General features: G+C 30.8%; 5 protein-coding genes, 3 non-coding genes and 3 pseudogenes across 13 annotated transcripts; 6 read left to right on the top strand and 5 right to left on the bottom strand.

Moving 5' to 3' along the window:
• Positions 1-343: 343 nt before the first annotated feature.
• LOC149520333 (small nucleolar RNA snoR26) lies at positions 344-432 on the top strand. The gene has a single exon (XR_016326610.1). It is a non-coding gene; the product is annotated as a small nucleolar RNA snoR26 (small nucleolar RNA).
• A 39-nt stretch (positions 433-471) lies between these two features.
• LOC149520332 (small nucleolar RNA snoR27) lies at positions 472-570 on the top strand. The gene has a single exon (XR_016326602.1). It is a non-coding gene; the product is annotated as a small nucleolar RNA snoR27 (small nucleolar RNA).
• A 91-nt stretch (positions 571-661) lies between these two features.
• Positions 662-753, top strand: LOC149520331 (small nucleolar RNA snoR27). Its single transcript, XR_016326601.1, has one exon. It is a non-coding gene; the product is annotated as a small nucleolar RNA snoR27 (small nucleolar RNA).
• An 11024-nt stretch (positions 754-11777) lies between these two features.
• LOC111312002 (tubulin beta-2 chain-like) lies at positions 11778-14704 on the top strand (annotated as a pseudogene). Its single transcript, XR_016342820.1, has 3 exons — positions 11778-13161; positions 13236-13503; positions 13592-14704. The product of XR_016342820.1 is annotated as a tubulin beta-2 chain-like (transcript).
• Positions 14705-15315: 611 nt separating this feature from the next.
• LOC111312004 (flt3 receptor-interacting lectin-like) lies at positions 15316-16779 on the bottom strand. The gene has a single exon (XM_022911902.2). It carries the CDS (start codon positions 16571-16573, stop codon positions 15509-15511), a length of 1065 nt encoding a protein of 354 aa, XP_022767637.1. The 5' UTR covers positions 16574-16779; the 3' UTR covers positions 15316-15508.
• Positions 16780-19826: 3047 nt separating this feature from the next.
• Positions 19827-25667, bottom strand: LOC111312005 (uncharacterized). 3 transcript variants are annotated; one of them, XM_089762128.1, is made up of 5 exons: positions 25183-25667; positions 24569-24747; positions 23753-24107; positions 23442-23560; positions 19827-22965 (listed from the first exon to the last, which is right to left on the bottom strand). In XM_089762128.1, the coding sequence occupies exons 1-4, from the start codon at positions 25600-25602 to the stop codon at positions 23480-23482; spliced, it is 1035 nt and encodes a 344-aa protein (XP_089618254.1). In that variant the 5' UTR covers positions 25603-25667; the 3' UTR covers positions 19827-22965; positions 23442-23479. The 3 variants fall into 3 exon arrangements, with proteins under 3 accessions (XP_089618254.1, XP_022767639.2, XP_022767638.2); XM_022911904.2 differs by having other exon boundaries at positions 19827-20016; XM_022911903.2 differs by having other exon boundaries at positions 19827-20025; positions 25183-25666.
• Positions 25668-30090: 4423 nt separating this feature from the next.
• Positions 30091-33151, top strand: LOC111310648 (myosin-M heavy protein). Of its 2 annotated transcripts, none has more exons than XM_089762104.1 (7): positions 30091-30530; positions 30615-30876; positions 31360-31560; positions 31631-32315; positions 32419-32525; positions 32607-32666; positions 32753-33150. In XM_089762104.1, the coding sequence occupies exons 1-7, from the start codon at positions 30357-30359 to the stop codon at positions 32803-32805; spliced, it is 1542 nt and encodes a 513-aa protein (XP_089618230.1). In that variant the 5' UTR covers positions 30091-30356; the 3' UTR covers positions 32806-33150. The 2 variants fall into 2 exon arrangements, with proteins under 2 accessions (XP_089618230.1, XP_089618227.1); XM_089762101.1 differs by having other exon boundaries at positions 30263-30530; positions 32759-33151.
• Positions 33152-33199: 48 nt separating this feature from the next.
• LOC111310647 (fructose-1,6-bisphosphatase, chloroplastic-like) lies at positions 33200-34981 on the bottom strand (annotated as a pseudogene).
• A 16338-nt stretch (positions 34982-51319) lies between these two features.
• On the bottom strand, positions 51320-54858 carry LOC111311114 (fructose-1,6-bisphosphatase, chloroplastic-like; annotated as a pseudogene). Its single transcript, XR_016327255.1, has 4 exons — positions 54365-54858; positions 53700-53924; positions 53090-53596; positions 51320-52996 (listed from the first exon to the last, which is right to left on the bottom strand). The product of XR_016327255.1 is annotated as a fructose-1,6-bisphosphatase, chloroplastic-like (transcript).
• A 1735-nt stretch (positions 54859-56593) lies between these two features.
• On the top strand, positions 56594-58402 carry LOC111312000 (uncharacterized). The gene is made up of 3 exons (XM_022911900.2): positions 56594-56804; positions 56948-57274; positions 57986-58402. Exons 1-3 carry the CDS (start codon positions 56741-56743, stop codon positions 58141-58143), a joined length of 549 nt encoding a protein of 182 aa, XP_022767635.1. The 5' UTR covers positions 56594-56740; the 3' UTR covers positions 58144-58402.
• Positions 58403-59900: 1498 nt separating this feature from the next.
• LOC111311998 (laccase-7-like) lies at positions 59901-60762 on the bottom strand. Its single transcript, XM_089761390.1, has 2 exons — positions 60139-60762; positions 59901-60031 (listed from the first exon to the last, which is right to left on the bottom strand). Exons 1-2 carry the CDS (start codon positions 60647-60649, stop codon positions 59901-59903), a joined length of 642 nt encoding a protein of 213 aa, XP_089617516.1. The 5' UTR covers positions 60650-60762.
• Between the last annotated feature and the right edge of the window lie 11327 nt (positions 60763-72089).

Below are 72089 nucleotides of genomic sequence, written 5' to 3'. Positions count from 1 at the left end.
CATTTATTGCTCTTTTCTGAAAAAGGCTTGAGCCTTCAGCCAGTCCAGTCCGAAACTGAATGGCAAACGAATCCCTCTACTTATTTCTCGGCCAGATATGGGTTTACTTTCCAATAGGCCCATTAGGGTTTGTCTCTAATCACCCTATAAACGGCTGCCATTTTCGTTAAACACAGCCTCACCATAGGAGGGGGTGGTTGGGACTTAACCGGTGTTACAAGGTACCATGTCTTCTAAAGTAGAACTGGTCTTTTTAAGACAACAATCTGAGCTTCCATTTTCAAGTGATTGATTTTTTTTTTTTCTGTTTTTGATAGCTTTTTGTTTCCAATGTTAAAAAAAATGGGCATCAATGAGGAGATTTAATTTGTTATCCTTGCACTTTGATTGTCAGTGAAGAAACAAAGTGGGCATTTTCTCTCTGAGATGCTTCTTTCTACTCTTTTCTTCGCTTTTCTGTTTTTTTTTTTTTTTGGATCGAAGATGTTAATTTTATTCTGCGTTATCTATCTGATAGTACTTTCTTTGGAAGGAAAGGAGGATAACACTTTTAACAGACTGAGATCCAGTTAACTTTGATTTTTTTTTTGTTACATTAGTTGGTTAAAATTGAATCCCTTGAATTGTAAATCCATGTTTTAAGAGTTTGTGAGATGCTTGGATTGGATCCATGATGCTACGTTACAAACTGTGTTATCTATCTGAACTTCCTTTCGAAGGGATTGAAGATATTTTTCCATGCTGAGATCCAGTCATACTGTTATAATAACATGTTAACTGCCCCATCCTGTCTTCTCTAAGTTTTCAGTAGCCTTAGAAGATTAGGGTATATAGTTGACGGCTATGTTTCTTAATCCATTACAAGAGGTTTAACGTACCTAGTCTTAATGTACCTAGTCTTAATGGATGAATTAGGGTTTGGTTATCATATAAATTTTGCTTTTTTCCTATACAAATTCATCAATCCTAAATGGTAAATCATTCATAAATACGTTCTTTTGATCGAGCATATGGTTAAGGTTTCAGAATTGTAATTTAGGGGGACATATGATGGTCTACAAGACTACAACACATGGTTTACATTTGCATTTGATTAAGATGTCAGAAGCTATAAAAAAGCTTAAGTTAGCTGTTGTGATCTATGATAAGGAGAAAGTGGGAATAGGTTATTGATTGATTATTGGCTTAGGAACGTGATGGGGGTTGGAATTTGAAGAAATAAATTAAACTTCTTCCCTCGTCCATCAGAGTATATATTTCTCTTGCAGCTTGGAATGTGAATGGCAATTGCTTTACTATTATGTAATGTACATTAAATTAGATATTATCTGCACCTGAACAATATCCTTTTTAAATGGAATCTACCTTTTGCATTATTTATGCTATTGTTGGAGGATCAATTGAGCATTGCAGGTACGATCAATGAGGCTATGGAAGAATTGTACAACCGTGGTTTTGATCAAAGATTTAAGGAACCAAGAAGCCCTTTTTCTAAAGAATAGGATGAAGTTGTATTAGAAATCCCTTGTGTTGGCTAATGTTAGTTTCCATGTGCTTTTTGCACTTGCTACCATGTGAACTGATGCTTCTAATTCCAGAACATGGGATTTTAATCTGAATTTAACTTTTCTTCCACTTTTTAGTTTCTACTAACTAATAATTTATTAGTTGAAGGGCAGTGTTTATTTATTCCTTTCCATTGAAGATGCTTGTGGTTAGTACAGTAATGATCTCGTCAACAGTTATTAGCCAATCTCGTTTCGCCATTCATTCACTGGCAAAACCTGTGATGATGGAGTGTGAATTTCTTTTTGAGTTTTTATCTCCGACTAAGGATATTTGAAATCTTATTTCTCAAACTATAGTTCTTTTAAACTTTATTCTTAAAAACATATCATTTGTGACAAGTAAATTTTAAATAAGTATTTTATTTAAAAAAATTACACGTAAGAAAATACTTTCACCATTTCACATCATTGTTCCTTTCTCCAGCTCGGTTTTCTTCCCTGTAAGTATGTTCAGAGTTCTTTGAAAATTTATTTTTTTTGTAATCTTTTGCCCAAAAAAGACATTAGAAAAAAAAAATTGGATAGAAAACAATTAGTTAGGCCAACTGATTGGCCTTGGCTGCTATCTTTTGCAAATCCACCAAAGTTTCTAATATCACAAAAAATAACCAGACTTCCACTGGTGAACTTTTCTTTTCTTATTACTCTTTGTTCATTCGCCTCTCATCAAAATTTGCTCTTCAAATTTTATTAAATCAATGAGATCCCTTCCTCTCTTCCTCTGTCTTCAAATCTTCTTAAATTTAGATTTTGCTCTAATTTAGTATTTTATGATTTTTTCTCAGTAAAAGTAAATAATTCTAAAATTTTAAATATTTAAATGTTTTTAAAAAATTTTATTGGCAAAAGAAATTAGAGTTGGAAAAGAATCATAACTCTTGAGAAAAGATTGGAGGAGTTCATTCTTTTTAAATTGTGAATTTTTTCCTGACTTTTTTTTTTTTTTTGTTAGTATGAAACTTTGGCTTTAAACTTTAACCAAAAATATTTACATCAAGTTTAGAGACTTTTTATCAATGAATCCATTTGGATATTATTCTAAATTCACAAAGAATTTCACTTTTCAGCGACTGCAAACAAAAAATGATTGATAGGCAATGGCTTGAACTTAATCCTCCACTCGAGGCTCCACCCTCATTTCAATTTTTTTTTCTCTCTACCCTTTTCTTGTGCAGTTCTTTTGTTGCCCTTCATTTGATCTCTTAGCAAAAAAATAAGAAAGCGAAGTAATGTTCGAAAAATCAATGCCGACTATACCTTCTTCCATCTGGGTTTCGATGTCAAGCTGGTTTATTCCACTTGTTTTCTTTGTGTTCCTCGACCTTACAATTGGTACTGTTGATAATATTTCTGGGTCTCGTATTTGAAGGGAGCTGGTAAAAGATTAAAGCTGAAGTGATTTTAGGGTTGGCATCGGGTCGGGTTTGGGGTAGGTTTTGCTCGCCCCGAACCCGACCCAATTTAATATTTTATTAAATTCGAATTCGATTTTATTCGAAAATTTTTTTGATTTTTCATACCCGAACATGACCCGACCCCGATACCATGTATATCGTACCCGATCCGACCCGAAATTAATAAAATATTATTTTTTAAAATATAAAATATTATTTTTTAAATATAAATATTTAAAAATATCATTATATAAATATATATAATAAAAAATTAAATAATTAATTAAAAAATAATTTTTTATATAATATCGGGTCGGGTAGGGTCGGGTTTTAGGCAAACCCGAACCCGATCCAACCCTAAAACCCGAATTTAAAAAAAAAACTCGATCCCGTGGGGTCGAGTCGGGCCGAAACCCGTTGGAGACGGATTAGCTCGCCATCCCTAGGTGATTTGAACTTGAAGCCAGAAAACATGGTAAGTAGCGTTAGAGTTGATTTTTCGGAATGCATTTTGACGCTCGTGTCAATGAGGTATTTAGGATTTTAGGACAAAAAATAGTAACGATCAGATTGAAGTTGAGGTTAATTTGAATTTCACAATGAGACAAATTAATTCTTCTTTATTATTGGCAATTAGGAAAATTACAAATTGTTAGGAAACTACCAAGTGTCAAAAAGAGATTACTCAAATACATAAAAAAAAAAAGTACGATTTGTCAAATTTAGGGAAATTGTTTTGAGGAATGGTCCACTACCCGCCACGATGAGAACCACTGTAACTCATCACCTCGCCCGCGATGAGATATAATTGTCCCCTAACAAGGTAAGGGCTTGTCTCACCAAGAAAAAAAAGCCTGTCAGGCAAAAGCAATTGGCAAACGTCCAGTCCAAGAAATAATTTATATTATTTTAGGGGAAACAGAGGACTTGGCTAATAGCAAATTAAACTGCAAATCCCACTTGTGCAGTGTCATGGCCATTAATGTGGCACCTAAGACGCAGAAAATGAAAGACTAGAAGACTGGTAGGAGTAATTATCTAAAAAGGATGTAACTATTATGGTTGACAATGGTAATGATCCATAGTGGTTTCAACGACCATTGCTAATTACCATTTATACAAAAGGTAGAAAACTCTATATTGATGAAGAAGAGTGTAGTGATATTTGTATAAATCAGAAAACTCTATAAATTTGTATAAATCTAGGACAAATTCACCACAATCTTTTAATCCGAAAGATGAAGAAGGATTTAACCTTGATAACATACAAGAAGAATAAGTTATTCCAAGCAAAAATAAGTTTACAGTGTCTGTCGACAAGTCAAAACAGCTTGGTTTGGAGTTATAGATAGACAACAAACAGATAGCAATCAGCTATAGTTGACAATAGTAAAAAGATAAATAATCAGCTACTGTTACAGACAATTATCACCGTAGAAACCATAGTTAATTACTATTGAATCAGTTACTATATATTAAAATTTTGTCTATAAATAGGCACACTCTGAACTTGTTAAGGTGAAATCTTTTGGCAACTTCTCTTACTATATTTTTTTTCATCAATATAGAGTTTTTTACCTCTTTATCTTTTTCTTTTTTCCTGTTGTGTAAATGGTAACAGAGCTTGGTGTGTGCTAATATATAGTGTGCTTTTGTAAATTTTCATATATATATATATATATCAAAGAAATAATCTATCTTTGTAAGTCTTCTTCCTTATACTCTTATCTCTTTATTTCTATTTCGTGTTTTAAAGTTCATATTGCTTTGTTTCTTTGTTTATTTGCTGGTACTTGGGGCTTGGAGTTGCCTTTGTTAATTGGCATTTTGAAACTGTTTAAAGAAACTAGCACTGGTTTTAAGCACCTAAAATATGGAATAAAATGAAGAAGATAATTGTATCTATAAAGATAAAACTTATAATTATAGTTTGCATATAGATCCAACTTATGAATCTCATAATATTACTATAAGTAGAACTATAAATTGTTTTGTTGATCTTTCTTCTTCTTTCTTTAAAAAAACTTTTTGTAAAAATAAAAAATATTAAAGAAAAAATTGATAATATATCTATTAAAATAAAACAACAAAAATCAGAAAACATTGATTTTGGACCTTTATTTTATGGTAATATTATTTTAGCTTCTGATGATAAACCATCATCATCCTTTAAGTCCAACCAAGACATTATGGAATTTAAATCTTATAAATATCTTATTGAAAATTTTAAACTAAAAATGAATCAAACAACAGATTCTAAACAGAGGGTTGAATATCTTCAAGAAATTGAAAAACTTTATGAAACCCATAAAGATATTTTCAAAAAATATAATTATTACTACATGTTAAACTACGACACAATCAATGAAAGAAATGAAGATGAAGCAGTAGATGATAATTTTGATATTCTGGCAACCATCCCAGTTGTCAAGAATGAAGATACTTCTAAAGATGAAACCATATCTGAAAAAAAAAATTCATCATTTGCAAAAAACAGATCGAGGAAAAAGAAAAGTATGAGAAGTCTTTAACCCAGAGGCTAATGATTTGTTAAGATTTTTAGATTTTCAAGAAAACCCTGAATTATATCAACCAATTGAAACACATCCAGTTGATCCTTTTTACAAAATTAATTCTTCTAAAAAAAAAATTAAAAATACTATAAAAGTTGGCCAAACCAATCAAACTTCTTTTCAAAATAATATAGCCCTAATTATAGATTCTTTAAACAAAAGATCTATAGCTTCTGGAGGTACTTATCTTGATTTTTCTAAAGTCTTTATTTTAGATTATAGAAAAACCATAGATGAATAGGCACAATTAATGTCTATTGTTGTAACCCACTACAAAGATAATTGGAATAAAAAAAAGTTTTTGAATTATTTCTGTGGTACTTAGTAAGAAGATGCTCTCCAATTTCTCAAAAAAAAAAAATATTGATATGGAAAAAACCCAGAAAAGTACTCTTTTAGCTTTAGGAAATATTTAAGATCTTTTAAAAACACTTATCCAAATCCTAAAAAATGAATTATGTAATATTATGGAAGATCTAGATGCCAATAGTGAAGCTTAATATATTCTTGTCAAACTCAAACTCTATAACATCCTAAACCTGGATGCTTACTCCAAAAATTATATAAGTGAAAACCAAAAATTGAATGAAGAACATTCAAAATTTTGGTTAAATCAATTTTTTAACAAACTTCCCTTACCATGGGATGAATTATGTTTTCAAAATTATACAACTTATCTTGAACTATGTTTGAAAAAAATCAAATATAGCTAATCCTAGTATAGACTTATACGATACTTTAGGAAGTCGTATAAGATATGTTCAATCCCAAATTATTGAATATTGTCTTAAAAAATAGGCATAAAAACAAATCAAAAGTAAGCTTAGTCATAAACAATGTACTAAGATACTTGATAATGTGTTCAATTTTGGATGTAACAAAATATCTAAAAATAATCATCATGAATAGCGATTCAAAAAGAAAAAGGTATTTTTTGAAAAAATGGAAAAATCAAAAGGGCAAAATTCCTAAAAAAAGAAAATTTGTAGTTAGAAGAAAAACTTCTAAACCTAAAAAATGCAAATGTTTTATTTGTGATGAAAAAGGTCATCTAGCACCTAATTGTCCTAACAAGGGAAAAAGTGCTAAGAAAATTATCAAAACCCTTTTATCAAAAATATCTTTAAATTTGTTTTGCAAATGAATTATCATATGATGAAATCTTTTACAAAATATTTTTTGAAACCGATTCTGATAGTTCTAATAATGAAATAGATTATATTTTTATGAACGATATAGTATCTAACACAGATACACTATCAGAAAGTTTTGCTACTACTAATCAAATATCAGAATAACCAATGACTTCTTTAAAAAATGTTATGAGAAAAACTCATACCATTTCAGAAAAAACTTTGAAAAAATTACAGCTCATAAAAAAAAATGAAGTCTATGAAACTAATTTTTTCAAAACTTTTCAACCCTAGTATAAATGCCATATAAAAAAAAATGTGGTGATATTATAGCGAATAATTCTAACAAGGATCAATTGAAATCCCTTTATTTTCCAAACAAAAAATAGAATATTTTCTCAACAAATATCCTAAAATTAAATATACTAATATAAGCATAATTATGATTACTATTAAACATCTTTTTATTATTGGTAAGGATATACCCATTCTTGCAATTTTAATGGATAAACGATTTTCAAACCCAGTAAATACTGTAATTGGAGGAATCCAATCCAATTTAGCTACTAGAGTTGTTTTATTTAAAATAAAACCAAATTATTTTATTTCAGTCAAAGATCCATTAATAGAAAAATGTCTTTGTCTTAGAATCAAAACAAAATATTTTGACATTGATTTTCAAGCTTATGATCTTTTTATTAATTAGACTGCTATCTATAAATTTACAAATGTTTCTACTACATCTATTAAACAAATAGATTCTAAAATAATCAAAATGTTTGAACCACAAGCATTCGAATATGAAATAAAACCAAAATTAATCAATCTTAGTGATCTTTCTATCCTAACAAGATGGCTATTAGAAAACTCTTCTAAAGAAAAATTTGCAAATAGCTAAGTAAATTCTTTAGAATTTTTCTCTTCAGGAAAAAAACTTTTATTTCAAAACTTTTGAACAAATTCCTAATTCTAATCCAAAATTAGCTTTACCTTCATTTTCTAATCCAAAAGATGATGTTGAAAGTATTCATAGCAATCAATCCTTTACTACACCTTATAGAAATTCTTTTTCAGGATTTCAAAGTACAACCAGTACTCAATTACCAAATCAAATTCCTATATTTTTAGGAGATAACCAATCTCAACCCTCTTATTATCATATAGTAAATTTAGTTTTAAATTTAGCAACTTCTTCATTTAGAAAAACTAGAATTGAGGAAACTAAATCTTTTTTTATTATAAAACAATATAATCTATAAGAAATAGAATATATTAAATTTTCAAATAAATCTTCCCAAAGATTGTATACTTTTATTGAAGGAAATTTTCATTTTCAAGAATACAAACCGTATTCTTTACATATACTTTTAAATACTGGAGTAACAACATCTAGTTGTAGAAGTAATACTTTTCCATTAAACAAATGGGAACCTATGAAAACCCTTATTATAATCATAAGAATCGATGGAAAAGAAACCATCATAGGTTTTAAAGCAAAAAAAAATTTCCCTGTTTATTTTAATAATACTAAATTTATTATTTGAAAAATTATGTGTTTCTTAAATATGCATGGAGACATGCTTTTAAGAAATAATTTTCTTCATAATTATTTACCATTTTCTATCTGTACAGATATTATTTGGTTAACAATAAACAATCAGTCTATTAAATTCCTCTTTTAAAAGATCACAAATACATTTGTGATAAAAATTTTCAACCCAAAGCTACTTAAGTTGAAATTAAAATAATCAATGAAAAACATTAGTTATATTCTATTCTTCAAGAAAATTTTAGTGAAGAACTACTAAAACTATGGTCCAGAAGCCCTTGATTGTGTGATTTACAAATAGTAGATCCCACAAATATCATTAAGGTTAAACCAATGATCTACACTGAACAAGATGTAAATAAATTTTAAATACAAATTTTTGATCTATTATCTAAAGGCTTAATAGAACCAACTACTAGTCCTCATTCCAATCATGCATTCTTGGTTAGAAACCATGCAGAACAAAAACATGGAAAACCTCGAATGGTAATCAACTATAAGAGGTTAAATCAAAACCTTGTTTTTTATGGATATTTTATTCTGTGAAAAGATGTTTTAATCAATTTAGCCAATGCTAAATATTTTTCAAAATTTGACTGTAAATCAGGTTTTTGGCAAATCATGCTTTCTAAAGAGTAAAAACCATTGATTATTTTTAGTGTTCTTATAGGTTATTATCAATGGACTGTAATGCTTTTTGGATTATGTAATGCTTCTCAGATTTTTCAGAGGTGGATGGATAAAATATTTTTTTAACATAAACAATACTGTTTTGTTTACGTAGATAAAATCTTAGTATTTTTTGAAAATCTCAACAATCACAGAAGACATCCAAATCATATTTCACAAGAATTTATCCAACATGGTATTATACTTAATCCAAAAAAGGTTGAGTTAAAAAAAACATAAATCAAATTTTTAGGATTAAATCTCTTTAATAGTGGTCTAACACTTTAAGATCATATTATTGTTACAATAAAAAATTTTCCAAAACAACCAAAAAATAAAAAATATTTACAACAATTCCTTGGTCTACTTAACTATGATAGACAATTTTTCAAAAATCTCTCAAAAAAAATATTTACAAGAAAAACTTAAAAAAGATATTGAATTTTCTTGGTCTTCTACAGATTCAACTATTATTAAACAAATAAAATATGATCTCATTAATATTCCTAAAGTCTATCTAACTAAATAAGGTGATCTTTTAATTCTAGAAACAAATACCTCAGAAAAACACTGGGGATGTGCCCGGAAAGCCAAAAATCTTCATCAAAAGGATGAATTAATTTGTAGTTATAATTCTGGCAAATTCAAGCCAAATGAAATCAAATACATAAATCTTTTAAAAAAAGTTACTCGCCATAAAAAATGCAGTAACTAAATTCCATATTTTTCTACTCCTAAAAATTTTATCATCAAAATAGATAACCAATTTGTTAAAGATTCTCTTAAAAATAGAAAATTATCTGATAATCCCATAAGAATAAGATGTTGTAATTTCTTATGCCAATATAATTTTACTATTCAATTTATTAATGGTGATAAAAATTTTCTTGCAGACTATCTCAGTCACTCTAATGGATAAAGGTAAAAAACCTCTATAACAGCAGGAAAGATGAAAAACTATCCAAAAAAAAAAAAAAAGACTAAAAAGATCACTTTTTCTTCCTCCTCCATATTTCCATCATCTTTTCCAAATCCTAACCCAAGATTTACACCTTTTCTTTACCCTCTTTGTGGATATTTTCCACATTTTCTTCCTCAAAGACTTGTACATGTTTTCAAACTAAAAGCTTCTTTACAACCAATAATGCAAGCTTCTTCTCAATTTGCATATGATCCAAATCAATAGACACATGTCTCTTATTCTCAAATTCTAAAACAAACTGAGGAACTCAAGCAGAGTTTTGAAGTTAAAGATTTTTATAATCCTAGTCTTAACTTAGAGGCTAATGGATTACTTAATCATATTTGAAAATCCCGTCTCTTAGAAAACAAATCCACATTCAGAAAAAGGATAACCAAATTTGTTGAATTCCTAGTTAGCCAAACTAAAGAAAGACGACAATTTGATGAATTGGTTTTCAACAACCTCTGTTCCTCATATTTGCTAAAATAGCAAGATATTGAATTTTTTGCAATTGAAGAAAACCAATATTCTGTTCAAGAAACAAATAATTTCTTAGAACTTTATGATATTTCAATCATAAAAACTCTCCTCAGATAATAAAACTAAAAAGAGTTTTATTATTCGAAAAGGTTGCTATTCTACTACCAAAGGAAATATTTCAGCAAATCAACAAAAGTATTGTCTTGTAAACAAAAAAACTATTGCAAGAAAAATTTTCAGATTACTATTTTTCTCTCTATCTTGAAACTTCTGTTTTAGGAGAAAAACTTCCTAAAATAAAGTTTAAACTTGATCATGACACATTCGATGTAACAAGCATTGAAATGGGTTTTATTGGAGAAATAATTATCCAAAATTTTTCATTTCAACATATAACCAATTTTTCAGCCTTCATAAAATCTTAGTTTCATCGATACGTAAAAAACGATAGACTTTTCTTCTATATATATATATATATATATATTAAAATCTATGGTTTGATAAGATTTTTCATCAGAGAAAAATTCTATCAACCATATCAAATCTAAGAAGTTGAAAAACTTGTTTCTGGCCCTTCTACTGAACAACCAGCAGAAGCAATTAAAAGCCCTGACCACCTAAACCAAGCGATTCACAAGTATTCCAACTCTTCTCCATATTATTTCCAAACAGGAATTAATATGATGGAATACAAAAATATTCTCCAAAAAATAATCTATTATTCATTCCCCAAATATTTTCTTCAAACCGATGGTAAAAAAATTTGGGTGCGAAAAGTCTATTTTGAGATAAAACTTCAGACAGTTCCAATAGAACCAAAAGCAATTAATCTACTCGAAGGCTTTTTGAAATGAAAGATATTGATCATTCTCAGTATCTCCTATACCAATATCAAGAAGGGTGGCAAATGTGAAATAAATCCAGGATAAATTCATCACAATCTTTCAATCTGAAAGATGAAAAAGGATTTAACATGGATAACATACAAGAAGGATAAGCTATTCCAAGCTGGAATAAGCTCATAGTGTTTGCCGACAAGTCAAAACAGCTTAGTTCGGAGCCATAGACAGATAGTAGACAGATAGCAAACAGTTATAGTTGGCAATAGTAAAAAGATAAATAATCAGCTACTGTTACAAACAGCTACCACTATAAAGACCTTAGTTAGTTACTATTGAGTCAGTTACTGTTTATTAAAATTGTGTCTATAAATAGGCACACTCTGCACTTGTTAAGACGAAGTCTTCTGGCAGGTTCTCTTACTACACTATTCTTCATCAATATAGAGTTTTCTACCTTTTTATCTTTTTCTTTTATCATTTTGCATAAATGGTATCAGTATAAATCCAGAAGACTATATATTTGTATGTGTGTGTGTATATATATATATATATATATATTCGTATATATACAAAGGATCCTTGCGGATGCATAGTGGATATGATACAAGACCAAGCATTTAGGCAGATGGGATTCTCAAACAATAATCTAAAAGGCAAAAAATGGAAGACTGGAAGACTGATAGGAGCAATTATCAGACAAGGATATAACTATTGTGGTTGACAATGGTAATGATCAATAGTGGCCTCGACGACCATTGCTAATTACCAAGTACAAAGGATCCTTGTGGACAGCGGGAGCATAGTGGATCTGATACAAGACCAAGCATTCAGGCAGATGGGATTCTCAAACAATGATCTAAGGCCATCAAGCCCATTTTTGGTTTTGCTAACTAGCCCATTATCGTTAAATGATCATATTACCCTACCAGTCCTTATGGGAGATGGTGAGCTCACGCTCACAATGTTTGCCGATTTTTTGGTAGTGGACCAACCTTCAACGTATAATTTATTTTTGGCAGGTCACTAACGAAGAAAGCAAACATGGTTACTGCAGTATATGGTCTGAAAGTCCCCATGCCTACAGGAATGGGATTCATGAAGACTAATCAAGTCACAGCCCGCCAATGCCATTTGTTTAGCCTTCAATTAACATAAGAAGGGGACAAGACAGCAAATACACCACCCCCACCAATAGAAGAACCAGAAACACGGTCCAGCCCCCCACCCTGAGTACACCCAATCAAACCCACCAAACCCTCAGCATAGACAGGCAATACGTCCACGATGAATTCGGGGAATCCAAGGCTCGGCCTATCCAGCAAACAGTGCTAGTCCAGCTCTAACCCTAAAATCCAGAATTGGTTACCCAAACGGGTTCCTTGTTGGATCCTAAAACAAGAGGTATGTTACACAGGTTCTTGCAACGTAATCTAGATATGTTAGCTTGGTACGTTGCAAATATTGCAGGTATCGATGAATGTGTTATCGCTCATCATCCAAATGTAGACCCAGCTGCCAGCCTAGTGAAGTAAAAGAAAATGTGCTTCGCCATTGAGCCAATACAACCGTTTCTTTTGCTTGTTTTAAGCTAGAAAATGCTTGAAATCCTTCATATCGAGGGAGGCCAATCCGGCAACCAGATTGGTGCCTAGTTTTGGGAAGTGATCTGCCCCGAACACGGCATTGACTCAACTGGGAAGTACCATGGGGACTCGTATCTTTAACTTGAGAGGATCAATGTTTATTACAATGAAGCAAGTTGCGGAAGATATGTTCCCAGGGCTGTCCTCGTGGATCTTGAGCCTGGTACCATGGATAGCGTTAGGTCTGGTCCATATGGTTAGATTTTCCGACCTGAAAACTTTGTTTTCGGACAATCTGGTGATGGAAACAACTGGGCTAAAGGCCATTACATTGAGGGTGCTGAACTCATTGATTCTGTTCTTGATGTTGTCCGGAAAGAAGCCGTAAACTGAGACTGCTTGCAGGGTAAGTTTTTTCTTTTCTTTTTCTTTCCCTCTCTGTTTTCGTAATGCTTATGTTGGTATATTTTTGAACAACAGGGTTTCAGGTTTGCCATTCGCTAGGAGGAGGAACAGGATCTGCTATGGGTACCCTTTTGATTTCGAAGATCAGAGAGGAATACCCAGACAGGATGGTGCTTACTTTCTCTGTTTTCCATCTCCAAAGGTCTCAGATAGCGTGGTTGAGCCGTACAATGCTACTTTATCAGTACATAACTTGTTGAAAATGCAGATGAGTGTAATGTTCTTGAGAATGGAGCTCTCTACGACATTTGCTTTCGAACCCTCAAGCTCACCATTCCAAGCTGTAAGAACATCTTTCACTTTACCTTTCTAGGTTTTATGTAATCTTTTATTTGGATTTAAACTAATTAGTTGGGTTTTTATTTGCGCAGTTGGAGATTTGAGCCATTTGATACTTGCTACTATATCTGGAGTCACATGTTGTTTGAGATTTCCTAGTCAGCTGAACTCTGATCTTAGGAAGCTCGCTGTGAATCTCATTCATTTCCCTAGACTTCACTTCTTCATGGTTGGTTTCGCGCTTCTTACCTCTCGTGGATCACAGCAGTACAGGGCCTTAACCGTGCCTCAGCTCACTCAGCAAATGTGGGATGCCAAGAACATGATGTGTGCAGCTGATTCGCCCGATGGAAGGTACCTTACAGCCTTAGCTATGTTCAGAGGCAAAATGAGCACAAAGGAAGTTGATGAACAGATGCCCAATGTCCAGAGCAAGAATTCATCCTACTTTGTGGAATGGATTCCAAACAATGTCAAATCAACCGTCTGTGATATCCTCCAACTGGCTTGAAAATGGCATCCACATTCATTGGGAACTCGACTTCAATTCGGGAAATGTTTAGGCGTGTTAGCGAACAGTTCACAGCTATGTTTAGGAGAAAGGCTTTCTTGCATTGGTACACAGGTGAAGGTATGGATGAAATGGAATTCACCGAGGCAGAAAGCAGCATAAACGATCTGGTCTCAATATCAGCAGTACCGGGATGCAACTGCTGATGATGAGGAAGACTACGAGGATGAAGAGGAGTACCAATAATGATTCAATTCTATGATGCTATTAGCGGATGTAAAACGATACTGAAAAAGTACAAATTGCCAGTCTCTGGCAACAGAAAGTATTAATCTGGATATCTGTATGCCAACATGATTGTTAAATATGATAATTCAGTTCTGTTCTTCCTATCTTCGAACTTGAAGTGCTATATGGTTAAAATTACAGCATATTTGTCATTGTTGCAACACCATAATATAATCCCATAAACTATATATTATCTTTATTCATACTAATTATCATAACCAAGGATAAACAATTGAAGATGATTGTTGGCACAGACTTCGACAGAAGTTCGATTAACAATTAGAGCATCAAAGGAATGTCTCGATTCTCTAATTACTCACATTCCTCAGCCTTTTAGTGTTTTGACAGCTCATATCTACCCATATATGATTGATGTTTTGGCATGTATCTAGGTCAAGAAAATACGCTGCTGGATTCCTGCTCCATCAATTTACATGATACATAAGAATCTATGAGGATAAAAAAACTGTGCAAGCAAAAATGTCATTGGAAGAAAAGTTACGGTCTATCATAAAATGTGCTCAAACGGTGATCCATCTTTAAGGCTTGTAAATTGACAGCTAATATCTATTAGTACAAAAATGCCAAAAATCTTCCCAGTTCCACTAGGAACACCAAGTCCCAGCATAAAACCAAAGGCAGCAAGGAGACCTAAACTACAAGATGGCACCTAGTGAAGCTGTTCATGCTTTAATGTCCCTAAATAGGTCACAAAAATAGATTTCTTAGACAATGAACTTGCTCAGGAATTTATCCATTTGTAATTGAGGTTACACAATTAGCAAAGCACTTTAAGATATGCATGAACTCGATGCATTCATCATTTAACAATACAAAACAAAGTGCATAAAACCTAAGATAGCCTACTACACTGAGCATGATAGCCTAAACCACGATATAGACATACAGTGTGCCCCCTGCAAAGACATTAATTCATGCATTATCCTTAAATTAAGTCACAGTTACAGATTTCTTATGCAAAGAACTTCCTCGGGAATTATGCATTTACAATCAAGGTTATGACAAGCAACACTGCAATTCTTATTGAAGTTAAATCTCAATGCTTCCATCATTAAACACTATGTAACAAAGAGCTACATTTTTCACAATTGGTAATCAGCTACAAGCACACCCAAAACCTGCAACTACAATGACAAAAAGATCATCAATTTACAACATAAAACATCCCTCAGAACCCCAACTCTAACATCTACTTCATGCCATCTTTGGCAGCATTGTCTACCACTACTTTGACCTTCTTGTAATCAAAATCCACAGGGTGCACACCACACTCTTCGGGTGCTACTGGGCTCCTATCACCAAGGATGGTCCATAGGTATAGCAGGCAAGAAGCTGTTAAGGCTCCACATGCACCACCGAAGATGAATACGACAAGCACTTTCCAAAAACAACTGCTACTCTTGTGCGCTGTAGTTAGAGGTTTGGGGTTTGCAATAGCCTCAGGATCAAGTGGTTGAGAATGCATCCAATTTGGAACCGGCCTCAGCTTAAAACTCCACGAGTGAATAAAGCATGTCTGTGAAGAATTCCTACTTGAAGAGCTTAAGCCCACAAGCACTTCCTCCTCATTCCATAGTTTTGACAAGTCGATTGAGTGTGAAAGCAAGGGATCATCAGGCCTGGTACTACTAGATTGACTTAACCTAATCTCTAGTCTCTTTGAACTTGCCTCGTAATCAATCCAAGAATGCAATTTTTCCCCATTATTTAATACCAGATTGACAGATGATAAATTTCTCACTTTAACTGATGCAAGACTACCCACATCAATGCCCACATGGTTTTCATTCAAATCACCATACTTGGCATCATTGAAGGTATCAAATTCTACGGCAACAACACCATTTTTAATTTTCTCCAGTCCAAGAGAAATTCCAAACGAACTATTTCCCAATAAATTAACATTAAAACTACTAGGAACCATAACAAAAGCCAAACCATCACCATTTTCATGGGACATTGAGAAGGAAAAGTAAGTTGAAAAAGAAGCAAAATTCCTGACTTTACCTTCAACAAGCTTGATGGGTTTCTTATACATAACTTTCCCCGCACTCCAACTCACTGAGTTAGTAAGTTGAATCCAAGAGCCATCATTAGCAACATGTGCATCGCCATATAAAGCAATATTGGACTCAAAGTTTGGATCTTTACTTTTGAAGGAAAAAGAGGAGCTTTGGTCTGCAGCTAAAATTTTGAAATGGAAAATGATAAAGGCAAGGGCTGTGAAGCAGTTGGAAATGGAGAATGTGGCCATTGCTGAAGTGGGTTAGAGCTGAATCGGATCCCTTTTTTGTGTTGTTGCTCTACTAAGATTTGGTGGGTGATGATTCCATTTACAATCTTCCTTTATTTTTTTAGGGTTCTGGCATCCGAGTTGGGTTGGCTTGGCTTGAAGGTTGTGAAAATTAAATACGTTTACTCGTTTCTGCAAACTCTTTTTTATTTCACTTTCTCTCAGTGGTTGCGGACTGAGGGAATATTATAATGGACATTTTTCAGTTTTGCACTTGTACTTTTTTTAAATTCTGAAATGTACTCTATATTTTGTGTATTTACATTTCTATCCATAAAATTCATAGATTGTTTAATTTGATTCATCAATTAAAGCCACACATTGGGAATTTTTCTATACTTCTTGCTCTAAACTCCAACCCCAAGGGCTCAATTTAAGCTTAAAAAATTAGTACTACTAAAATTTCAATTGGTATAAGTACAAATATGTGAAACAAATTTGGGTACTTGCAAATTATTGGATTGAAGAGTTACAGTTGTCAAAGCAAACTTGTTTGTTAGCCACAACAAAAAGGAGGTTAAGAAGTGAAAAGAATGATAGGATATGTCTTACGTAAATGTACTCTCAAGTCTAGACAATGCTCTAAGCTTTTGCAACAAAAATTAAAAAGGAAGAAAAACACAGCTGTAGAGTACAGGAAGAGGGTGACTCGTCTCTATCAATTCTAAGCAAAATCCCCACTACCTCTCCCCTTTTCAATTTCCTTTTTGTTTTATAAGAAAAAAAGGAGTTATATGTGGGGAGCAAAAACTAAAATAAAAAGGTAAAAAGAATGGATTCTCTTCATTGAAGAGAGGGACCATTTCTAACATGCGCAACGTCGGGCGTTGATAAATCCCCCCAAGGTTGTTGTGCAACGTGCCTGCCTGCCCACTTTCTAGCCAAGCTCTTTCCAAGTAAAAACTAATGCAAGCATGCTCTAGCTCTTATTTTGTTGGTAAGACCAACGGCTAGGTCTTCATACAATACTAGTACAATCCGGAATACCTTGTTTCTGTTGCCAACAATCCCTTTGATAGATAATATGTATCTTTAATATAAATTTTTCTAAAGTTCATTATCTATCTTTATTTAAAAAGCATCTCCTCACCTTAAACCTTTAATTAAAAAACCCTGAACTTTTAACTATAAAAAAATGCTGGTAGAATATTTTAGTTTGAAACAGAGTAATAGAAGGAAACTTGAAGTCTAAGAAATTGACCCTTGTCTATAGCAAAAGGTATGGGCGATTGTGGAGAGACCATGTCCTCACGTCTCAGGCATTCCCAACAGCATTCAATTCTTTTATAGGATTGTCACTTTGTCAGCAAGGATTGTTGATTTTAAATGTAGTCGGTTGCTGCATTAAAGACCTTTCATCAATGACTGATTTTTATATTTACTGTAGGATGGTAAGATTCTTGTGCCTGGAAGAGAAGAATCTGCAGATTTTTGGTGGGTCACACCCTGCGACCGTCAGGTGTAGTTAAATCTGAGTGCTGAGAAATTTAAGACAATAACCTTTGCATTGATGAAGCTTTTAAATTTATTCTATTGCAGTAGCAGGTAGAATTGACCAACTGTAAAATTTAAAAACTTTTAACCTAAAAGATGTTTGATTCAAAATTTAATGATGAAAGGATGAAAATAATATAAGTTCTATCCACATTATTTACAAAAATAATTGAAATGAACAACGCTCTGGGAAAGGGGACAAAGCCCATGCCATATACTGAAGGTTTCAAAGACTGTTGTCAAGTGTCATACGAGCTTTGGGCGAAAGCCTACTCTTCATGCACAAGGGGACAAAGATTAGAACCGTAAGCTGGCACTTATTTGTGCATTAATTTCGAAGCATGGGAGGGGACCACTGGCTTTTGAGGTGTGAAGCTTGGGACCACTGGCTTTTGGCCTATTAAGATTGATTTTCAACACTACCGGGTTTGGTTGCTTTTCCTGAGGTCTTTACTCTTGTTTCTGAGGTTAGCAATAGATAAAAAAAATCAACAAATGCATCCAAACACCAAAAGCATAGGAAGGTGGCTTGTATTTTTCTTGGCAACATCTATTTCCTAGATTAAGCAAAAATGATTATTATCCGAGTTAGGGTGTTATCAAATTAAATATAAAAAAATTTTGTTATATTTATAACTTATTTATTTAATTAATAAAACCTAAAATATTATTCATAATTATTTATTAATCTTAATAAACGAACATATATCAAATTAAATTAGGAACTGTTGGTTGTACAATCTTTTCATTGACACTTTCACATTATTAACAAATTAAATATAAATAAATTTTATTATATTCATCACTTATTCATTTAATTAATGAATAAAAACCAAACTTGTTTACGAAATGTTTCTGTTAATCTATTAAGCTTATACGTGAGTCTCATCGAAGAGAGCTGATCACATTATCAATTAAAAGAGTGACAACGCAACATGTAAATAACTTGTCCAAGAAAGAGCGAGGTTGTAGACCATCTGCTAGGAGGATAGTGGTTGAAGTGGACCTTGGCCCTTGATAATGCTCTGGCAATCAACCAGAGAGAGGGACAAAGAAGAAGCCGAAAGAAGATAGCTACCCAACAGTAAAAGAAAATAAAGATGGCCGTCAGTTGGGATACCAATTACATTTTAAATGGCAGCATGGTTTTTCTACCTAGATCAGGAACAGATTATATTGAAGAAGATGGCACATTTAATTGGCTGAAGCCTCTACATTTATAAGAAATGGAGCATGGGTGGACCACCGTTAAGCCAACAAAGACCATGTAGCCTAAACTTCCAAACCTCAAAGTTGATAAAAGCGTGACCTGGATCATGTAATCTTAACGGTAGTTTAACATTGCTTTTGTGGTTGGAAAAAAAAATAGATTTGAATAAATACATTTGAAAAATATGATAAAAAAATGATTAAAAATTTTAAGTAGTTAATTTTACCAAGAAAAATTACTGTAAGTAATTGAAATGTTTAAAAATATATACATAAAATAATAAAATATAAAAAATATAAGATAATATAATAATTTTTTATCCAAAAAGTACTTTTTTACCGCAAAAGTACCTCTTCAGCAGCTTTTACCAAACTTGTAAACTGAGAAACCATTTTTCTTCTTTTTTTTTTTTTGTTGTTGTTGTTTAGCATTAATGTTGGGTCAAAAGCGGTTTTTGACGACAAAATCTATTTTCAACAGCAGTGCTAGCTATATCTGCTCTTTCGAGAATATTGTTAAAAGCCATCTTTTAAGTCTCCACGGCCTTAAAGTAGCACTTAAAAGTAATTTGAAGATTTGTATTAACATGCCCCACTATGTCAGTAGCATGATATTAACAAGTATAAAGTTGTCCTCCCACCTCAGTAGCAAAGCCAATGCTGGAGTTCGGCTTTCACAGCTGGATTCCATTAAAACTTTCCTTCATTTTCTAACGACCAGAGAATAGTCAGTTAAAATATAATGTATAAATTAAATATATAGCATCAATTTTAAGAAACAAAGAGAGAGAATAAAGCTAAAACTTAAAACCATTAGGACATAGGGTAATGATTTTCTTAATAAACATTAGACTACAAATTAAATAATTTAATGCCGGTATCATCAATGTGCCGTTGGTTTAACCAGGCTTCAATACTACGGAGCACCTAAACGTCAATCAAACAGCTCCTCGAGTTATCGGCTTTGCACACTGCCTGAAAATTTGAAATACTATTTGCTTTTAAAAGCAAGTTCCTATTAGCCTCCTAAAAAATTAAAGAGAGAGAGATTGAGAGAGAAAAGAAGAAGAAGCAAGTTCCTGTTAACAATTCAGTGCCATGGCTACCGAACAGCAGGGAAGGAAGGGGAGGGACAGTTATGGTATAGGGAAGAGCTAGCCTTGGTCAATAGCTCAAGACCCGATCAAAACAAAACAAAAAAAAAATATGTTATCGCTCCCCTCAACTACATATTAAGCCTCGGGCTTTAATGGAAAAAAGGAAGGGTAAAAACAAAGTATGAATTTTCTGACTTTAACAAAGAGCATCAGATGTTGTTCCCGCTATTATTCAATTGGATTACAAAGATGGCAATCAATTAACTCGACGCGAACTGTCAAATCCAACTTCCAAGCATGCCTGCCCATTAAACCTTCACTACTTAACTGGCAAATCCAAAATTAGGATACCATATCAACAGAGGAAATATGATTAACGGGACAACTCAAGAATGTGAACCACTTTTATGAAAATTTACAAGTGATAATGGCCAGGCATCAACCCGGGCAAATCAACTATCAGCAAGGAAATAACATAGGAAGAGCATCACCTTTAGACATACGCAGATGCAAGTGTCACGGACTTAAGGAGAAATCCGAATCCCACATCGAACATAATATGAGTCACTGAAGTATAAAAAGATTCACACCATCTCTTTCATGTGATGTACCTTTTGTAAGATAAAACCGTGAGACCAGAGTGGATAATATCTCATAAGGTTGTGAATCGTGACAGGTAGGGTGATCTGAGATGTCGGATGAGTGAATGCCCAAGTCCTGGAGCCGTACAGGTCGGAGCTTAAGTCTCGACACATGACAAGTGGTATCAGCGCCAAACACCTTGAAAGAGGTAGACAGGGTGACCAACTTTCGTGACTAGAGCGTCACGAGATTGGGTGAGAATGAATGTCACGGATCTAAAAAGTCGTCCTAAATCCCACATCGAACATAATAGGATGGTCAAGTGGTATATCATCAATTCCTAATGAAATGGATGTAGCAATGGCTTGCTGGAAACCCAGAGTTTTTACTTGATCCAGGATGTGTGATGTATATGCCATTCCAAAGCGATCTATTAATCTTCTAATAAGTCGTTTAATGGCAGTTCCATCTATTACCTTATTGTGAAATACCAGATTGGCCCGTTCTGCCATAAGTACCCCCTTATTCCGCTAAGTGGACTTCGACAATAGGTTTGAGTCAATGATTGAAAATTTTCTTTTTCTCGATATTGATTTTCGTAGAAAGTCGCGTCAAGAACTATGGTACTAGTTGAACCGGAGAGACACGAATTGATACCAGTGTCATAGAACATAGAATTTTTTAGCTTAGATACCATATGATTGGGTATCATATGAGCAAGTCCGAAAAAACCCTTGTATAGCTTCTTCAATTTCTAGGTAAAGAGAAACATGACCAACAGTGGTTCGAATGTATATACAAAGAATTTTTTTTTTTACACTTTTTACCATTAGATAATGTCCATAAATCTCATGATATGTACCCAAAGATTCATATTGAACTTCGATGGGAGCTTCTCTTGAAGCAATAAGGCATTGATCTAGTCACGATATTGGGTGAGAGAGAATGTGACGGACCTAAGGAGGAGTCCTAAATCTCACATCAAACATAATAGGAGGTTCAAGTGATATCAGAGCTAATCCTAAACCGTTCGATCCATGCCAAACACCTCGAAGAAGGTAGACAAAGTGACCAACCTCCGTGACTAGAACGTCACAAGGTTGGGTGAGAGAGAATGTCACTGACCTAAGGAAGAGTCCTAAATCCCACATCGAACATAATAGGAGGGTCACTGGAGTATAAATGATTCACACCATCTCTTCCTTGTGAGGCACCTTTTGTAGAACAAAATCGTGAGGCCAGGAAAACCAGAATGGAAAGGTAGTCTGATCTAAGACGCCGGATGAATGGATGCCCAGGTCCTGAAGCCGCACGGATCTAAGTTTAAGTCTCGACACATGACAAGGTACATCATCATACACTTCTGTTTCAGTAATACTAAGCACATTTCCAACAATTCTCTTGTTCTTCTGTTTCTCTCTAACTTGCGCACACGCTAGTGTTTTAAGCTGACTTAGCCTAGAGGGAGGTGATTTTAACCCTAAGGCGGCGCGGATTCAAGGAGGTGATTCTAAGCCTAAGGCGACACGGATTCTGAGTCTAAGGTCGAAGCTTGTGACAGTTGATATCAGAGCCAACCCTAAATCGTTCAATCCACGCCAAGCACCTCGAGGAGCCTAAGGCGGCATGAATCCTGAGTCTAAGGTCGGAACCCGTGACAATTAGTATCAAAACCAGCCCTAAACCGTTCAATCCACGTCAAGCACCTCGAGGGAGGTCGACAGGGTAACCAACCTCCATGACTAGAACATCACAAGGTTAGGTGGAGGAGAATGTCACGAACCTAAGGAGGAGTCATGAATCTCACATCGAACATAATAAGAGGGTCACTGGGGTATAAAAGGGTTCACACCCTTTCTTCCTTGTAAGACGCCTTTTGTAAGACAAAACCGTGAGACTAGGGGGGTCACAAGGGTGTGAACCGTGACAAGTAGACGAATCTGGGACGCCGTATGAGTGGATGCCCGGGTCCTGAAACCGCACAAGTCGAAGCTTAAGTCTCAACACGTGACACAAGCACTCGCAATTCTATATAGTTCAGATAGGGGTTAACATCATGAATCACAAGTTTTACCCAGGTGCCTCTTCTATTGTATTACCTATAAAGGGTTTGGTAGAATTGCAATGTATAAACTTGTAAAGCATATTCATATAGGGAAAAATGTTCTTCAAATTACTTGGTTAATCATGATTGTGTCCTGTGTACACAAAAAATGTATACATCCTGGAGGGTGAATGTGAATGTATACAAATTCAAAAAATTTTCTATTACCTGATGGTAAGGTACAATTGACACAGCAAGCAAATAAGAGAATGATCTATGAAAGCTTACAAACAATGATGAGTGTATGTTATGACTTCTATGCCACAATCTACACAATGCAGAATAAAAGCTACCGACAGAATGGATAGCAAAATGTCATGACTTATGAGCTCAATGGACTTACCCTTTAACCGTAATGATTATCAAGAAAGCACATTCATATCACTTTGTTTCCAGTGCGATATCCTTGACATCTAGCTCTACCAGGCTTTCTTTCCCAAATAGTGTAAATCCCACGGTTGCCTGAAAGAAAACATGCTTTCATTTCAAAAAGCCATTCTAACTTGATAGATAAATACACAAGCATACACAAAAAGCACATTTAGATTATTTAAGGCTATAAATTGATGTCCAGATTTTTTCAAACAGCAGACAAGCACATTAGCCAATGTATGACTTAGTAACTTTACTTGTTCACGCATTTGAATGTCATACCTTTCCAGTTTTGCGGTTCAATTTCTTGAGGCTGCCTACAAATTCTGCAAAAGTCCCAGACACAACTCGAACAATTGAACCTGGGACAAGTTGCTTGGAGTCCTTTGCCCCCTTTACTACAGTATTAGAACTCTTTCTAGATTGTTGTTTTGGCTCATAATCCAAAACAGAGGCTGTAACACCATTGGAATCTAAATTATATTCTATATTCAGCTTATCCGGAATGAGGGCTATTTCTCCTTGCTGTTTTTCCTCAAATGCTTGATCAGCGTTTTCTTGTTCTTCTTTGGCCTGTCTGAAGATTGCTTCCATGTCATCAACAGACACTGGCCTAGGTTTGTTTATTTGTCTTTTTCTGAAAACCATGTACAAACGCTTAATACTAACTGAAAAGCAGAGTAATCAATAAAATGCTAAGAATTTAGGGTTATTTTTGTAAAAAATGTTTATTAGAAATTCAGACCTCCAACCAAATGCCCGAGTTTTCTTTATTCAGGTCTTAGTCCACTGTCTTTATATATAGTTTAAATACCTTTGAAATCTTTACGTGCCTCTCAACAAGCCACATAAGAGTCATGAAACCAACGATTTCAATTAGATTGAGGTAATTTGAATTACAAAAACCATATGGTTAAACCACCTTTCTAAAATTTCTTCAGAAATCCTATATGTTTGTTTAAACTCAAACACAAGTACATAATGAGATTTTACCATCCTCATATTATGCAACAGTACGTAACAATCAATTTATCATTGTGAACAAATGGTTGTAGAGACTTATAGCAATTTTCAACAAGGACAAAAAGTAACACTCACGTATTTCCGACCTTGGAACCAAGAAAACCTCCAACTCCATCGCACTCTCTTATGAAGTCATGAATCTCTTTGTTCAGTACACATCTTAAGAAAACACACCCGGGAAATAAGGGTTTCGGTTTAATTGATATCGAACCATTTTTTAACCTCTTCTTCTCCTGAACAGCTGGAGTATACATCTGAAGACAAAAAAAAAAAGTAACCAACATATGTATGTCATACATATATCAATTTCTTAACCCTTACTACTTTAATATCTTGGTAAAACAATAATGCCTAAAATTTATTAGGAAATTCTTCATTTGTACATAAAAAGATGTTTAAAGGGGGACCTTGCTTTCGAAAATTGGATCCCAAGGCTCCTACTGCAAAGGGTAACAATGGCTAGAAAAGTATCCAAGCCTATAATATTGTATCTTAGCCTCTTAGCACCATTTAGCACAAACAAACGTTTAAGATGAATAATTAACGTTGTTCTCTCGATTTTGTTACAGTAAAATCCTCCAATGAATCCCATATATAAAATATAAATACTACAAACAAACAAAACAATGTATTTTGGGTTTTAGCAATTCAGAAATAAAATGGCAACGAACTAAAATCCATTTGTTTACCTTAAATTCGATGTCAGGGAAGTTCCTAGCGAGTGAACGAGCCATGACGTCGGCAGTCTCGAGACCTCTAACCCGGGAAACTCGAACCACCCACCATTGAGGACCCAAGTGAGCCAAGCTATCAAGATTAAGTTCCTCAGTCCAAGAAGCGTATCTCTTCTTGGGTTTTTTTAGGAGCTTTTCTTCAACTTCTTCTCTCCAACTATAACCTGATTTGCTCTCTCTTCTTCGGTTTCTTAGCTGCCTTCTCTCCCTCGCTGATAGCTGCTGCTGTTGAACTTGGGTGTCACTTGAATCAAGAGAGGCAGATATTGGTGGCAGTAGCGGGACGTGTTTGTTAGTTGGAATTTTGAGGGAAAGTGAGTGGAAAGATAGTGGAGAGAGATAGCCAGGACTCCATAGAAGAAGCCCCGGCTTCATTTTTTTGATGATTTCTACGAGCCAGAGATAAAATGGACGTCGGTCTTCTTTTGGATAGCGTTGGAGCAGACGTTGTTGTTATGGGCTGTTTTTATAGGCTTTGCCTTGGTCCGACTTGGCCCAATTCCTTTTATCCTTTTTATTTTTTTAGGACAAACTTTATTTTTTTTAAGTAATCTAATCCTATTTTAGATACAAAATATGAAATATCTTACACGACATCATATATCACTTTAGTTCAAAACCATAAATTCTTAAAATATTTATAATTTTTTATATGCAAGTATCGATCTTTATCATTTCACAGTTTAATAAGAAAGATTCCCATTGTATAATGGTATTATTTTATAATTAAATTGATAATGATATAGTCTAAAATATAATTGTAACGCTACAAAAATCTCTCATCACATTATTTTTATTATACTATAAAATCACGTTATTCTAACTTTACTCTCAAATGAATCCTTATTCCTTACCTATTAATATCATCTATAGTATGTAACATTTTTAAGAGGAGGGACTAATTATTTTTTAGAAGGAAGATATTTGTATTTTTTTTCTTTTTTTTTTGGTTTCTTTTTTAGGTTGACTTTTGTGGGATGAAGTCAAAAAGGGCTAACAACAAAATTGTCAAAATGTTTGTTTAGTAGAAGCCATTTGTTTTAATTTTAATTATTAATGATATTGAGTTGAAGTAAAAAACACTTTTATAAGTTCATTTTCTTGTACATCACTTTTATAAATGGGTGGTTGCCTTTAAGGATAACTGTTAATTTAGTGGTAAGTTTCTCAAAATACATCATGGTTCTCTTAGTATGAAGAAAAAAATAGACTCTCAAATGTAAACTAAATTACTTAATAGTATTATTTATTATTTATCATTAAAGGGGTACAAAGGAATGAAAATAAACCTTTGCACTACTATATGCATTCAAATGTTCATGATTAATCCATTAATCAATTTCTTAGATATATTGTCAATTATTTTAATAAATAATAGCAAAGACATATTGACACATTGTCTAAATTCTTATTATCGTCACAATACGTATTAACATAGTGTTAAACATCTTTTTTAAAGTTTTCAAAAGTAAATTTTAATAATTGAAATTAAAATTTTAATATTTTTTTAATAAATATTCAATCATGTTACTGTTGTCACAATGGCTTGACTTAGTTAATAAATTTATTCATTTAAATGTAAATATATTGGATTCGAACAAATTTTATAGTACCTATTAGGTCAAATTATGTAATAGATATCTATATTTTAGTTAAACGATGAAATTAGTTCTTTTGTTTTAATATGTTTAAATTGAATCCCTATACTTTATTTAATTATAGATTTTAATCAAATTGTTAATGATTCAAATTTTTTTCGTTAAAATTGATAATATGGCTTTTTGACTTTTTTCACTTGGCATTTTTTATTTATGTAGTTGTTGATTTTGCTGATGTGTAAAGTTTACGTGATAAAAAATGATGATATGGCAAAAATCTTTTAAAGGTTATCATTTTTTCACACCAACTTTTTTCAAAATTGTACAACTCATCCATGTATTTTAGTTAAATATTAAAATTAGTTATTCTATCTTAATATGTGTTCAAATTTTATCTTTATACATCAATTAATTATTGAATTTAATATTTGATCTAAAATAAGTAAAATAAAATTAAAATAAAAGACAAAAAAAAATTTAATACAAATAAGTTGAGTCGTAAACAAAGTCAAACTATGGATCAACATGAAAGATGCACCAAACCCATCTTTTCAAAGATATCATTTCAACTTGTTATAAAAATTAAAAAAAAACATTTTTTTATTTATTTTCTCCTCTCTTATCCTTGTTTTTCTCTTATTTCTCTTTACAAATCTCATTCAATGAACTCATATTTTAAGGAGATTTTTAGAAATCAATGATTAAAAAAATTCAACTATCATAGAAAAAATTTATCTAAAAAATCCAAAAACTATTAATACCCATAAATCAATCATCAACACCATCATTTTGTATCATCATCTAAAGCAAAACTGAGCATAATGCCTTAAAAATTCTAAACCTGAAACCTCTAAAAAAAAATTTTCAATAAAAAATTATTTCTAATTATTTTTGTTGGTTTTTTTTTGTTATATTAATTTGTCTACTGTTGATGAATTCTCAAAATTTTTCCAAATTAATCTTTCCAAAATTTTTTCATATTTTCTTTTTTTTTTCAAAGTTTGATTTCCTTTTTTTGACTTTCACTTACTAAATAATAAAAATAAATAAATAAAATACTTTTGGGCTTAAAATCCAATTTCACAATTAAACCCAATTTATCCAAAAACAATTTTAGAACCCAATGTTGAGATGAAATTTGAAACCCATTTAATATTGAAAAAAAATTTTCAAAAAATATAAAATGTTTACAATTGCTTTAATTGTTGATTGTGTATTTGAGTTTGTTAATTAATTATGGTTTTTTTTATCTAACTTTTACATTTTTGTCATTTTACAAGTTTTTTTTATCTATTTTTTTATTTTTATATTTCAAAATTATTAAAAATAAAATTTAACAAAAATGAAAAATCAAAATAATAAATAAAAGATAAAGAAAATATATAATTTAGTTTATGTGGGGCTTATAATCTAAGTTGAAATTAACCTAATTTATCAAATTAATACCAATTAATAATTAAATATCCAAAAAATTTTTATCTAAATATAAAAAAAATTGTCATTGCTCAAATTAATAATTTATGTTTTTATATGTTAATTTAGGTTAAATCTTAAAATTGATAATTAATTAATATATAAAAATCAAATTTTAACACACATTAAGATAGAATGATTAATTCCACCATTTAACGAAAGTATAAAGACGAACTATATAATTTAAGAAAAGTTGATGTGCAAAAATAATATTTGTTAAAAAATTTTGCCATGTTATCATCTTTGATCACACAGAGTTTACATGTCTACAAAATCAATGGCCATGTAAGCAAAAATGCCACATCATCAATTTTAACAAAAAATTTGAACAATAATTTCACTAAACTTGACCATTAAATGAAATATAAGGATCTAATTTGAGCATATTAAAATAAAGGAACTAATTCCACAATTTAATTAAAGTACATATATTTATTGTATAATTTGACCTAACTATTATAATAAGTAGAGTAAATAGCATATGTAGTCCTTAAATTTGGATCAAATTTTATTTTGGTCCTTAAATTTTAAAAAATTCTAATCGAGTTCTCAATTGCCCAAACTTGTACCAACGTAGTCCTTCTGTTTATTGGATTGTCTAAATTAATAGAAAATCTCATATGGCATTAAAAGTAACATTTAAAAATTTAAATACATGAAATTTTAAAGTTGACTTAAATATATGTAATTAAAAAAATATGAAATAAAAAAAACCCTAAATGAATACTTTGTCATAACTTGATTTTATTTTATTTTCCTAATCTCTTTTCTTTTCCTTCTTCTTGGTCATTTTTTCATCCAACAACCAAGAGATAGCCAACCACTTGGAATGATAGCATATGGCTTTCCTATTACTTTCATTGAAAGCTGGAGTTCAATAGCAGCTCTACCTTCACCTTATGAAATGCAAGAGATCAGATTCGACATTGTTAAGCCTAATCCAACTCTTATTCAATCAAGATTCTGGCAACATCTCTCATTCATCTTCTTCTTTGTTGCCTCTAAAATTAAGAAAAAGAAAGCAAGAGGAAATTTAGAGAAAAGAAATTGATGAAATCATTTTCATTTATTTTAGATTTGGGTTATGATTTTAATGGCATTGGTTAACATTCAATATGGTAAAGGTAGCTTTTTAGTTCTTCTTTTGTGGTGTCTTGTGTTGGAATTTTATGGGCTCTTCTTATTACCATAAAAATAGAATGGCTTGCACTTTTGCTATATATGATTATAGAAAATCTAGGCAATTTTTCTTTTTTTTTTCTATTAAAAAAATGAATTGTGAAGAATTTGAGGTTATCTTGATTTATATTCTTTTTATTAGTAAATGTATACATGAGCAATGTTTTAATACAAATTTGTGATAATTTTTTTCATAAATTAACACATGTGTTGAGTTAGTTTACATGTATTCAACTAATTAGTGAGAAACAAATCTTTGTTGAATTAGTTTAATATTTTATTTTTAATTGTGTTATGTTTTGATTTAGTATATTTTATGCTTTTAATTTCATGATTTTTAATTACATAACTTTAAAATTTCATGTATTGAAAATTTTAAAGGTTACGTGTCATATCAAGTGAAAATTTTTATTAATTTAGATGATTTAACGAACAGAAAAATTACATTAGTACACATTTAGATGATTAAAGATTTAATTAAAATTTTTTAAAATTTAAAAGCAAAAATAAAATTTGATTCAAAGTTTAAGGGTCAAAGATGGTATTTATTCTAATGAGTATTAAATATGATGTTAGGTGTCACGTAAAAAACAAGATTTGCTATTCTACTAAAATTCGTCGACCAAAGTAACCGCGCAAAGTTATAAAAAAAAAAAAAAAAGGAAAGACCTCCCCCCATGGTCCCATTTTCCCCCAAAAAATTTCAAACTCTCCCGCGTTTTAATTTCCCCTAAAAGAAGACCCCCCCTCAACCATGGCGCCATCTCCCACTTTTCCTCTCTTAACCCAAATCTATCTTTAACCCAATCTGGAATTCCCTCGCCATTTCTTCTTCTTCTTCTTCTTCATCTCTCTTGCTTTTCATTTCTAAAGAAAAAAATGGGAAAGCAAAGCAGATCTAAGAAACCGGAGAATCTAGGCAAAGGTAAAGTCACTCCGGTCCAAGTCGCATTCATCGTCGACCGTTACCTTTTCGATAACAACTACTCCGAAACTCGTTCCATTTTCAGAACCGAAGCTTCTTCTCTCATCTCCAAATCTCCTGTTCGAGAGGTAGATAGAAACCCAATTCCTTATATTTCACATCGTTATGTTTTTTTTTTTTTTATAAAATTATTGTTATTATTTTTTGGATAGGCGCCGAAGAGTTTGTTAAGTTTGGGGGCAATGTTAGACGAGTACGTTTGTTTGAAAGAGCAAAAGGTGATAGTAGAGCAGGAAAAGGCTCGTTTGGAGCAAGAAAAATGCAGGGTTCAGTCTCTTTTGCAGGGAATGCAAACTGTAATGAACGCTTACAACGCAAGTGCCATTGCACCCGTGCCTATGATCTCTCATGCTAATGCAACTAAGTCGGTAGGCCAGGTTCCTCAGCCAGATCCATGTTCTAGGTCTCCTCCGGGTACAAATCTTGAGCTCTGGGTGGTTATTTACTTGCTTTAGAATTAGTCATATTTTGTTAACTGTTACATTAGGCTTTTTAGGTGATATTTGAACATGTTAAACAAATGAAGATTGAAATGTTATCCGATGTAAATGTACATAGATTTAACTCAAAATTATAGTTCAATTTTGATGTATGTAGAATGAGGATTATAGTAGTATATTTTGAATGGGTTGTAGCTTGGGTAAATGGATTGTTTGGGGGTTAATAGAAATTTGTTTTAAAAAATTGATGCCATTAGGCTTTAGAGTACTCTGGGAGATGTCTAATTTATTGTGTTTCTATTTTACAATTAGTTCATGATCATAATTTTAAACCCTGGTATATATTCAAAAGTTATTTTTATATGATTTTTTAATTCATGAGTAAGGTTGATATGCATACTTCTTGTGTCCTCTTTGCTAAGCAATTTTTATATTTTGCTTGGTAATCATGCTTTAGGCCCTCCTGTGTGTAGCACACCAACTGTTATTCCATTATCCGTTCCTTCTAATTACATAATGGAGCGTGATAATTACTCTTCGCCAGTTACAAGTCAGCCATTAACAAGAAATAAGAGGAGTTCGGAGATTGTCACTGAAGCCCCAACAGCTGCAAAGAAAACTCGTAGCAAATTGACTTCTAGGATGTTAACATCCCAAGGTAGAGTTTCTTCATTCTTATGCACATCATTTCATACCGTGACACATCATCCCTGACATATTGGTTACAGGAACAAAAAAGTTTCCAGAATCTGACAATGGAATGGATAGCCAAGTAGCTGGTCAGCTAATTTCTGTAAATCAATCATCATCCCCCAATTGCACAGCCAATGAATCAACAATGCACGTATCAGGTGTTGCCAAGTGTTTGTTCAATCAGCCACAGCTGTCCCCTCCAACCAATTCATCAGGTCCTAAGACACCTCCACAAGCAGTTTCCCCTCAGAGTGATAAATCAAAGACTCCATTGGATGTTTCTTCAACTGCTAATTGCAGTCACAATAGTACTCCTCAAGAGATCACTCCTACCAACTGTACTATAATTTCAACTGAGAGGGTTACAGTTAGTCCTTTAAAACAAATGACATGTTACACCATTGAGAGGAACCATTGCATTTCTTCTTGTTCACCAGTTAAGGCATGCTTAAAGAGGCTTGGGAAGAGGGATCATGTAAAAAGCAGGCTGGACTTTGATGGTTCTGATGCAACAGTGAATGCGGACAAGCCAATAACAAATGACACTTCAACATCTGAATCTGAAATGGATGCGGATCTCTTTGACCTAGATTTGCCTAATTTAGATGCTTTTGGAGCAAATTTCTCCTTTTCTGAACTGTTGGTGGATCTTGATCTTGGATGTGAAGGAATTGGCTACACCTGTCAACCAACATTGGGTACTGCAGATGCTCTTTCAGGGTATTGCTACTTCAATCTTATTGAATATTTTGACCAATAATTTCTCCACTTGTTTCTTTGTTACATTTATTGTTCTCTGATGTTGATACATGCATGCTGCAAGGTCATCTCATGAATCAGGGGATGGCAATCTGGGGGCTAATCGAGTCATGTCAGAGTTTTCATCTACTGTCACAGAACTGCTTTCAGAGAAAGACATTAATGCACAAGGTGGTAAAGCTCATTGCTGTCTAATCTGATTGCATCCATACTGATATTTGTGTACTTACTTTGCATGTGCTATGCTTGCAGGATCCGACACCGTGACTTCAGTGAAGTCTATAACAAAATGCATAAAAATATTAAGCCCTGGTAAAACACTATATCCTTCCTGTCTTCTTCATTTTGAAATTTATTTTTTTGGCTTTGCTCATGTTTCCTTTTTCCTGAATTTTAAGCAAAAGGTCGAAGGAGTTCTTTGGAGCAACAAAATAGTTCTGCTACGAACTGAGTGGTTTTACCGTCAAGATGACTAGTTGGCTGACATGCACCGGTACAGCACTCGCTGCAAGCAATGCTTAACAACACTATTGTTATAGTCAATAATTTCGAAAATCTTTTTGCGTTTTAACGTGCCACTAAACTAATTTCTCTGTAAGGATCAAGTTATGCTTGAGATGACCTGCCATTGATTTGACATGCCCATGTGACTTTTGTTTAAAGTCTGGGCAACATTCTGTATCTTTTGATAAATCATGTAGATTGTGTAATCAGGGCTGCTGTTAGCAGTTTGATTGTGTAATCATGTAATTCTTTAATTGAATATCTTATTGCTTGCAAACCATCTTTATATGCTTGAAATATGCTCATAACAAGGAACAGAGTTGAAACTCATATTTTGGGGCTCAAGCCAGGTACTTCTGTAATTTCTTAACTTCACCTGGGCTTCCAATGAAAATTGGTGTACGCTGGTGTACCTGCCAATATAACATGCTAAAACCATTAAGGTTCACCGTTTGAGTTGTATTGTCTTTTGTTTGCTTGTTTAGAGCAAGGGCATATTCATGTTTAAATTGAAGCACTTGAAACATAAATTTGATATAGATCTTGGTTAAGCTATTACCTTCTCGGGTTTGATGTCAAGAATTCTTTGGACATCATCTGTTGCAATGCCACCAGCTTGTTCTACTAAAGAGCTCATTGGTGCGCACTGCTAGAGTAGCCTTGGATTTCCATTTTTGCTGTTCTTGTTCTTAGGGTTGCCATAGATACCTCCACGAAGTAGCATTGGATGGATTTCACCAACAAGGCAACCTATGTAGCGACCTGAATAGGGTTTGCCATTGGCTCCTGGTTGCCTAAGGTGGTCAAGATATTTCTTCAGTTTGTCATCCTAGATGTCATAATTTCCTTCATTAAAAGAGTAAAATTTACCCGACTCTGGTATTTTGATTTTCTCAGTGTTAACACAAATTCACCGTAAGTGGGATTTAGGTTGAATGCAAACACCTCCTTGCCTATGGAGATGGTGAAGACTACAGAGCTTGAATATAGACAATAGCCAGCAACCAATAAATTGCACCCTGGCTGGCAACGTTGATGATGCACTTTTCTCTTGCTTGATCAAGCTGTATGGAAAAAAGGGTTGAAACATTTAGGTAGATGATTAAAACGGTCGATTCTTTAAATAATATGAATGTATGATGCATCTGCAGCTGCAGGTTAAAACTGGACGTAATTTATGCATGGTAAGGGGACTGAGCTTTTTGAAAATAATTTATGTTCTTGGCTTAGATTAGACATTGCAGATGAAAGCATTACCGCAGAGGTGTCGTCGATATCAATAAGGCACTGCTCGTCAGGGCCATATATGCCAAAGATGGATCCAGTTGTCAATGCAGTGTCAATATTGGCGGATCCATCAATAGAATCAAAGACAACAATGTAGTTTCCAGAATAAGTTTCCTCAACAGCTACAGGTACATCTTCTTCTTCTGATGCTGTAATCGCTGTTCGCCCACTTGATCTTAGGCAGTTGCAGAACAACTACACTTATATTATATACCTTGAATTAGTGCATAAAAAAAAATGCCGTGGTGTTTTGTCTCAAGTTACTAAACAATGAACTCATTCGAGACAAAGTAATGATAAAACTTGAAACTAACCTCATTGGATATAACGTCCAGCTTCTTCTGATCTTCACCTTGGATATTGATAGTACCCTGGCTACCGGTGAGATTGATAATGCTTGATCTTTGGAGCGGTTAAGCTTTCTGTTTGCAAGCCAGGGAAATGCTTGACAGAACAACCGTGAGCTCGGCATCAATATTGCCTGCTAGTTCTTGCTTCAAGAGCCAAGAGGTTAAATTCTCAATTGCAAACTGGCTCTTCCTGCCCTTCTTGCTTTGGACTTCTGTCTGTGTTGCTGGCAGGGGAAGTTCCACCGCTTTACATTGAACACCGGTGGAAATTCTGTGATTGTGACGAGAAAGAGGAGAGATGGAGCAATGAGATTTTGAGAAGAGGAGGTTCCAAGACGATGTTGAAATTGCTTGAACCATTTTTTCTTTTCTTTTCCTTTTGTGCTTCAATTGGCAACTTCTTTGCTTATCTTCCTGTTCCTGACAAAATATGTGATCGTGATTAAGCCTTCAACCAATCCAAATCGAAGGTGCCAGCCAACATATAGCCCGGCAGGACCCACTTAAGTCCAAGTTTCTCATTTTTTCTTGTCCTTGGTTATCCTTGTTAGGTTTGAGTTAATAAATTTGTGTACTTAATTTTTTTTGTTTACTCATAAATAATACTGTTGTGCTTTTAATTGTAACTAGGATGCTTCCGGCACTTCTTTGCGGGATTTTTTTTTATATATTTATGAATATTTATTTTTTATTTTAATATAAGTAAATCAAATAATAAAAATACATTTTATAAATAAATATATTTGTAATAATTTATTTTAATGATTATTTTTAATTTATTTATAATTATAACATATTTCAGAATTACATACTTAATAAAAAAATATATATTATTTTTATAATAAAAATATATAGTACTTTTATAATAAAATTATATACTATAACTAAATATTTAACTAAATAATAAAAATATATTTTATAATTACAGGTTTAATCTAACATATTATTTTTTTTAAAAAAATTGAAGATCAAATTATATTTGAGGTCCTTACACTTTGTAAAAATTTGAAATTTACTCATTGTACTATAATTCGTATAAATTTAATCTCTGTATTATTTTGATTTGATAATTCTAATCCAATTATTAACTCTGCTAATTTTTTACTGTTAAAAATGTTGATGTGATCATTAACTTGATGATGTGGTCGTTAATTTTATTGATGTGATATTGACTTACTGCATGTCAATTTGGATAAATAAAATCATTTGTTAAATTATATAAATAGTTCTTGTATTCACTTAAAATTTCAAATTTAATTCATGTACTTATACGATATTTAAAATTTATTCCCTATACTCACACGAAATTTAAAATTTAAATTTTTTAATATAAAATATTTTTAAATTTTTAAATTTTTTAAAAAATTTTAAAAAATATTTTAGCCCCTCTAATATAAAAAATATATTATTTTTATTATTATAATGTTTAGGTCGAAAACCTATCCATTAGATAAAAAAAACTATGGAATCATTGCCAATATTTTTTTATCCAAGTGTAATTGGCTACTTATATAAATATATTATTTTTAAGGTTGCCCAAAGTGTAAACTAAGGGTTTCTAAAAAAAATAAGTTTTAATGTACATCGACAGAGTTAAGATTCAGGAGTTGATTATATACAAAGAATGTATCCATTATGCTCAAAATTAGTATCACATTAATTATATGTTATCTTACCTAAATCGTAATTAAAAATGATTTTTATTATGTAGATTAATCAATTTCAATCTTTTTATTTATTTACACAACATGGTCATACAAAGAATCTATAAAAAATATCATGCCATCATGCAATCATGTAATAATTAAACAATCGTGCCAACATAAAATCATGCAAATATTAAATATCACGTAAATATATAATCATGTAAATAAATATAATCATACAAATAATAAATATCATGTAAAAAAATATCATGCAATAATCATGCCAAAAAAATCATGCAATTATATAAAATAAATCACACAAATAAATATATTTATAATCATGTAAATATATTGATAAATCATACAAATAAATATATTCATAATCATGCAATAATAAATATAATCATGCAAATAATGTATATTATCATGCAGTAATAAATTAATTATGCAAATAATATATATAATCATGTAATAATAAATAATCATGCAAATCTATAAATTATAATTACTCATGCAACATAAAAAAATCTAGCGATAAAAATCATGCGATAAATAAATATTCATATCAAAGTTTTTTTCTTTTTCTTTTCCTCATGTCTTTAATTCAATTAATAATTAAAATTAATAAAAAATAAAATAAAAAATAAAAATAAAAAGAAAAAAAAAACTTACGCTTGGGTCAGATCTTAGGTAGGTTTACGGGTGAATCTTTTCAGGTCTACATGTGGGTCAAATCTTTGCAAAAACAGCATCGTTTAGGCTTGGGTATAAAAGCCCAAATCCAAATTTTTTCTTAGACTTCAACCTCTGTTTTTGACTTCTCTCTAAACAGTTCAAATAGAAAATTTAATCGACCATGCAAATTTCAGAATTCGACATTGACAATTCAAACGACATCAAAAAATTTAAGCAATTCTTAGAAACCACCAAAATTTTCAAAATCTGACCATTTTAATCCCTTCGGTCACCATGATCTTCATTGGAAAATTTAAACTTTTAACAAAGAATTTATCCTAATCCCAAAAATTCTCAAAATTCAACCAAAAAATTCAAAAAAAAAAATTGAAACTCCAAAAATTCAGACAAAAAACCAAAAAAAAGCAAAAAAAAAAAAATCCCAAAAACACCAAGAGCTTTAGAAATAAAAAATCCAATTCCAAACTAACCTAGAACCTAAACCAAATTTTCGATAGAATTGCAAAAAACCTAGACACAAACCAAAAACCTAGAAATTAAATCAAAGAACCCAATAACTTTAAAAAATTTTTCATATAAACCTAAACCCAGAAAAATTCTCAAAACCTAAAAACTAAACACCAAAAATTAAAGACAAAACCTTAAAAAATTTCAGATTGCTGATTGCTTAGGTTTAGTTTTTTTCTTATGTGCTTGCTTGCATTGCTTGTTTATTAGATCAAGGCTCTTTTTAGAGGGATTTAATCCCTTTGGCTTTAGAAATTTTGAAATCCACTAAATCTAGGAAAAATTTCCTAAGATTTGATTTTGTGTAGTATTTTTTTTATTGAATTAGGGATCAAGTTTTTCAAAAATATTTCAATTATTAAGTTCAAACTGAATCCAAGGCTTTTAAAAATCTCACATTTTTTTCTTTCATGATTTTTTTATTTTTTTGTTTAATTTTTTTTTAACTTTGACCTAAAAATAAAATTAAACCAAAAATAAAACAAAAATCAAAATTAAAATTAAAATTAAAATTAAAATTAAAATTAAAATTAACCAAATCCAAAATTAAATTAAAACCCCAATTTGGGCTTTTAATCCTTAGGTCAAAAAATGTTTGAATTAGGGTCCAATTGCAATCAAAGCCCATTTTAATCTTAAAAAATTTATTGGATAAAATGGGGTGTTTATAGTTACTCCTTTTTGTGCATTTTCTGTAAAACATGAATTGTACAAAGATAAAAAAGATATCTATTTTGTTCGGGTCTAGAAAAATCACAAAAAGGTAGCAAATGCTTCTCTTCAACAAAGGTTTGAAAAATTTAAAAAGCAAAGTACCCTTCCATTGAGACTTCGACTTGACAAAATAAAGTATTATTCCACCGAGACTTCAACTTTTGAAAAAAAAGTGTTGCTCCATCAAGGCTTTGACTTTTGAAAGATAAAGTACTCTTTCACTAAGGCTTCAACTTTTGAAAAACAAAGGATTTCTCTACCGAGGCTTTGGCTTTTGAAAAATAAAGTGGATATATGAGATTTTCAAGATCCTTGAGGTCTTATAGATCATTATTACCTTTGAAAAATCTCTTTTTTAATAGAGGCATTAATACTTTAAAAATTCTTACCTTAAAGTAATTTTTTTTATTTCAATTGGATCATCATGGATGTTTTTTCTCAAAATCATCTCAACATTTGCTTTCTGTAAACATATGTAATGAATGCATGCAGCATATTAAAAAATTTTCCAAAATTCTAATTTCAATTTCAAAATTCAAATTTTGATTATTCCTGTTCTTCAATCATGCACAATGAATGCAATGAATGATGACGAAGGCAATGTTCTTAATGGATGCAGTGAATGCAATGCATGAAATACAATGAACGTAATGCATGAAATGCAAAAGTAAATGTCATGTATCTTTAATTTTAGTAAATGGTTCTCAAGACTCTTCTTTATGTTTTCTCTTTTTTTTAGCTCCTCATTATGTTCCTTTGTTAACTTTTTTAAAAACTGGCCAACAAATGTACCAGCTGATTTTCTTTCACCAATTTCATCATTTGATCTCAACTTTTAGAATATTTCTTTTCTTTCATTTATGATCCACAATGATCAACATCCTTTTAAACTTTTTTCATTATTCTCATTGCATTTTTGATATGCCCTAGTCATTTTCAACTTTTTTGAAATAATGCAAGGATTTTTCATATCAGTCATTTGTTCATTCATTATTATTCCCATTTGATGGCAAATGTAATCCATTACATTTCCTTAAGGAATAAATGGTGAAGAATAAGGAAAAAAATATTCAATATAAAAACAAGTTTGGGAAAGAATAAATAAGCCAAGAAACCATTTTAAAGAAAATCATCAAGAGAAATGCTGGGAAATGTTCACAACATATAAGATAATGAATATTCGACAATTCTAGATAGATCAATTCTAAATTATTTTTTAAAAACTTATTTCATTGATATCCTTAACCTTTAAGCTTGTCAATATATGCATTATCCATATCTCATTGGATCTTCATTAAAGTTGTTTTCCTAAGTTTTCATTTTTACTTAAACCACTTTTTTAGGTTTTCACTTTAAGTTTTCATTTTTTCTTCTTTTAATTTTTTTTAATTTTTTTAATTTTTTCTCTTTTCTCTTTTTAATTTTTAATTCTTTTTTTCTCTCTTTTTTTTTCACATCTTTTCTCATTTTTTTCATTTCATTTCCTTTCCCCTTAATTCATCAGTAACATTTCAATCAAAATCTCAAATAATCTTATGTTTATCTTAGTTCAATTCATGATTTTCCAATTTGACTATTTCTATTTGATTAAAATAGACTTTTAAAAGATATAATTTAGGCTAAGGTGAGGGGTTATGAAAAAAATGAATAATATAGACCAAAAATGTGTTTGAAGGGTTATAAACTAAATGATCATTTTTCATCATATGAAGCACTTTGACTTTTAGTTATATTTTTCATCTTTTCTCTATTTTTTTTCTTTTATTTTTCTTTCTTTTCTTCATGTTTTTTCTTTCATTTTTGGTTTTGTATTTTTCATCATTTTTCAAGATAGATCCAAGCACAAAAGAGTTTTACCCTTAAAGTCATTAAAGACCTTCACTTTTTTTTTTGTGAACAATTTTTTCAAAATTATGCTTATTTTTGTGGAGGGTGATCCTTTATTAGGATTTCTTCCAAATAAGATTTCAATAGGCTCAAATGAGGTAGTAAATGGATAATTTTACTTATTGTGTGAAAGATAAAAGAAAAATGGTCATTTCTAATTTCAAACATGAATACTCTTAATGAAAAATATTTATTGACTAAGAGCAAACTTGTGAATGAATCATCATAAAGTCATATACTAAATTACTTTCATCTTTTAATGAGTGAAACCCCATGTCATTTTTGATTCATTTCATGAAATTTGTCCTATTTTATTTCAATAATCCCAACAAATTAAGAGTTTCAACTTATTAATTTTATCAAAATGAATGATGCTTTCAAAATTGAACCATGAAATGTTATTATGATTGTTCGGACATTCATTATTAGAACATGAGAATATGTAAAATATGAAAGGCATATATAAAGGCAATGAAAAAAAATGTAATAAAAATACATTTGTCATTTTATTAAAATAATGAAAGATAAATAAAAAACTAACATAAAAGACTCTCAAATATTCATAAAGACTTGCATTATCTCTTAAAGTTTTTAAGGTGATAGGCATTCATAAAGACTTCCCCAAAATTATGCCTTTGTGTGGTCAATGTTCAACCCATTTAGCTTATCGAAACTCACCACGACTGTGTTAATCAAACTTTGCACCTTATGTTTGAAAATAGGACAACTTTTTATAGAATGGCTTACATTCCCATTATGATAATTACATATGGTATTGGCATCATACCATTTAGGATAGAGTGGCTTTAAAGGCTCCAACTGAATAGGTGTTATTAGGTGATTTTTAACAAGCTTCGAGAATACCTTAGTATAGGACATGGGGAGAGGATCGATATAAGCTTTTATAAATTTTCATTATTTCATAAGCTTCATGGTCAATGTGCCATTATTGATTTGGGTCTTTGATTTTTTTTTAGTTGCTTACACCTTTTAGTTGAGTTTTTAGTTGCCCTCATATGATAATCACATCTACCATTTGGATCACAGCTCATTACTGATGGATTTGGAGTTGTTTTCAAAGGCTCAATGGTGAAAAACTGGTGTTTTATTAGTAAGGGCAAAAGGTCAAAAATTAGAATTGAAATTCTCTTTTGATTATTTCTTGATTTTTTTATTGCTCAAAGGTTGGTCAGCAATTTGAGTGGCAGTTGTTTGAGGATAGGGATTTACATGAAAGCCTAACTATTGCAGAAGTCGATAAAGATAAGGATTTTGGGAGAGGTTGTTTATAGAAAGGTAAAAAGGTAGGTACATCAGATAAGGCTGATATGGGATGAAGCCTCTAATAAGTGGTATTTGATGTTGGGTCCTTTGAGATGTTTGTGTTGAATGTGGGCCAAAACTAAGAGGACATAATGGCTTAGTTTTATTTTGGAACACCATATTTTTCATCACTGTTTTTTCCTTGTTCATGTTTTTCAATAGCTTAGTAATAGTCTCTAGCTACCCCTTTCATTCTTCTTATGCCTTTTTAAGCTTTTTCAAGCGAAGATTATTTTTTGTCTTCCATAATCCTTACTTGATATCTAGTGTTGTAGCACTTTAGATTGTTTGAAGATTGGGCTATCATTAAATCTTGATTTACTATAATTAAGGTGCCTATTTAGACATGTTCATGAAACCCTCTTATCTTTTGCATGAATGATTACATGTATGCATGAATGCCATAAATATGATTTAATATTGTAAATGCATGCATATATAGTAAAAGAAAAAAGTTAGTAAACATAATATATACAAGGAACACTATAAAAGGTTAATATGCACATAATATATATAAGGAATAATTTATAAATTTACCAATAGAATAATAAATATCCCATCATATGTTCTATATATTTAGGGTTTTCTAGCAAATAGAAGGGTAGGGCTCTAACTTAGGTTCATATCTTTAGGGTTTATTTACATTTGGGTTCAAAGGTCTAACACATTAAAAGTTTCTAAATTATTTCTTACATCATTATCCATTATAGACTAGTAAGGTACTGAAATCCATGCCCGCCATTGTAAGTTTAAATGAAAAAAGTTCAATTTGAGTAGAAGTTTTCACTAGATCACATAGAGATTATAATCTCACAAGAGTGTAGGTACTTACTCTCTCTTAAAAAAGGTTAAAGCTCGGGTCCAGAGTTTATGCATGAATACATGAGTGGTGTGCGTAAAAGGACATGCCAAATAATCAAATAAATTGGTGCACATAAAATTAAAATTTGCAAAACAAAAAATAAAAAATCATAAACTAGGTTAGTCCACATGAAATTCATAAACAATTACATAATAAAAACTATTAAAGCAAAATTTAAGATAACACATAACTAACTAATGGCTTGACTCTCTAATGTCCTAAGTGGAGTTGCCAAATTGTCAAAAATATTTAGGTTTAAGAACTTACCTATTAGACACAAAAACTATGAAGTGGTTACAAATTTTTTTTATCTAGGTGTGATTGACCACTTATGCGAATCTATTCTTTTTAGGTTGCCTGAAATGTAAACTACAAGTTTAAAAAAAAAAGTTATGGTCTACATTAATAACACTAAGATTCAAGAGTCGGTTACATGTAGAGAAGATATTAGCACCTTATTCGCCCAAAATTGTTGTCATATTAATTATATGTTATTTTACCTAAGCCTTAATCAAATCTTATGCAAATCAATCAATTTTAATCCTTTTATTACACAACATGGTCATATAAAGAATCTATAAAAAATATCATGCCATCATGCCATCATGCAATAAGTAAATAATCATGCCAATTTATAATTATGCAAATATTAAATATCATGTAAATATATAATCATGCAAAAAAATATCATGCAATAATTATGCAAAAAAATGCAATTATATAAAATAAATCACACAAATAAATACATTAATATTCATGCAATAACATATAATCATGTGATAATAAATATAATCATGCAAATAATATATATAATATATAAAAATTAATTATGCAAATAATATATATAATCATGCAAATATATATTATAATTACTTACGTAACATAAAAAAAATCAAGCAATAAAAATCATGTGATTAACAAATATTCATATCAAAGTTTTTTTTTTTTTTCATTTTCTTTTCCTCATCTCTTTTAATTCAATCAATAATTAAAAAGAATAAAAAACATAATAAAAAAGGAAAAAGAAACAAATAAAAAAACAAAAATAAAACCAAGAATAGAAAATAAAAAGAAAAAGAAAACTTACGCTTGGATAGGATTCTAGGCGGGTTGATGCATGAATCTTCTCAAGTCTACATAAGGGTTAGAGCTTTTCAAAATAACGTCATTTAAGCTTGGATATAAAAGCCCAAATCTAGGCTTTTTCTCAGACTTCAACCTCTGTTTCTCTTTCTAACTTGGGTTTACTCTGACTTCTCTCTAAACGGCTCAAACGAAAAATCCAATTGACTAACCAAATTCCAGAATCTAATGTCAAAAAATTCAAATAAGGCTAGAAAATTCAAGTAATTCCCAGGAACCACCAAAATTTCCAAAATTCGGCCACCGTGACCTTCTTTGAAAAATTCAAAACTTCAATGAAAAATTCATCATAAACATAGAAATTCCTAGAATTCAACCAAAAAATTTTAAAAAATTTCCAAAACTCCAAAAATCCAAAGCAAAAACCAAAAAAATGAAAACACAAATTTCTAGAAACATTAAGAGTTTCATAAATAAAAAACTTAAATCCGAACCTAAACCAAATTTCCAATAAAATCCTAAAAAACCTAAACACAAACCTAGAAATTAAATCCAAGAACCCAAAAACTTTATAAAAATTTCAGATTAACCCAAACCCAAAAAAATTCTCAAAACTTAAGAACCAAACACCAAAAATTAAAGACAAAAGCTTAGAAAATTTTAGATTGTTGATTGTTTGCATTTAATTGGTTCTTGTGTGTCAAATTGTATTGCTTGTTTCTCATATCAATACTCGTTTTATAGGGATTCAATCCCTTTAGCTTCAGAAGTTTTGAAATCCATCGAATGTAGGAAAATTTTCCTAAGATTTGATTTTGTGTAAGCTTTCCTTTTCTTTTTCATTGAATTTGGGATCAAGTGTTCCAAAAATACTTCAATCATTAAGTTTAAACCAAATCTAAGGCTTTAAAAAGTCTCACTTTTTTTTTCTTTCACGGTTTTCTAATTCTTTTTTCTTTTTTTTTTGTGTAAAATTTTGTAACTTTTTTTGCTTTGACCTAAAAGTAAAATTAAACAAAAAATAAAATCAAAATTAAAATTAAAATTAAAATCAAAATCAAAATTAAAATAAAAATTAACATTAAATTCAAAATTAAAATTAAAATTAAAATTAAACTTAAACTTAAACTAAAATTAAAGTTAAAATTAACCAAGTCTAAAATTTAATGAAAACCTAAAATTATTTCAAGCTTTTAATCCTAAGGCCCAAAAAATTTTGAATTAGGGTCTAATTTACGATCAAAGCCCATATCGATCCACGAAAATTTTTTTGAATAAAATAAGGTGTCTATATTTATTATATATAATTAATTATTAATAATATTATTATCATTTATATTAATCAATTATTATATTAATAATTTAAATTAACATATCAATTAATATTATTTTAATTAGTTTAAATATATCATATAACAAAATTTATAATGAACCACAGAATTTAATAGAGTTACACTAATAATGAACTCGAAATAGAGCATAAATGGAATGATCATTCCATCTAACCAAACAAAATAAGAGATTTAAACTTAAATTCTTACATGGTACAAGATTCAAACAAAAAATGGATTGATTTATTTGATAAATTGAAGCGTCAATATCATATATCATAATTAGGATTTTTAATTTTTTTTGGATCTTCACAAAAAGAACTTATCTGAATAATTATTCTAAATTAACTAATAAGATTAATTCTAAAATCAATACACATTGAATTTAGTAAATTACTTTAATGTATTTAGAATCTTGAACCTAGATTTGAGTATAAAAAATTATTCAAATAGGGTTGAATTTAAAGGAATAGAAATCTTGTTGATGCATAATTTTACCCTTATGTGATGGAATTATAATTCTAATTTATTTAATAAATTAATAAAAAATAATGATTTTATTAAAATTAGATAGTGACATATTTGCATCATATATTGACAAATTTGCAATAGATTTGTGTAAGATTTTTTTCCTATAGCCACAGTATACTACAATTATAACAAAAAAGTGTGACAAAATTAGTAATAGATTTTATATTTTATGATGGAATGTAACTAGAAATAGTGATGGAATTAGTAAAAGCATTTTATATAGGTGACAAAAAATTATGATAGATTTAGTGACAATATATGAAAGTTGTAATAGAATATTGTGATAGATTTTTCAATATTGTGATAAAATATTATGATAAAATATTATTAAAAATTTAAAAATTTAATATTTTTAAAAAATAGAAAATTTTTAAAAAATTCAAAATATTTGTTATATTAGAAATACTAAATTTCAAATTTCGTGCAAGTTTAAGAACCAAATTTCAAATTTTGCATGAGTATAAGGATTATTTGCATAATTTAACAATTAATTTCATTCATTTCAATTACCACGTCAATAAACCAATGCCGTATCAGTAAAGTTAATGTCATGTCAGCAAAGTCAATGCCCACGTCATCAAGTTAATAGTCACATAAGCATTTTTAATAGTAAAAAATTGATGGATTTAGAGATTGAACTAAAATTATTAAATCAAATTAATATGAGGACTAAATTTGTATAAGTTATAATATAGAGACTAAATTCTAAATTTCTACAAAGTATAAGGACTTTTGATAAATTTGACCAAAAAAAATTGAAATAGGCATACATTTGAATATTTACAATGCTATATTAACTAATCGACTAATGAAAAAAATTAAAAAATTATAAATATTTGCAACATTTAATATTTATATTAAGTATATTTATCAATACTCTTATTCCAATATTGTGTTCAAATAATCTTCAAAAGAATTTTAAAATTCTTGGAACAATTTTATGAAACTAATAATTATTTTTAACTCAAGAATTTATTTAGAAAAGCTATATTTTTAATTAAAGTCTCCTTTTTGAGCTTTTAAATAATTAATTTATTATATTTTTATTATGTTTTTATCAATTTTAATTTTTATAAATAATTAAATAAATTATCATAATAATACTAGAAAAAATTATTAAAAAAATATTTTAATAAATTTAGCTCAATTAAAAATTATCAAGATTCATTTTTTTATTTGGTTTAGGGTTTTTATTTTTAAAATAGATCAAGTAAAATCTCAATCCATTTACTTTTTTCAAAATCAACAAAAATACTTCAATTATTGATCTAACTCATAAAACATTTGGCATCCAAAAAGATATTCATGGTTCATAGGATAAAGTGGTCATTTTGTTATATGGGACAAGTGTCCACCTCTAATTCTTTTGGGGATCTTTTTAATTGTATACTAATGTGCGGTCCCATTACGTTGGGGATCAAATATTTTTTATTTTAAAATATAAAATATTTAATTTTTTATTTTAATAGAAATTATAATTATCTAACTTACTTGATCATTTAATTTTGATTATTTTTAATAAAATGTCACATGCCTAATTTAGAAACCAATGGCAAGGATATTTTAATAATTTAATATGTGATTAATTTTATATTATGTTAAAATTTAATAAATAATTTAATAGGAGTGTTATAGTAATTTTTTTAAAAAATGTCATATGTCAACTACTTATGAAACACTCATAAGAGTATTTATGTAATTATAATATAAGGAGTATTATAATAATTTTGGTCAATTATGATGGAGTGACATTTTTGTAAATATGGTATGAGGGGTATTATAGTAATTTTGATCAATTATGGTAATTTTGGTCAATTATGGTAGTATGAATATTTTCATAACTATGATAAATGGATATTATAGTAATTTTGGCCGGTTGTAGTAAAAGGAGCATTTCAATAATTATGATATGATGGCATTACAATAATTTTGACAAATTATGAAAAAAATGGTATTTCCATAATTACAATAAATTTATATATGTGTTAACATCATATTAATTAAACAAAGGGGCATTATAGTAATTTTCATGAGAATTGTTTCAATATATGTTATTTAACATTTAACAAGTAATTTAATAAGAGTATTATAGTAAATTTCAAACAAAATTCCACGTGTCAAAGTATTTATGAAGTAATGCAAAGGTATTTTAGTAATTTAATACGTAATTAATTTTATATTATATTAAAATTTTATATGTAATTTAATAAGGGTATTATAGTAATTTTAAATAAAATATCACATATAAAATTTTTATAAAGTAATGAAAAGGATATATTAATAATTTAATAAGTAGTTTAATTTCATATTATTTTAAAATTTAATATATAATTTTATAGAAGTATTATAATAATTTTGAAAAAAATGTCACATGTCAACTTCTTATGTAGTACTCATAAAAGCCTTTGTATAATTATTATATGAAAGGTATTATAATAATTTTTAAATAATTATGCTAGGGGTATTTTCATAATTTTAGTAGGAGAGGTATTGTAGTAATTTTAGCTAATTATGGTAGGAATGGTATTTCTATAATTATTATAAGAGGGTATTATAATAATTTTAGTTAATTATAAGTAGAGAAGTATTTTAGTAATTATGGTATTGTAGTAAATTTGGACATGTATTGATATCATATCAAATAAGAAAAGTGTTATTATAGTAATTATCAAGGAGATTGTTTTAATATATATTATTAATTTTAAAATAAAATATCATAAGTCAACTTCCTATTAAGCATTCATAAAGACATTTATGTAATTATGGTAGAAAAGGTATAATAGTAATTTTAATCAATTATAGGATGAAGGCATTTCCATAATTATAGTAGGATTGCATTATAGTAATTTTGATCAATTATAATATAATAGATATTTTTGTAATTATGGTACGCGGGTATAATAGTAAATAATTATAAGAGAGAGTATTTTCATAATTATAATATAAGAGCATAATAGTCAATTTGGATATGTGTCAATTTTTTATCAAACAATGAAAATGGTATTTGGTAACTTTTTAAGAGTATTTCTATAATTATGATATGAGAGTATTATAATAAATAATTATAAGAGAAGATATATTTTTGTAATTATGGTATAATAGTATAATAGTCAATTTAGTCATGTGTCAATTTTTTATCAAATAATGAAAAAGGTATTTTGGTAATTTGTTAGGAGAGGTACCAATATGAAACAATTTGAAAGTTTAGATACAAATGTGATAAAAAAATTCTTTAAGTACCAACGTGACTAAAATTACAAAGTTCAGGCGTTAAATATGTATTTAACCCTTTTATGTATTATATAGACTAGAATGCAAACCCGTAACCTACAGAAATAGGAATAATGATTTTTTAAAAATATGTATTATATTCAAAATAAACAAAATAATGAATGTTGATTTGCATTTTTTTTATCTAATGTATATGACTCTTAACAATTGTTCTCCATAGCACTACAGGTTATATATATATATATATATATATATATATATATATATATATATATAATAGGCATAAAATTTTTTTTTTTTACTTGGAGTCAATATTAATGATATAGCAAACATAGTTGGCATTTTGGAAAAAATTGAAAATTGAAGAACAAAGACAATATTAACTATGTTTTTAAGAAGCTATTCATTGATTTTTGACATCATTTCACCTTGCACTATTATTTTAAGACTTTTTCCACTACATAAATTAAAATTCAATATGAATAAACATTGATAAAATAAGTTACGTTTTGTAGCAAATAACTATTCATATATCTATATATGTATATAACTGTTTTTTTATGAAAACTTCTCTTTTTAGTAATTCACTTACTAACTTTCATTTTATCAAATTGATTGTTGTTGGATTTATCGGATTTCAAACATATGCTATTTTCACTTTCATAGCTCGATTTTATTGACAAAAAGACAATGAAAACAAAAAAAAGAAAAATGTTGTCACTCAAAAAGGTAAATAAAAAACAATCCAAATAGGAAGAGAACAATAGCAACTTCACTTCAAACTCACCTAGGAAAAATCTAATCCATCCCCCATACGTTGTCAAAATAAAAAACATTGCAACCTATTACCCACAAAAACAAACCGAAAGGATATTATCAAGTTAAACACAATCTTAACTATATTATATTCTATATATGAAAATCTTGAAGCACAAAATTTTTTTTTGATTAAACTTGTAAGTAATATCATACCTGACGAATGTTATGGGCGAGAACATCAGCAGTTGAAGCTTCACTAAGATTGTTGAATATATGGCCAATCAAATATATGATTAAGGGTGAAACAATGCCATTAGCAATAGCTTCAATGAGGCCAATAGCCATCAACCACATATCTACAGCATCCACAATTATGATAATAGAATGTCTAGATCCATTTTGCTTCTTCACAAGGTTGGTTCCAACCTTTTTATTACTTATTTTCTTATCTTCCATGGCATTTCCTTTTACCTCTTTTTTCATTAGCTATCAATCTATTAATATTAAAAGGCAGTTACAACCATATCAAAATGATTCATTGACCACCAGGAAAGAAATGAAAATAAAAGACAATTGATACCCATGAGTTGGATTTGATTTTATAGATAAAAAGAAAAACATAAGGGAGGTGCCCAAAAAAGATGATTGACTTTCATAATTTTTATCGATAAAAGGTTGTAACAACTCATAATAGATTTATAATAACAAACAATATTGTTATTTTTAATTATATGACACTTTTCCAATGAATTAAACATGAATCGAATAAGAAATTATTGCCAATTAGTCATTAAAAATTGTTGTTTCATCAATCATCTGCTTCAATTTTATATTATATATTCTTCTTCAAAATAATAACAAATATGATATTTGGCATTTGATTATGATAGAAATGTATTTTGTTGTGAGGTAACACATGGATAGCCTTAGATTGCTCAAAATCTCACAAAGTTTATAGTATGGCCATAAACATTCTTGGTCAACTTTATAACAGAAGTGTGCTTCTACCTTCTTGACCATACAAAGCATGAAAAAGAAAATTTGTAGTTAAATGAGAAATTTCAATCCTTCTTTAAGAAAAAAGCCTAAAAGGTCTCATCATTACTTGTGCCCCAACTCTATCAACCTACGTATTAAAAACTATAAGAAGACAATAAAGGAAAAAGTGTACAAATGTATCCAAAATGTGTTTTAATAAGCATTCAAAGCTATATCAAAATTGTGTAATGCATTTGTATATGAATGAAAAACACACAAAATGTACTTAAAAATTAAAATAACAAGAAAAATAGTGAAAAAAAATGCCTTTTTAATGAGAATTCAATGCTATGTCTAACCAATGAATACTTTTTTAAATTATACTATAGTTGCATTATATATACATCAAAATGAGTATGAAAATAGAAAGCTTACATTTTCAAGTTAAAATGTTAAAGAAAATAAAATATAGTAGTCGCCTAAATATAATTGAGTCAATGACATTTTCACAATTCTTAAAAATTTTTATAATAGAAATTATAGGTGAATGTTAAAATTTATTGAATCATCACAATGAATAACAACAAATTCAAATTACAAAATTTTGACTAAATAAAATTATAATGCAACATGGAAATAAAAAAAAGGTAAGGGATAGAAATGACCTCAAATAATAATATATTTGAAACCCTTCTAACATCCGTTGAAATTCACAACAAAAGAAAATATATATAAAAAGCAAAATTGCAACATAAATAATAAAACATTAACAAAAGATAAAGTGCTAGAAATTAACCCACCGTTTTTCTTACAATCGAAACTCATTAATGTAAAAAATTATTAACTTGACAGAAAAATATACTGACCTTAGTGGTTTGTTATATTTGATTAAATTTAATATATAAGACATTAGGCCTTATATACTTTAAATATCTTACATATTGTATTTATATTAGATAAAACATTGGGACCTAATGATAGAATAACAAAGTGAGGAATTTCACAATTCATCATGTATTTTGCATGAAATCATGTAAGGTTAAACAATTTATCAAATTACAATATAAGATAAACAATGTCTATGCATCTAAAAGAAATTTAGCATGCAAATATCAATAATAAAGATTCAACAACGGTGAATATTATTATTAATCAATGTAAGATATCAACTTGTAAAACAATAAAAAAAGAAATCTAAATAAAAAATTTCAAAATACCTTTAAGGTGAACTTTTTCATCTTTTCTTGGAAATCATTTACAACAAATTGAACTACTACCAAATATAACGTACCAACCACTTGCACCAAACACAAATTAGCCAATAACTAATCACTATCACCAATCAAGGAAAAACAAAAAAATAAAAAAAGAAATTATCTCTTAACCTAAGATACAACAGAGAGCCCATCCCCAATTATTATTATTCTTTTGGGTAGGCATATGACTCAATCCAAAGTCTAAACTCAACATATATTTTTCTCCTTGCAGAAGTGGTAACCCTTCATGCCTCAATTAGTTCCCCACCATGTTCGTCGCAAAAAACTCTCCTTATTAGCCATCGATTCAATTGAGTTTTTGTGTACATATCCTCCATGGATCTTTATGTTACTAGACCACCTGCAATTCCATCACCATCCTCCTTTAAAATCACTCATCGGTTGAGTTCACTTGCTTGAAGATTTAAATGAATTATCATTTTTACAACAAAACATAATTTACAATTGTAAGAAAAATTCCATAAAATAAGTCAAAATTTTGATAAAAATTTTCTATTCAAATCCATGAAATATCGAAAGAGAGAAGAAAAAATAAAGAAGTAAGAATAGCCAATAATGACCAATAGTCTTACCATATTTCGCGCCCTTTTCCTTCACGGCACACCACCTATTTCTCTGCCATGTTCTCGGCTGCTCTTTCTTTTCTAGAAATTTTCCTAATTTTTTTCTCTTTCATCTATTTTCTAATCCAAACTCACCTCATTTAAAAAAAAAAAAAAGAGAAAGAGAGAAAGGTGGCGGCAGTTGATGTGAAAGATTGGAAGAGGTTGCCAGGTTGGTAAAGGAAAATATGCTTCTTGATTTCTTTTAATTTTTTTTAATTCAAATAAACTAAGAACACAAAAATACCCCTTTGTTCTAATTTTGGACATTACTGATCTATCTCTCATCGATAATAGGGACTGCTTTTATATATTGTAGGTTATAGATTATAGATTATAAATATTTATAGATAATCAGATAAAGGTAATTTCAAATAAAAAACAAATTATTACTTTTGTAGGACAATTTAATGAAGTCCTTGCTATATGAGTGGATGAAAAAAGTTTTTCATCTAGACAGTTTGAGAATAAATCTGTTAAGGGTCGGATTACGCATCTGGTACAGAAGGCTGTGGATAAAGTTTTTCAAGTTTTAATTTGGTTTGAAATATTATTTAATTCGGTTTTATATTCAATTAATTTTAAAAAATATAAAAATATAAATATTTTACAATTTTAAAAAATGAGGTTTTTAAGGCCTAATTAAGCTGGCTCTTTTACAAAGATTTTAAAAGCTAAATCGAGTCTGACACACTCATAAGCAGGTCTATTTGATAAAAGGTGCCTTTAGTTTTTCTAGAACTGAGCAGGGCCCCAAATGAGATGGTCAAATTACATATCGATTAAAGATATTAACCGTTATTTCAAACATGTAAAACTACAAACAGGCTTTTAGTAAAAGTTTTGGTCCGATGAATGATTGCTTAAATTGCAAAGATAGTTAGTGACCTTACTGTTGCAATTTACAGAATAAGAACGATGTTATCTTCATTCTGAATTGCAATTTAATGTATTTCCTTATATCCATAAACAAAAATTACTCTCTTTGCCTTTTCATCATGGTCAAGCTAAATACTTCTCCAATTTCTCTACCTCTTCCTGGCTTCCAATATAAAGTGGTACACGTTGATGTATCTATTAAAAGAACAAAAAAATAGCCCACTGATTATTACAATTACGCGCAAGAAAAAGAAATCACAAACAAGTCAGTAGTTTAATGTTTCTCACCTCAACAGGTTGGATATCAAGGATTCTTTGATGTCCATCAGATCCTTTCCCACCAGCTTTTTCCACAATGAAGCTCATTGGTGCACACTCATACAAGAGCCTCAGCTTGCCATTTTTGCTCTTTTTATCTCTGGGGTAACCATAGATTCTACCATATAGCAGTGTCCGGTGGAAGTCTCCAACCAAGCTTCCAATGTATCTAGCAGAATAAGGCTTGCCACTAGAACCAGGATCTTTGAGGTCATCAATGTACTTCTTCAACTTGTCATCCCACAACTGGTAATTGCCTTCATTGAATGCATATATTTTTCCAGCTTTAGGTATCTAAATATTTTCTTGAGTTAAGACAAATTCACCATACATAGGATCCAAGGTGAACGCAAACACGCCTTTCCCTAAAGTGAGCACAAAGATTACAGAGCTTGAGTACATGCGGTAACCAGCAGCTAGTAGATTACTCCCTGGTTGGCACACATTCACAACACATCTTTGTTCTGTTGAATCAAGCTGCAGGACATGCATGAAAAAGTTAGGATTTTCTAGGTATAAAAATATCTGAAATTTGCATAGTTTGGAAAATAATTCAATAAAATGGATAAGGAGTAGTTACAGTGGAATCATCACCGATGTCTGCCAGGCATTCATCGTTGGGGATGTATATTCCAAAAATGGAACCTGTAGAAACAGCAGCATCAATGTTGGACGATCCATCAAGTGGGTCAAATACCACGATATAGTTTCCAGAGTAACTCTCTTCTACTGCCACTGGCACATCTTCTTCCTCTGAGGCTATAATCCCTGTCCTTCCACTTGATCTCAAGCAGTTGGAGAATACCTGTAAATGCAAAATAATCAGTTTCTATTGGATTTCGCCTGGTACAATAAGAATTCTTATTCTCAGATAAGTATAGCTATTTCAGCCAACTGGTCTAAGCAAACTGCGAAAGCAATGCCAATTTCAGGAATTCTTCAGAAATAATTTCCGATGGCCATTAATTTTCTATAAACTCTAACATCTAAATAGAAAAAAACAGTAGGGCTGCTATGGTGTTTAGTCCGTGTCCTGTCCCTCGAATTCAACTGTTTAAGGAATGACATACAAGTACAACCGATTGACAACTTCTATTAAGAACTTACACAAATTTGTAATATTGTTTTACTTTCATTTATTGCAAGGTCATCATTCAATTGGTTTTGAGAATGACCATGTTGTTTATTTGCAAAACAAAATTTACATAAGCTGAATTACTAATGGTTGATATTTGATAACAAGACCTTATTTGAAACGACGTCAAGCTTCTTCTGGTCCTCTCCTTGAACGTTGACAGCGCCCTGAATACCAGTCAAGCTGGAAATGCTAGCCCTTTGCACCAAAGAAGCAATCTGCTTACGTGCCATAGAAATGCTGGAAATCACAATGGTGAGTTCTGCATCAATAACACCGTCTTGTTCCTGCTTCAACAACCAGATTGGTAGTGTCTGAATTTCAGACCCACTTTTTTTCGTTTCTGCCTCTGATGCTGTTCCCACAGCCATGCACCTAACCCTGGCAACGACGTGCCTTATCTCGGTAGTGTTACTGCTGACGTTGCTGGGCCATGACAAAAGGTTTTGGAATCAAAGACGCATAGCTGAAATGGAGAAAGACGAGACAGAGAGCGGAAGCTTGATAACAGTAGTTGAGATGATGCCGTTGCTACAGCTGCTGCAACCGTTATGTTGGTTTTCTTGGTTGGGGTAATTGGTTTTCGGCGTTGTCGTTCTTGTTGATATTTTTATTATATTTCCTGTTACAGCAGCTCGACAGTGTCGACTGGGATTATGTTGTGGGCGTTGAAGGTGAGATTGTGAGGTCGCCAAGCGATTTCTGTTAATTTGGGACCCACTTATCCTTCTTTGGCATCCTTTTTGTGATCATGGTTCACTTGAAGAGTCCAATGGGACGAGCCCGGAAGTGGCTTACCAACTTGGTTGGAATATCAGATATGGGCTGCGAGGCTCCAGATTCGGGCCATGAAAGTCCAGTGGTTCCAATTCACTGCAAATCTTATTGGGTTAGGCTTTGTTAAATCAACTCAACCCAAAAGGGAAAGCTCCATCTTACTGGAATTAAGCTGATGCTTTGGGTCTTATAAATCCCATAAACATGGTCAAATCCAATTCTAATATGTTTATCCAAGTTCATATCATTTTAAAAATGAGAGATAATATGTGTTTAAGTTGAATTAGATCCTTCATTCCTTTTGAATTCTAATTTTTTTTAAGTAACTTTTGAATTCTAAATTATATGAGTCAACTTTGTTAACTTTGTCCCTCGTTGATTATCAACATGATTAGTGGGAAGTAGATGAATCATGAAATGCCTTTTTCTCTGTAGACAACAAAGTATCTATGTCTCCAGCTATTACTGATGTCTAAGTTCTTACGAATTGGAGTTTTAGAACCTAAAGACATCCTTGGTGACCAAGACAACAAAACATGATTATTACTATTATTATTTTCATTGATTATCAATGCCAGCACTTCAACATTTGAGCAAATCAAAGATAAAAAAAGAGTAAACAAAAGAACGAAGATCATTTGAGATGACGTTCGCAAATGCAACATTATTCACATAATTTCCTTGCCTTGAAAGCTTCAAAACCCTTGTCATATTTTTTGCCTAGCCAATACTCCAAAATTGAGGAACAAACTGAAACTTCTTTGGTTTTTTTAATGCAGGCAGCGGCCGCCTCTATACTTCTATGAAGACTAATATTCGTGAACACGGCAAAGATTGACAGATGGCCAACTAACCATCTGAGTCTCTCGATGTGAACAAGAGAACCAACCAGCTTGAGCTAAAATTAAAAGAGGTTGACCTATCAATTTTCCAAAACTTCCAGAAATCAGTTCTTGCCTTATTGGCTTAATTTTATATTTCGGGTTGGCAACTAGGCATTCGCTATTCAACAGGAAACTTGACCCTGTCTGTCTTGATGTCTTTTCTAAAAGGAAGTTGTCCCAAAAATTAGCAAATATAAGTCAATACTTCTTAATTATGAATTATAGCAGAAATTGGCAAATAATAAGTCAATGATCCACAAAATCAAAACATAAAGCTGTGATACATGTGTATATTTCATGTGTTTATTAACATTAATTTATGTGATTTAGGGTGTTAAAAAAATTCATATACCAAGTTGTTCAAAGTTGAAACGTTAAAAATTCTAGAAACAAAAAGTGGATTGGAACTAGAAAATTCTTGGCGTTAGAACTCGGAAAATGCAGGCAAAAAAACACGTTTTAAAGAAGTATCAAACAAAGCATCGATTCTTAAAGCAAACGAAAATATGATTTAAAAATAGTGAGAAGGAAAATTAAAAACTGAAGACCCGAGAAATCCAAATAATAAGACTGGTAAACGGCAAAACGCATCTTTAACTATTGAGGCTAATTCAAGGACCCAAACCGAAGCCGGTGCTTGCTCTCTATATATATAGAAAATAAAGATACCCTTTTGGGTTTGTAGTTCACATTTCTTCGTCTATATATACCAAAACTCCTCTTATCACTCTCCCTCACAAAACAATTACACCGTCTTGTTTTGTCATCAATTCTCCATCTCATTTCAAAGAAACCACGAAACTAGTTTGATCATCCATTATTTACATGGCTTCTTTCAAATTCCCCTTCTTTCTCTTCCTTTCTTCTCTTTTCCTCAATGCTTCTCTAGGTATGTAATTGTAAACATAATTTTCACATCAGAATCCTGTTTTTTGAGCAAAAGGTTATGCATCATCAGTGAACCAAATGCTTGAGTACATTAAACGTATCTTTTATTCATGTTATATCTTTTGTTTGTTTCTTGTTTTGCAGCTGAGATTATATGCGAAGATCTGCCCAAAGATGTGTGCGCGTTTTCGATAGCATCTTCGGGGAAGAGATGTTTGTTGGAAACATCGGTGGAAAAAGATGGGAACGTAGAGTATCAATGCAAGACATCGGAGGTGGTTGTGGAGAGAATGACTGAGTATATTGAGACTGATGAATGTGTGCGTGCTTGTGGTGTTGATAGAAACTCCATTGGCATTTCCTCCGATTCCCTTCTTGAGCCACAATTCACTGCCAAGCTTTGTGCCCCGGCTTGCTACCAAAAGTGCCCCAACATTGTTGACCTTTACTTCAATTTGGCCGCCGGCGAAGGTAAGATTTTATTTTATTTTATTGAATGAATTTCTTGGTTATATCTCATCAACACAATTGATTGTTGACAATTATTTAAAAAAAAAAAAACCAATTCAAGGGTTTATTTCTATAATCAATATAAATAAACATCCTGTCAAATATAAATGAGAATTATATGTATAATAGGTTTTTTAAAAACTTAACAATATGTCAAGAGAATATATCTATTGAATTAGCATATGAAAATTTGATTAAATTATATTATAATTGCAATTCATGTAACTTTTATTAGAATTAAACTATATATATTGATGATCTAATCAACAGGCTTTAATAGAAATTGGAGAGAAAACAAAGGCCCTGTTTTTAAGGAAAAAATTGGAGAACAAACCACAACTTTTGTAATTGTTTCCTATAGAAGATTTGAAATCTCCCCACTCCTTTGTTTAGTTAGATTTACGTTTTCCACAATCTGATATTTCTATGTGATGCTTATTAATGGTTTATAGTTTCTTTTCATGCATGTTTTCCACTTTTTGATATCTTTTGTTTCACGTAAAAGCAATGTCATGATGCTTTGCTTGTGACATTTTACCTTGAGATTGTATTGTTGGTAATGAATTCTGAAAGTTCCTCGAGACCCCATTAATTTAAGAATAAAAACTATTGTATCTTCTTTTTTCTTTTTTGGATAAACAAAATTGATGTATATTCTACGGTTGCTTGCAGGAGTACTTTTGCCTGATCTCTGTGACGCTCAGCGGGCCAACCCTCGGCGTACTATGGTCGAGCTTATCTCGAGCTCCGGCGCCGCCCCTGGCCCTGTTTCTAGTAAACCAGCAGGACCATTGGCTGCCGGTGAAGCTCCTGCCCCAGCTCCCCTGTGATGATCAAGTCGCTTTCTTCAGTAATGTTTTCATCAGAATTACCTTGCTTCCAGGAATAATTTAGAGAGAATTTTAGAGAGAATGTATTCGGGGTTTGTTTATACGAGTGGAGTTTGCTGAGGGCTATGGTGTAGGGGGCAGCAGGGGGCAGCGGTAGCCAGCAGGCAGCTGCTTTTTTCCTTTTCATTATTTTTCTAAAACGAGCATATATGTTTTCCATTCATTACAAATTAATACCACTATTCTCTCTTAAATTAAATGCTGATTCTTACAACTAACCTAGCAATGCTTGCTATCATGTACACATATATATATTTATATATATATATATATATATATAGAGAGAGAGAGAGAGAGAGAGAGAGAGAGAGAGAGAGAGAGAGAGAGAGAGAGAGAGAGAGAGAGAGAGAATGTTAAAAACATGGAAAATGGAAAAGGTACTCAAAAATATATGCTTACCAATCTTTTCACATTTGATAGAACTTAGAGACAAGCTGAAGGAATATCCACTAACGCTGTTGGACCTCAATATTTGATTTGGTACCGCAAGGTTGTCTCAATCACTAGCCCAACAAGAGTTGAAAGGTCCACTAGTCCATTCTGTTCATCAATTCTGGGCCCAATTTCACAAGGACCAATTCTTTTTGGACCAACTCCGTGTGCAATAGGGCCTAAGCGATTTTATATATTGTGGATGCACAATTACTTGCATGTGTTTAGGGATGTAAATAATATATTAGTATTCGTAAGTTACTCGGGTTTGATTTGAAGAAAACTCAAATTCGGTTCGATTATTATCGAGTCGAGCTCGAGCTCGAGTAGCTCGACTTATCGATCGAATCGAATTCGAGTATTCTTATATCTGGTTTGAGTAACTCGCGAGCTTAATCGAATTTTTATATTTAAATATATTTTTATTATTTTAATTAATAAACTATTTCGAATTCGAGTTCGAGCTCGAGCATAAATAATCGAACTCTTATCGAATATACGAATCGAGTTTATTTTTATATATTAATTGAGTTTAATCGATCGAGCTCGAGTAACTCAATCGAGTTCGAGCTTGAAAAATAAAACTCGATCGAGTTCGAGCCGAGTATCGAACCGCGAGTTATGAGTCGAGCACGAGCTCGAGCTCGAATTTTTCACTGTATCGACTCGACTTGACTTGATTACACCCCTACATGTGTCTAAGTAGAGGAAGGAAATTTAAATGAAGAAATCATAGAGGGCACCATCGTTGGTAGACAAAGCTAGGAGATGGTTTGGTTGTGATCTCTAGCAACTGTTAAGGTTTTAACTTATTATCGATATTTAGACGCTATGGTTCTAGAAGAATTTTGAAAGAAAATTTCGAACTCTATGATTTGCCAATAAAAAATGTAACTTGTAAAAGTTAACAAAGAAAACCAAAATTTTTTTTATGCTGTCAGTAAAATTAAAGAATTAAAACGTATACTTACGAATATTTTAATTTTATTTTTTAATCAAACTTCTTGTCAAAGAAATGAAATGGTAGAATTGTATAATGAAAGAACCAAAATATAGGGACAAAAGAACAAGAAGAAAGACCAATATGAAAAAAGAAAATAACAAAGGAAATAAATATGGTATAATTTTATAACTACATATAAATATCATGGAAGAATATGAGCTAAATACAACTTGCTTTTGACCAGATTCAAAGGACTAATGTATCATGAATATCATTATTCGATATAAAATCTGTTGCATTTGCTTTTATTTCAACTGAACTTCTAGCATTCTGGTAGATCTGCCGGAGGAGGGGGCAAAGTTGTTGAGGGTGTTGGTCCGTTCTCAATCACGAAAGCAGTAGCCAGGCCCCAAGTCAAGTGCACGTCCAAGTGACAATGCGTTATCCATGCACCTATACATTTATATTGAAGAGTTTTTAGTATACTCAATCGAGAAAAGATTTGACTATATGTCTAATTGTAACTTATGAATCAAATGTAATGGTAATGGAAAATTAACCCGGATTATTGGCTGTGAATCTGATGACAGCCCATCCTCCAACTGGAACGCCAACAGTGTTTCGCATTTGTGGGTCAACAAGGTTAAAATTCTTCCTATCCGTGAGAGGGTTATAGTTCCCAAACCCTTGAGCCAATACGTGAAAGTTTAATCCATGGATGTGCATTGGATGATTCTCCACTCCAATAATAGCTGTGTTCTGCATGATCATCTCTACTGTTGAGTTGAACTTTAGCTTCGTCACTTTGGTTGGTTTTGGAGCAAAGAACAGCGATGGGTTGTTGCCGATGTTAGTAGCATTGGTGTAGTCAAATTCAATAGGGGGCTTGGCAGGGAAATCTGTGGTGTAAAGCCCGCCAACGTTTAAAAAAAAGGCTTGTAGCAAAGGCAATGTCGTCGGTAGCACGAAGGATTGGTTGTTCATGCTGGCCGAGAATTTTGCTCCAACTGGGCCTTGGCATGTCATGTTTGCTGGACAGCGTTCGAGCCCCATTCCAATCGTCACAAACATTTTATGGTCCACATTTCGCAGGACCTCGACCCAGTGAGGCCCACCTTTCAACCCGGTTAAATTTCTGAAAAACTTGTGGGCTGTAGGGTGTCATTGAACGCTGGGAGGGCTGGCATTAGCGGTGTTGAAGATGATGGGCGCCATCATAGACGACGACACCCCTCGTGGTTGTATTATCGAACGGTGCAGCAGCTGCGCTAGCATATGGTCTAGCGGCCATGTAATACGACCCAACATGCTGATCAGCGGCTAGCAAAACGTCAACTGTCTGGCCAGGTGCTATAACGACGACGTTGGTGACGTAAGGTTTGGTGTAGGTGGCATCGACAGCGACAACTGTCAGTTGTGATTGGCTATCTTGTAGAAAAGCTGTGCGTTGAGTGCAGCGTTGATTATGCGCAAGAGATAGGTCTTTCCTGTCTCCACCTTAAGCTTGTACATATCTGATGAAAATCATAACAGAAAATATTACTTATATTAATTAAGAGATTAATTTATAGAGCAATCAAATGTATTAGTGATTATGGCTAATTACGATTTTGAGAGCATGGGTAGAGATAACCGGGCTATCCATTTATTGTGTAAGCATCAGAAACATTTGGAGCAGCTCCAGTAGCAACTCCCTGGTTCTCAACATCGATGACATTAGCATTCCACCACTCGCCTGCAATTCAAAAATACTACATTCTTTATTATTTTCATTATAAATTAGGAAGTGCCTTTTAAGACATTCATCGTCTTGAAACTTAATTTAATTGATACATATAATTATTTTTAAAAGATGAGATTTAATAAATTTAAATTTTAAATTTCAACATTTAAAATCACTTTCCTTGTCTCTATATTATGGCATCCTTTGTACCAAAAAATAATTAATTGAGTGCTTAAGATATGTCGTTAAATACTATTATAATATATAAATCTGAAAATTTATAGTTAGATTAAACAATTAAAATCACCATTAATCTTTTTTAGTTAGATGTAATAGGTTCAGGTCTACTAATCAGAATATGATTTGAGAGTTCGATTACATATGGGTAAGGTTATAGAACTCTTATATGCTCATCCGAAGGATTGTACCATTTTATTTTAAATTTATCATAATCTCTTGATTTTAATGGTCTTAATCTTTAATGTTGAATATTGAAAATAATTTTTAAGATTATTTATCAATTTGATAGAATTCTTAAAAATATTTTTTCGCCTCAAGAGTATTCAAGAATCCCATTTGTTTTCTTGAAGAGGCTCCGTCGTCGAAAAGTTTATATTTTCATTATTTTGATTTTTTTATTAAAAATATATCAAATTATTTCACAATTTGGGCTAAATTAGAAATATTTCCTCTTTTAGAATTTATAAAATTTTCACCATTTGCACTTATTTAGAATTTTTTTTAAATTTTTTATTATTGGCAATAAATATTATGGCAATTATTTTTTTAAGGTTTCATTTAAATTCTTCTACCGTTTGGGACGAATTTAAAAAAAGTTTATATCTAGAGATTTTTTAAGAATTTATCATTTGAAATTTCTAAGATTCTTATCCTTGGATACTTGTTAAATATTTTCAACTAAATTTTTTATTTGAAAAAGAATACAATTACTTTTATTGAAATTTTATCTAAATTATTCTACCATTTGGGACAAATTTAAAGAAGTTTTTCATCTAGAGATTTCTTAAGAAATTTACCATTTGAAATTTCTAAAATCTCATTTTTGGGTAATTTGTATTTAATTCCAAAATTTTTATTAATATTTTTTCAATTTATTTTTTTGATTTTTTTGTTTGAAAATAAATATTAATTATTGTTATTGAAATTTTATTTAAATTATTCCATCATTTAGGACAAATCTAGACAAAATTTCATATCTAAAAATTTTATAGAAATTTATCATTTGAAATTTTTAAAGATTCTATCATTGGATAATTATTATTTATTCTAAAAAATATTTTTATTTATATATATATTTTATTTTTTTTCTAAATTTAATTATGAAAAAAACTTATAAAATAAATATAATAACTAAATAAATAAATAAAATACCAAAAGTGGCTCGGCTTGGCGGCTGAAACAGCTTGGTTGGAAACACAAATAACGACTTGAAGATGTGGCTCGAGAGGTACGGGTTGGCTCAACTCAGTTGAAAGAGTTGGCTGAAATGTGGGTTGACAGAAGCAAGTTATGCTTGGGTTAGGTCACCCAAATGAAAACACGTGGATCTTGATAACGTTTAAAGGCGAAAATTGTGTCGTTTTGATGAGGGGATAAAGCCCGAGCTCAGCTTTTTCCCTCGATTTTCCTTCTCCCCTTCTTTTTCCTTTTCCCCTTTTCTCTTCCTCTTTCTTAAACCAGATGAACTCCAATTGAATATTCACCAAATTTTAAAAAATGTTGTTGGCATCTGGGTTTATTCATCTGAAGTTGGTTGAAAGTTCATCGATTTTTAAAAAGCTGTTGTTGAAAATTGGGGAACATGTCGAAATATGGAAATCTTGTCAGAAAATTCAAACTTGAAAATTCCACATGAGTCTAAAAATTTCTAGGACAAAATCTTTTTTTTAACCCAAAAATTTTTGGACAAATTTTTGACTGCTTTCGCGTGCTTTTTCTGATCTCTGTGCTTTTGTGTTTCTCTCTGTTTTTTTGTGTCCTTTGCTTTTGATCAGTATAGGTATTTATAGGATGTAATCATAAGAGTTTTTGATTAACTTCGACTCCCTCTTTGATAAGGTTTTAGTATTATCAGAAAACATGAGATTTATCTTATACAGATTAAATCCCTCTATTATTGTATCAATCTTAAGTTCTTGGTAAAATTACTTTATTATTATTATTATTATTATTATTATTATTATTTTAATCATCATCATTATCACCTAACAAAAACCAAAAAATAAAATAGACAAATAATCAAGAAAAGATAAAACCTAGAAACATAAATAAATAAATAAATAATAATAATAAAATAAATAATATAAATAAATAAATAGACCAATGAATCATTGGGCTTAATAATTTACCCCTATTGGACCAGGCCCACTTGATCCAGGCCTGGACCAAATATGGTGTATACAACTGCCTTTATTTGTGCACTTTCTATGCAATAAGAATTGTGCAAAGACGTAAACACCCTTCATATCCAGATAATCATCCCAACATATTCATTTTTTTTATGTTTTATTTTTTTTTTTAAAATTAGACACTCAAACTTGTTGAATGACACAAAACTCCCTTAAATAGAAGCTCATAACTTTTGGAAAAATAAATGCAGCTTTTCTAAACAGAGGCTTAAACGACTTTAAAAAAGATAAAGCTCTTTTAATCAGAGGCTCAACGATATAAAGCTCATTTAATCAGAGGCTTAATGACTTTTGAAAATAAATAAAGCTCCTCTAAATAGAGGTTCAACGACTTTTGAAAAATAAATAATGCTCATTTAATCAGACGCTCAATGACTTTTGAAAATAAATAAAATTCCTCTAAACAGAGGCTCGATGACTTTGAAAAAAATAATGCTCTTCTATGCAGATGCTCAAAAACTTTGAAAAATAAATAAGGCTCCTCTAAGAAGAGGCTCAACAACTTTAAAAAATAAATAAAGCTCATTTAATAAGAAGCTTAACAACTTTAGAAAATAAATAAAGTTTCATTAATTAGAGGCTCAATGACTTTAGAAAAATAACATCGACAATCATGTCCAAAGGAGTCATAGATCATGTCTGATGAAATTTGTAATAGAAATTCAAAGATTCACAATTTGAGTTCAAAATTCAAAGGTTCGTGAGATTTTTTAGATTCACAAAAGCTTTGCAAGAACTCACATCCAAAATTTTAATTCAGAGATTTGCATACAAATTGCAAGGCTCACATTCAACATTTAAAGATTCAAATTTTGCAGATTTACATTCGAATTTTGGTGATTCACACCTAAAAGTTAAAGATTTTATTTTTGAAAAACTTCAAGGATTCACTTTCCATATTTCAAAGATTTTGATTCAAAAATTTTTCATTTAAAAACTTTAGGATTTCATCCAAAATTTTAAAACTCCTCATTCACATACAATAAATCTTAGAGTTTCACATCAAGTTCAAAGCTTTTCATTTTAGGTCAAAGATTCACATCTGACAAATTTTAGGGTTTCACATATCAAAGATTCTGATTTAAAAACTCAAGATTCTTCTTTAAAAACTTAAAGATTAGCATTTGAAAATTTTTTAAAGATTCTTATTTAAGACTAAAAGATTTTCATTTGAAGACTCAAAATTTTATTCAAAATTTTCTTTTCAAATGACTTTCAAACTTTTATCAAAGTCAAAATTTTATATGTAATGAATGTCATGATCAATGATGCAAATGCTTTTTTAATGATGCAAATGCAACAATCTAGATTCTCACAATACTACAAATGTCATATTCTCAACCATGATTCAAATGTTTATTGCCTAATACAGGTGCATAGCCAAACCAAAATTTTAAATATTCTCCAAACAATAACGTAAATGCACTGCATGTAATATGGATGTCAATATCATGAAATTCTAATTAAATGTAGTAACATGGATCTCAAGACCCCACCATCTCATATTTTCTTTTTTTTATAGCTTCTCATCACTTTAAAACAAGTTTCGTCAACTGATCCTCATTATGTTCATCACATGATCACCATTCATAGGCGTATCAGCACTAATAATTTTAGAACAAGTTTCATCCATTGCTCTATATCATTTAATCACAACTTATAGGCTTTTCAGCACAAGTAATTTCAGAATAAATTTTATCAATTGATCCATATTATGTTCATCACTTGATCACTATTCATAGGCTTCTCAACATTAGCTATTCCAGAATGAATTTCATCCACTAATCCACATTATTTTCATAATTTGATCACATCTCACAAATTACGTCGATCAATCCATCACCATATTCATCACTTGGTCACACCATCTGTCCTTTCAAATAATCTTTTTAAGTTTCTACTATCTTTTTATTTTTTTGCCTCTTATCAACTTAGATTTCTTTTCAAAGAAATGTAAGAATCTTTTATGCACATTACCATTAATTCATTATCATTTCAAATCATGACAAATATAATGCAATCATACATTTTTTTGATTTATTTTAAGGATGCAATAATAAGAGAATACAAGGTGAATTGGGAAAAAGGTAATCAATGAGGAGCAAGTTTGGTATAAAAATAAATAGGCGAAGGAACAAATTCAAAGCATGTCATTATGAATGGTATTGAACAAATGGAGTAACAATGTCCAAACAATGAATATTTAGACAATTTTTAACATTAATCTATAATTCTTTTTCAAAAATTCATTCTCTTGACTTCCAAGATTATTTTGAGCTCATTGAACTTTGTCTTAACTTTAAGGGATCTTCAGATGTTTTAATCTCCATCCATTTAAAATATTTATCCAACTCTCAACTTAGAAGTTTTTCTACTCAAAGTGTCTTTTTGGGTTTTCAATTTGAGTTTTTCTTTTATCTTCTTTTACGTTTTTCTATTTTTCTATTTTTTTTATTTTTTATTTTTGATATCTCTCACACATCCATCTCTAAAACACGTAGCACAATTTCATTATTCCATCATAAGCATGCTTTAGCCTAACATATAATCATTCAATTCAAGCATTCACATTTAATCAAAATGGACTTTTAAAGGTTGTAACGTAGGCTATGGTAAAGGTCATGAAAGAAATGGATAAGATAAGCTCAAAACATGTATTTAAAGGGTTTAAAATCGAAGGATCATTTCTTTCATGTGAAGCAATTTGACATTTTGCCCCATTCCACATCATTTCACTACTTTTCCTTTTCCCATTCACTTCATTCCTCACAAAAGGATTCTTATTACTTTGTCCCAACTAATTTGTGGCATTTAATTTTTTTTCTCTTTTTTTCCTTTGTTTTATTTATTTATTTTTTTTGCTTTCTATCTTTGAGACCTTTTGTGATCTTTTACCTTTTGTTTTCCAAAAATTACCCCCCAATATGGATGGTGATCCTTGGTTTGGGTTCTTTAAAAAGAAAATCATAATAGGCTTAACATGGGTAACAATGGATGGTTTTACGAATTATAAAAGAAAGATGATTATTTTTCATCTCAAACATAAAAGCTTTCTTTGAAGATCATCTATTGAACAAAAATAAGCGCATGCATCTTTATAAAGGATTGTATATCTTCAAAACATATCTATTTCACATTTGCTAGCAACTTGTTTCTTTTGCTCAAATAATTTTCTCATATTAATGCGAATGAGTTCTTAAAATTAAATTCCAAAATTGTTGTTATCATTATCTAAATATTCACCATATGGAATTTGAGATTGGGAATAAAAAGACATGGAAAAAAAAGCATGGAATAATGGTTGGATGAAAGAGAAAATATAATGAAATGCATCATCTTTGCCTTTTATTGAAATGATAAAAAATATGAAATCTTATTGCATAAAAGAATTCCTAACATTACTTTGAAAGAAAACTCAGAATGATAAACAACATCCAGCCAGCTTTAACATCATTTTCTTTTCCAAAATTATGCCCCCATACAATTAAGTAAAAGATTTTTATTGACATCTGGTCCTATGATTTGTTGTAGTTTTTCAGGTCTTTTTAAATCATACTCATTTTTGATCTTCACTTGAAGCATTGATATTACGATTGGATAATATATTGCCACTAATATTAGGTGTTGTTATTCCTCATTGATCAAAGTTTATCATTTCATCCTTGATCAATCGTTGTATCTTATGCTTTAGGGTAGTGCAATTCTTCATGGAATGACTAGTAATTCTATAGTGATAGTCACAGTGGACTGTAAGATCATACCACTTGGGATAGGGTGACTTGAGTAGCTCCAGACAGCTGAGGGTAATTAAATGGTTATTGTAAAGCTCTTGATATAACTTCGTATAAGTCATGAGGATTGGATCAAATACGGATTTTTCTCGGGTAGTTCATATCTTTCATGAACCACTTGTTGGGTTAGCAGAATGAATCTGGGGCATTGCAAGATGTTACATGTTAAAGCTGTATATAGGGGCTTGAAGGCTAAAAATGGGCTAGTATGTTGTTGAGTAAGATGGTTGTAGAGAAGGCTAATATGGATAGGGTAAGGTGTTATTCATAGCATGATAGTATGAGAAATAACCTTGTAGTAGATAGGGTTGATATCCCCTGAATTGTTTATCAAAACTCATGGCTTAAGCTTCAATCTCTTTCTGTTTTGGCACCTTCTTAATTTTCTCTGTTTCTTACTTGTTATTTTTAATGGCATCACCTTCTTAATTTTCTCTCTTTCTTACTTGTTATTTTTAATGGCATTCTCAATAATTTCACTTGAGATCACCATATAAAAATTTTTTTTGTTGCATTCTTTATCATTTTTTCATAATAGAGAGATTTTAAAATGCTGACAAATAACATTATGGTCTGTTTTTCAACCAAAGGAGGTTGCACCTGAGTAGCTATGTCCTTTCACCTTTGGGCATACTTTTTGAATGATTCAGTTGCTTTCTTCTTAATATTTTACAAAAACAGGTGATCATGGACTAAGTCTATGATATACCGATACTGACTAATGAAGTCATGGGTCATATCACTCTAAAAATGAATGAGTCCTATCCAGCTGGACATACCATTTAGTAGCAGAGCCCGTAAAGTTATCTTAAAAAACATTCATTAATAGTTTTTCATTATTAGTATAGGTAGCCATTTTTTGATAGTATATAATAATGTAGGTATTTAGACACTTTGTACTATTGTATTTTTCAAACTTCAAAACCTTGAACTTTGGAGGAATAATGACATCTGAGACTAAACAAAGCCTAGCAGCATATACAAAACTATAAAAATTGATTCCCTCAATGGCTCGCAACCTTTCCTTTAATAAATTCATTTTCTGTTTAATTTTTGGGGCTTCTAAAGTCTTCTTCTCTTTAGGCTTCGATTTTGTTTCTTTTTTGTATTATCTAAGTTGGGGATTGGTACTAGTTCTACTACTTTCTCAGTAAAGACAAGATTTACATAACTCTAGTACTATCTTAGATTTGAAACTGATGGCATTTTGGGATATGTATACCTTACAGGATAAGTGAATTACTATGGTGGTGGATCTTGGGCTTGATGCCCCAAAAACCAAGAAGGTACAGAGAGTCATCCACTTTTTATGATAGATGGTCCTATTGGCTAGTATTTTCTTCTATGTTTTTCTTTGTTTAACTTATTCAAAGTATCCAGAATTTTACTCAACTTATCTTCAAGCTTCTCTTGAGCTTTCTCTATCCTTTCGAGATGATTAAAATTTTTCTATTTCATTTATCTAGCTTGAGCTCTTGTATTATATTGGTGAGTTGATTGTGTGAGATTCTTGGTTGGTGGAGCTATCTTTGAATCTTGAGTACCATAGTTATGTATTATTATAAATGCTATGCTTTATTTTGGTATGTTGATACATAAATGAAATGTACATTTTCATGGATGAAATGTACATTTTCATGGATGAAATCTAATATGAAAATGATACAAATGCACAATGTTACATATGACAATGAAAATGATGCATGACATGATAATGCAAATACAAACAAAATGGTTAGATCACAAACTGTTCCTTTTTGTGTCTTAACTTTGGGTTACATTTATCAATGGGTAGGAAAAGCTCTATCTTAAGGCTAGTTTCTTAAGTGTAGATTATATGCAGGGCTAGGTGATTTTGACTACTAAAGGTTCTCAATTTATTTCTTACATTATTATCTATTATAGACTAGTAAGACAGTCTAATCCTCACTCACCACAGGTTACCAACGAAAATAATTCAATTTGAGTGGGAGTATGTTGCTAGCCATTACGGAGATTATCATCTCACGATAGCGTAAGTACTTTACTCATTCTTAAGAGGGACGGAGCCCGGGTGTGGAGCTCATGTAATGCAAATACATGTAATAGTGTGTGTGTGAAGGAACATATATGTTTTAACCCTAATAAATCAAATAAAAGTCAAAAAAAGAAAAAAAGTTAGTAAACAAATAATTACAATTTAAAACTATTAGATCAAAGGATATGATAAATTTAAAATGTTATGGCCTGACTCTCTATAGCGTCCTCAGTGGAGTCAGCAAGCTGTCATAACATATAAATCTAAAAATCTATAGCTAAACTTAATAAATGGAGTTGCTACCAATATTTTATAGCTAGGTGTGATTGGTCACCTAAGAAATCTACACTTTTAAGGAACTCTTAAGCTTGACTATGGGTCTTTAAAAGAATATGTTCGGGTTTACTAACCAGAATAGGATTTGAGAGTTTGGTTACATATGGGGAAGGTTATAGCACCCTTACATGCCCATCCGAAGGATGGTACCATTTAATTATAAATATATCTTAATCTCTTGATTCTAATGGTCTTAATCTTTAATGTTGAATATTGGAAATAATTCTTAAGATTCTTCATCAATCTGATAAAATTCTTAAAAATATTTTCTCACCTTAAGAGTATTCAAGAATCCCATTTATTTTTTTGAAGAGGCTCTGTCGTCGAAAAAATAATATTTTTATTATTTGATTTTTTATTGAAAATATATCTAATTATTCCACCATTTGGGTCCAATTAGAAATATTTTCTCTTTTGAAAATTTTAAATTCTCCATCATTTGTGCCTATTTAGAAATTTTTTTTTTATTTTTTTATCATTGGCAAGAAAATATTATGACAATTATTTTTTTTAAGTTTCATTTAAATTCTTCCATCATTTAGGACGAATTTAAAGAAATTTCTCACCTAGAGATTTCTTAGGAATTTACCATTTGAAATTTTTAATATTCTCATCCTTGGATAATTGTCAAATATTTTCAACCAAATTTTTTATTTGGAAAAGAATATAATTACTTTTATTGAAAATTTATCTAAATTATTTCATCATTTGGGACAAATTTAAAGACTAATTTAGAGAAAATTTTCACCCAGAGATTTCTTAAAAAATTTACTATTTGAAATTTTTAAAAATCGCATTTTGGGTAATTTGTATTTAATTCCAAAATTTTTATTAATATTTTTATTTTATTTTTTTGGTTTTTTTGTTTGAAAATAAATATTAATTATTGTTGTTGAAATTTTATTTAAATTATTCCATTTGGGACAAATCTAGACAAATTTCTCACCTAGAAATTTTATAAAAATTTATCATTTGAAATTTTTAAAAATTCTATCATTAGATAATTATTATTATTTATTCTCAAAAAATATTTTATTTTTATATATATTTTTTATTTTTTTAAATTAAATTATGTAAAAAAACTTATAAAATAAATAAATAAATAAATAAATAAATAAACGGCTCTGCGTGGCTATTGAAATGTCTCGGTTGGAGGCACAAATAACGGCTCAAAGACGCAGTTCGAGGGGCGTGGCTAAACTTGGCTCAGCTGAAGGAGTTGGCTGAAACACAAGTCGACAGAAGCGAGTTGCACTTGGGTCGAGTCACTCGAACAAAAACAAGCGGATATTGGGACTGTTTAAAGGCGAAAACGATGTCGTTTTGGTGAGGGGATAAAAGCTTGAACTTAGCCTTTTCCTTCAAATTTTCTTTCTCCCCTTCTCTTTCCTCTTCCTATTTTCTCTCCCTCTCTCTCTAGACCAGATGAACTCTGATTGAATATTCATCAGATCCTGAAAAATATTGTTAGAATCTAGGTTTGTTCGCCAAAAATTGGTTAAAAGTTCACCGATTTTTAAAAATCTGTCGCCAGAAACTAGGGAACATGCTAAAATCTGGGAATCTCGATGGAAAATTCAAACTTGTTGGAAATTTCCACTGGAATCTAGAAATTTCCAAAAAATTTCTAGAAAAAAAATCTTTTTTTGAACCCAAAAATTTTTGGACAAATTTCTAACTGCTTTCATGTGCTTTTTTTGATCTCTGTGCTTCTGTATTTCTTTTTGTTTTTTGTGTCCTTTGCCTTTGATTAGTATGGATATTTATCGGATGTAATCATAAGAGTTTTTGATTAACTCTAACTCCCTCTTTGATAGAGTTTCAGTATTACCAAAAAACACAAAATTCATTTTATACAAATTAAATCCCTTTATAACTGTACTAATCCCAAATTCTCAGCAGAATTATTTTCTTATTATTACTATTTTAATCATCATCATTATCACCTAACAAAAACCAAAAAATAAAACAGATAAATAATCAAGAAAAGATAAAACCCAAAATAATAATAATAATAAAATAAATAATAGAAATAAATAAATAATACATAATAAATAAATAGACCAATGAATCATTGGGCTTACTAATTTGCCCTCATTGGACCAGGCCCACTTGATCTAGGCCTAGATCAAATAAGGTGTCTACAACTAACTAATAAGATGGGGACTTCCTTACGTGGCTTAGAGAAAGGATATGAGTGGCCTGATTTAGGACG

Source organism: Durio zibethinus, chromosome 1 (genome assembly GCF_047325235.1).
Source record: "Durio zibethinus cultivar Kanyao isolate XHJ-2024 chromosome 1, ASM4732523v1, whole genome shotgun sequence".
Classification (NCBI taxonomy): domain Eukaryota; kingdom Viridiplantae; phylum Streptophyta; class Magnoliopsida; order Malvales; family Malvaceae; genus Durio; species Durio zibethinus.
Note: the sequence above shows the minus strand (reverse complement) of the source record. Positions and strands in the feature narration are given on the sequence as shown.

What these genes read in the sequence shown, in the direction of transcription:
- LOC111311998 (XM_089761390.1), bottom strand. Translation starts at nt 60,649, where the DNA reads ATGTTTGTGACGATTGGAATGGGGCTCGAACGCTGTCCAGCAAACATG. An exon ending in ATTCACAGCCAATAATCCGG is followed by an intron (nt 60,032 to 60,138) that starts GTTAATTTTCCA and finishes ATAAATGTATAG; the next exon opens with GTGCATGGATAACGCATTGT.
- LOC111312004 (XM_022911902.2), bottom strand. Translation starts at nt 16,573, where the DNA reads ATGGCCACATTCTCCATTTCCAACTGCTTCACAGCCCTTGCCTTTATC.
- LOC111312000 (XM_022911900.2), top strand. Translation starts at nt 56,741, where the DNA reads ATGGCTTCTTTCAAATTCCCCTTCTTTCTCTTCCTTTCTTCTCTTTTC. An exon ending in TTTCCTCAATGCTTCTCTAG is followed by an intron (nt 56,805 to 56,947) that starts GTATGTAATTGT and finishes CTTGTTTTGCAG; the next exon opens with CTGAGATTATATGCGAAGAT. An exon ending in CAATTTGGCCGCCGGCGAAG is followed by an intron (nt 57,275 to 57,985) that starts GTAAGATTTTAT and finishes GGTTGCTTGCAG; the next exon opens with GAGTACTTTTGCCTGATCTC.
- LOC111310648 (XM_089762104.1), top strand. Translation starts at nt 30,357, where the DNA reads ATGGGAAAGCAAAGCAGATCTAAGAAACCGGAGAATCTAGGCAAAGGT. An exon ending in CCAAATCTCCTGTTCGAGAG is followed by an intron (nt 30,531 to 30,614) that starts GTAGATAGAAAC and finishes TTTTTTGGATAG; the next exon opens with GCGCCGAAGAGTTTGTTAAG. An exon ending in GAAAGACATTAATGCACAAG is followed by an intron (nt 32,526 to 32,606) that starts GTGGTAAAGCTC and finishes CTATGCTTGCAG; the next exon opens with GATCCGACACCGTGACTTCA.
- LOC111312005 (XM_089762128.1), bottom strand. Translation starts at nt 25,602, where the DNA reads ATGAAGCCGGGGCTTCTTCTATGGAGTCCTGGCTATCTCTCTCCACTA. An exon ending in GGTTCCAAGGTCGGAAATAC is followed by an intron (nt 24,108 to 24,568) that starts GTGAGTGTTACT and finishes CATGGTTTTCAG; the next exon opens with AAAAAGACAAATAAACAAAC. An exon ending in TGAACCGCAAAACTGGAAAG is followed by an intron (nt 23,561 to 23,752) that starts GTATGACATTCA and finishes GTTTTCTTTCAG; the next exon opens with GCAACCGTGGGATTTACACT.